This window comes from Canis lupus, chromosome 18 (genome assembly GCF_011100685.1).
Source record: "Canis lupus familiaris isolate Mischka breed German Shepherd chromosome 18, alternate assembly UU_Cfam_GSD_1.0, whole genome shotgun sequence".
NCBI lineage: Eukaryota > Metazoa > Chordata > Mammalia > Carnivora > Canidae > Canis > Canis lupus.
Window position 1 is genome coordinate 39,545,205 of NC_049239.1, and position 72,089 is coordinate 39,617,293.

Sequence of the window (72,089 nt, forward strand, 5' to 3'; positions counted from 1 at the left end):
ATGGGGTTCCCACACTTAAAAAATATACAACATAATGGGAGCAATAAACACAAATGGACACTGTGGTAAGCAATGATTCACTTTGCTAATTAAATCCTTTAAGAGCCAACATTTTGGTTTCTTCCATCAGCTGACTGTACCTCTGCAGTCAATGACTATCTGTGGAAATTGGTAAAAGGAGAGATAAGTTTTGATCCATGATAGGTTAGGGAACAGATCTTGACAGCTCAAAGTTCTGGAACTTAGAACAATGGTCAGAGTAATTATGGGTATAATCTAAAGCTGCTGGCTCTACCCTCACTCCTGGGTCTGGAAGCCACAATTACTGGAACCAAGGGATAGACTGATCCATGGGGAAGTAAAGATTATCAGCCACACGGAAATAGGCTGCCCCGCACCAAATTCCATCTAGAAACCATCTTAAGTCATTTCTCATTTCCAAGTGAGATCTTTCTTGGTGCAGTACATAGAATCCAAGCCTTGGATTCCAAAGCTTCTATGAAGCTTTTTTGGCCTGAATTCAAATCCCTACTACTGGGTGTGTGTAGCCATGGGCAATTTCCCCATCTGTGAAATAGATAAGAAGAGGATTACAGAAAATAACATACTTGACAGTCGTCCCCTCAAATTATTTTCAGACGTAGTCGTGGAAACAAGATAGGCCAGATTTTCAAGGCAGGTCTTAGTATCAAATATTTTGTGTCTTTGTCTCTATAATATACTTGATTCTTATAGTTTTCAAACTGTACATGCTGAGTGTTGGGAAAGGGAGTTGAAAGATATGCTACAGGGAGTTCATTTGGATTTTGGTATTGCACAGAAGTCCAAAATGTGTGCAGATATTTGGCGGTGTGCTTTCAGAAGGGCTCTTTTATTGCACAAGCACTATGAAGACCAGACATACACATTTACTAGCGCAGTGAGTGAATGAAAATTAAAAAAACAAAACAAAACAAAACAAAAAAACATACCAAACCCTCTGTGTTTTTCCAGGGGGAGGGTAAGTTGATATGAAATCAAGTCTTGAAATTTAAAATTGTGATGTACATAGGTAAAGGTATTGCTGCTTATAATTTTCTTTGTTACCTTCCTCCTACCCGCCTTTCCTTCCCACAGATAGTTTTTTCTCCTTATTTCCTGTATCTCCCTGTTCATTTTGCTCATGAGTTGCTGGTTTTTCTTGCAAAAAGGCAGAGTACACTCGATTTGCTTTTAGAACATTTCCCATTTACTTACTCCGTTCATGAGTCATCAAGGTTATATTCATTTCAACTAGTGCAAGATTGTTTCTGGCAACACAATTTACAGAGAGACAGCAGTGTACAAATTTGGACCAATGAAAAAGCAGTGACTTTTTAAAAACACCAGCAAGGATGGAGCTTGAAATATTACATATACTGGCACCAAGTCAACTGTCAATTACCACCAAAGTGCATGAGTCTCCTTTTTCCTCTGACTTCCTCAAAACAGGGGAGAGAGAGTGGAAGCGCCCATTCCCTAATTCTCACCAGGACAGAAGAAACTGTCTTTGCTTTTATTCTGTGGTAAAGATTTCTGAGTGAATACAGAAACACTTTGTTAATATAGCACTGGTGGATGGAAGGCAGAACAGTGTACCTACAGGAACTTTCCAGTTAAGTGACTTGTCACATAAAATGACAATACATTATTCATTCTAACCATTTTGAGTAACAGACATAATTCTAATATGAATCCAGATCCAAATCTGTGCTATTTAATCTACTTAAACTTATTTTACTCAACCAGAAAGAGGGTTCATAAGACCTGTGATTTTAAGTACCTTTCAGTTCAATATAAAACCACTGTGCTAAGGCAAAGCAAATAGGCTCTGAGTCAGTGCTTATGAGTTTTTCCTAAGTGACCTGGCTGGAATGCAAGGTCATAGTGGAAGGCTCCACTATGGCTTAGTGGAAGGCTCAAAGGCACGTCCCTCCTTGTAAGCCAGAGTACATAGTCTCTGAATCCTAGAATGTCATAGAAAAGCAGAGATCCAGTTTAAGTTCTAATATTAGAGATGAGAATATGGAGAGGCAGAGATAGAATATGACTCAGTCAAGATCATGCAGGGAGCCTTATCAGAGTCTGGGCTAGAACCCACTCTTAGCACTCCTGTACTGTTACCTTGGTTCACCCATCCATCCATCCATCCATCCATCCATCCACTCAACAAATGCTATTGAAAGCCTACTATGTGCCAGGAACTCTGCTAGGTGCTACATTGCAGTGGCGTTATAGGACAATGTGGCTGCCCTCATTCATCACAAATTTCTACATTAGGCGGTTCCAGTTGGACTTTGTAAACATGGAAAGATGTCCCAGGTCATGCTGTAGAAATGAACTCTGACCCTAGAAGAGAGAAGTTATTGTTAGAGAAATTGAGGGGGTGGTCAAGAAGATATTAATAAATAAGTCTGCTTGTACACTCAGGAGCCCCTTGGAGAGGGATGGTGGGAGATCTCATTTGACCCTAAGCCATATTCACTTTCTATTCCCCACATGTTGCATTCTTTTCTCTTGTGTTCCTTTGTCCATGGGATTCTTACAGCCTAGAACATTTTCCTTGCCACTGTCAGAATCTTCCAGTGAGAAGTAGAAAGAGTATGGCCTTTGGAGTCAGGCACATTTGGATTCTCAACCATTCTTCATCATGTATATGTTGCTTGGATCTGAGCAATTTACTCAGTAGCTCTGAACCTCAGCTCTTCATCTGATAAAACCTAATACTTTACTCATGGACTGTTGGGCAACTTAAATACTTACAAAGTGTCTAGCTTATGCTAAGCACCAAACAAATGTTTGTTTCCTTTTCAGTTTCCAAAAGAATTGCTTTTCAATAAAAGCAAGTTGACTTTTCAAGAAGAAAAATTGACATAGACTTCTGGAATTAACATTATTAATTTCCCATAAAACCTTCCACAGATATTTCAATGAGAATCAAATGCCTCTTTCTACTTCAATAGCATGTGCTTGTTCAGTATAATATTAGTTTCAGGTGTATAATGTGATTCAACCCTTGCATATATCCCCCCTCAGTGTTCATCACAAATGCCCTTCTTAATCCCCATGACCTATTTAACCCATCTCCAGCCCCCTCCCCTGTGATAACCATCAGTGTGTTCTCTGCAGTTAAGAGTCTCTTTCTTGATTTGCTTCTCTCTCTCTTTTTGTTGGTTGGAAGATGAATACAGGATAGAAGAGAGTGTTACACGGCCGACAAAGGACTCCAGTTACTGAGCTGGTATGTAGAAATTGGGTGAAGAGTAGCATCTGTCATACATTGAATATTTCCTATGTGCCAGTCACTGCACTAGGTGTTTTAAACATTAATTTTTTAGTCCAAAATATTTCCATAAGCAATTATTATCCCCATTTTAAAGACAAATAAACTGTGGTCTGGCAAAGTGTGGTAACTTGCTAGTGTCAGACATGGATGGGTAGCTTGCTGGAAAGTGTCAGGCAGCAGATGGTGCCAATCTAAACAGAGAAGGAAACAGTCTGAGCCTTCACTGTAGGCCACTGCCTGCACTTAGGCTACCTACTTAACCTGGGAAATTGTGAGAAAGAAGGAAATGAATATTGTCACAAGCCAGCCGTTGCCAAAATGCCACATCATTAGTCAAGCTAGGGTCTTCAAAATCTAGGTCTGGGCCAAGTGAAGGAAGAACACCAGGTTGGCCTTGAACATGTTCATGGACTCTAATGTTCTTCGCAATTCTTGGAAATGTTCCACCAACTGGGACTGAGAAATGAATATTCAGAGAAGGAATTAATTCCCTCAGGGAACACAAATGAACACAATGAATGATCTCTTTTATTCATACCTTAATTTAATGAATAAAAATTTATTGATATTAATATGTTTAATTGGGAAAAATTAAAAACATAAAACCATGAACAAACAAAACCTTTTAAAAGGGTTATGATAATATATATATTTTTTTTTCCAGGAGAAGAGAAAGATGAGTAGTGATTTATAAACTGTCCTCAAACTGTTTTGGAACTCAGAATGGGTTATTTTTTTTTTTTTTTTTGAGGGGCGTGGTTTTTGTGTCTAACAGTTGCCTTTTATTTATTTAGTCCTTTATTTTTAAAAAAAATTTATTTACTTGAGACAGAAGAGAGAGAGGGAGAGAAAGTGAGCACAAGTGGGGGGAGGGGCAGAGAGAGAGAGAGAGAGAGAGAGAGAGAGAGAAACAGGATCCCTGTGGAGCAGGGAACCCAATGCAGGACTCCATTCCAGAACCCAGGGATTGTGACCTGAGATAAACTCAGATGCTTAACTGATTGAATCACCCAGGCATTTCTAATAGTTGCCTTTTAAACCATCAATATTGTTTTAGGTGTTGTTTGATCTTTGGATTATGCTTTGGGGAGCCACGTTGTCTAGATGGATCTGTGTTATTATCCTTAGGGGTACAGTTTACACAGAATTTTCTACATAATCAGCAGTTTAGTATGTGCGAAGGGCTCATTCATTAAAGAGGATGAACATAGGAAAATACAGTTCACTTAGATTAACTTAAAGGATGACTTTCCTGTGATCTCTGGTGGCATTAGTGTGTGTCTGCTGCTGTGTGTGGGTCCTGGTCTGTGTCTGTGTAACATGTGTACGTGTGTGTGTAAGTACAAGGTTACATTGGTTTACCAGCTTGCCGAGCAGACTGGAGAGTCAGTGCAAGTGCTGGGAAGAGCTGTCTCTTAGCTTAATGACTAATGGGTTTGAAACAAGGACAGTGGACACAGTGACCTGAGTATAAGAAAAAGAGCAGGATTGTTCAGATACATGAAAGGAGAGACATTTGCAGTATGAACAAAATACAGGAAACAAACATTTTCATTTTGAAATTGCCTATATGCGCATATCTGAGTATATGTGTGTTTTACACACACACATACGAATATGTATATTTGTGTATCCACATAGATGTACTAAAGAAAATTTACAGCAGACTTTTACCCCCAGAGACCAATACTCCTTTAGATAATGAATGATTGTCTTACAGCTCTCAACCATTAGTGGGATTTTCTTTTTCTTTGAGAAAATTTTAGGAAAAACAAGCTTTGTGTCACTTTCTCTTTTTAAATCTAGAGCCTCTTGTTCTAAATAGTGGTGACATATCTGGATGTTTTTCAATTGCTGGTGCTACCATTGAGTTTATAACAATAGTATCTAAAATTTATTGAGCATTTACTATGTTCCAGACACAGTGCTAAGGACTTGAAGTGCCTTTAACTCTTTCCCTAATCCCCCAATATCTCATAGGAGGTTGGTGCTACTGTTGTTGCTATTTTACAAAGAGACAGAAACCAAGTCATGGAGAGTTTTGGTAACCTGTGGCAGGGCTGGTCTGCGAGTCCAAGCACGCAGCCTCAGAGCCCTTGCTGCCAAATACAGGACTGTGTGTCCTGACACACAGCTGTGCAGGATGCAAGTGAACCTGAAGGGTGAGTATAAAGTGTTCATCTGAGGTCTGCACCAAATCAGTTCTGTGTTCTCAGTTTCTGCCTATTCCTTGGTGAGTTTCTTTCCTCATTTCTTTTTTTAAAAAAGATTTTATTTATTTATTCATGAGAGACACAGAGAGAGGCAGAGACATAGGCAGATGTTAGAAGCAGGCTCCTTGCAGGGAGCCTGATGCAGGACTCGATCCCAGAACCCTGGGATCACACCCTGAGCTGAAGGTGGACGCTCAACCACTGAGCCACCCAGGCGTCCCTATTTCCTCATTTCTTAAAGCAGAAACATTATCCTTATTATATCCTCCTCATAGTGATATGTAGACCAGTACTTGGTACAAATTATTTCTGAATTACACAGAATCTGAGCAGTTTTAACAAAAAAGTTGCAAAAAATAAAAAGCTCAATTATATAGTTAAAATCCCTCTAAGCTTTAGGTAAAATCATCCCACTGAATGTTTAATCTTACAGAGACCCTGTCCTTTAAAAGACAGTATTACAGGAAGCCAAAATATTAGAGAAAGAAAGAGTGACACCCTTCCTTGGGATTACCTAAGGGGTTCAGAAAGAAGTAACTTGGAGTCCCAGTTCTTTGACACATCAACTGTGGGACTTCCAGAAAGTAATTTATTCCTCCTAGACTATAACTTCACCAAATTTAAGAAGGGTTGTTGTTAGGATATATTCACATCTTTCATTCAGTAGCTATTTATGGAGTCCCTACTACATGTCTGATTCTATGCAGGTGGGTTCTTGAGGGCCCAAGGATAAGAAAAATACAGATATTCACTGCTCTTATGGAACTTACTTTTGCAAAGAACATAGATCCAGACATCTAACAGTTACAAGCAGCCACTGGAAAAAATTTTTATGTGTTCATTGCCTGACATGAAGTAGGTACTTAGAGACGTGGAATTAGTTTGGTACAGGACCAAAAATTTCATTCCTTTCTTACATAGAGGTCTAAGGAGGATGACATTGCTTTGAAATATGCAGAATCTACTCATTCATGCTATTGCAGGCTCACCCAGGCATGACAGGCTGGGTCTCACTGAAAATGATCAGTTCTTGGATATATCTGGAAAGAGTCAACTGGCTCTTGTCCCCGTCCCTCCACATGCTCCTGTGAAGTCCTGAGACTTCACTCACTTTTTTGTTTCTCTCCTGGCTAGGCTCTTTTGGGGCAAGCTCTCCAATGAACAGTGACTTAAGGTACAATTTTACAATGTCAAAGTCCAAGTTCATGGCTCTGAAGACATCCTGTAAATTAGAGAGAATTGCTAGAGGCTTAGGAAGCACACACTTACCTACAGAATAATCCCCTCCAGGACCTCATCCTGTACCCATCTTGGGAATCAGTAGACTCTGTTACAGAGGATTTTTTCTAACTCCAGGAGGGTATTTCAAGTTAAATAATCAAAACTACCCTTGGAAATCCTCTATGAAAGCCTCATGCTGGAGATCCACCTACTTAATGCACTGCTTCATGAGGCAAGCCCAACACTGCCAGGACATTCCTGAACATTGAAAGAGATCACTCTTTATCTTATTAAGCATCAGAAGAAGCAGTTGGCTTGAATTAATGAGCCATGATGACTCTTTAAAGCCCAACATCGGGTTTGGTGGACGTTGCTCACACTATCTGAGGCATGCAGTAAGCATGGCTAATCATGAAAATCCCATTTCCCATCAAATCTCCCTCTTGGTTCTTGGCCAAAGCCAAGAGGAATGAGTCCTTGGGACTAAATTATTTCTATAAAAGGACAGGTAAAGTTGATAATGGCAGCGTAGGACAAATGAACAAGAGAGCGTGGGAGCACAGCCCTGAGGTCTGGGCTGTCTAAAGTAGCATGCTCTTGGCACAGTTTGGCACAGAAGGGGTCGCATCACATTTTCTAAAAAAAAAAAAAAATGCTTGGACAATCTCTACAAGGGCTTGTGACAGCCAGGCATAGAATAGAGGTGACCAACTGTGTTTTTTTCCCATCGTGTTAAACAGCACCCTATAGAGGCTATGAGAAGCAGTGGTGGTTCCTATATCCTGCTTATATTTGGAAGTAAGAGATGTTCTCTTACATCCCAGGGATTTAAACAGTTTTTGGGGAAGGAGGATTCTCCAAGAGGTAGATGCTAGTCTTTCTGCTATTGTGGCTTTGGGGACACATAGGGTCTCTAGATTCAATGATGTAAAAAGGGCTTTGTATTTTCTAGAACCAGTCCGGGCTCTACTGTCCATTCCGCTTCTGTACACTTACTCTGACTCCCTTGGGAAATGCTACACTATATGATCTCAAAGGTATTTTTTAACTGTCACATTCTACAAGTCTAAAACTTAATTCCCCCAACCAGGAAGAGAGCCATTCAGTGATTAAGGTGATTAAAGTATTTTGGGATTATCCAGTGAAAAATCATCCTACTTGTTTTACAGGAGCAGATTAGGATGGAAAACATTCTAATGGATCAAGGTAAGTGTGTAGGAGAAAGGTAAGCCATTGAAATTTTACTTTACTTTAAGCAGTCATGCAGAGTCCTAGAACAATGAGCCAACAATAATGTTTTTCTGAGCTCATTGTTTTTTTTCTGATTCCCAGAAAGATTTGCAGGCAATACTGTGATAACAGAACCTGAAGACCTACAAATCTTTCCAGAATAGTAGGCATTGTCCTGCTATGTAGACTCTTTTCATTGTTCTGTTGAGTAGTACAACAAAGGAGTTTAGGCAGTCTTAGGGTATTTAAAAGAATTTCCTAATAGAAGCTGTATATTGTGTAAGTCATGAAGTTCTCTATTTGAAAGACCTGTAAAAATAGGCTATGTTATTAACACTCTTGAGCAAGTATAATCCTGCTAAAGGAAGGAGAGAGGGTAAAAGGATGGGGAGAGGGGATAGTGCCAACATCTGTTGCATGTATCCTATGTGCAAGGCACTCTATGGGACAATTCATAGTCAACACCTCAGTTCTGTGAGGTTCCCTTGTTTCTGTCGTAAACATAAAGATACCAAATCTCTCAGAGGAGAGAAACATCTCCAAAATGCCACAATAAATAGGTAAATAATAGAGCCAGGATTTGAACTAGAAGCTTTGTGACTTTAAAGCCATGAAGCTGTAATAGTTTATTCTAGCCTTAACATGTAGAATTCTTTTTCTGAAAGGCCTCTCAAGAGATAAATGATGCCAGATTGTTTAGGGATGATGCTAAAATCAGTATGTATCTGCTGGGCAGATATCATCTCTCCACATTAGGTTTTAATCCCCTGAATCACTGCCTCTGGCTCCAACCTACCTCTCCAGACTTACCAGTCACCATTACCCTTCATGAACCATCTTGTCCACCAGACCTCTCCCCATTCAATAAATACTCCATGTCTCTGTTGTTCTGAAGCTTTGCACATCTGTTTCTTTGCCTTGACTGCCTTCCTCCATTTTCTCTCTATAAAAATGCCTCACCCTTCCATATTCAGATCAAATATTGCCTCTCCTCTCACTAGGAAAGTTATTTATGATCTCTGGGCTCCCACAGCTCATATTACTTTTCAAATTACATTGTAACGAAACTGTGAACTTATTTCTTCTCTCATGGTCTTTGTGTTTTTCTTTCTTTTCATTGAAGTATACTTGACATATAAAATTAGTTATAGGTGTACAACAGAATGATTTGATATTTGTATGCATTGCAAGATGATCACCATAATAAGTCTAGTTAACATCTGTCACCTTAGTTACCAAAATTTTTTTCTTGTGATGATAACTTTTAAGATTTAATCTCTTAGAAATTTTCAAATGTAAAATATGGTGTTGTTGACTATAGTCACCATGCTATATATTACATCCCCATGATTTATTTATTGTAACTGGAAGCTTGTACTTTTGAACCCTTTCACCCTTTTCTCCAACCCCATACTTCCTGTCTCTGGTAACTGCCAATCTGGTTTTTTGTTTTTTTTTTTTTTTTGTATCTATGAGTTTGATTATTTGTTTTCTTTTTTAGATTCCACATATAAATGAAATCATAAGGTATTTGTCTTTCTCTGATGTATTTCATTTAGTATAATGTCTTCAAGGTCCATCCATGTTGTTGTAAATGGAAAGATTTCATTCTTTTTTAATGGCTGAGTAGTATATCACATTTTCTTTATTCATTCATCTGTCATTGGAGACTTAAGTTGTTCCTATGTCTTGGCAATTGTATGTAATACTGTTATGAGCTTAAGGGAGCAGATATCTTTTTGAATTAGTGTTTTCATTTTCTTCAGATAAATACAGTGGAATTGCTAGATCATGTAATAGTCCTATTTTTAATTTTTTTGAGGAGCCTTTATACTATTTTCCAGAGTGGCTGCACAAATTACATTCCTACCAATAAAGTACAAGTGTTCCCTTTTCTTCACATCTTCACCAACACTTGTTATTTCTTGTCTTTTGACAATAACCATTCTAACAGGAGTGAGGTGATCTTTCATTGTGGTTTTAATTTGTATTTCCCTGATGATTCAGGTCTTATGTTCATCTTTAATCCATTTTTAATTTTTGTGTATGGTGCAAGATGGTGGTTCAGTTTCATTCATTTGCATGTGACTGTCCAGTTTATCCCAACACCATTTTATTGAAGAGACTATCCTTTCCCCAAAATTCTTGGATTCTTTGTCATAATTAATTGTCCATATACATGTGAGTTTATTGCCAGGTTCTCTATTCTGTTTCATTATCAATATGTTTTTTTTTTTTTTTTTTGCCAATACCATACAGTTTTTATTACTATAGCTTTGTAGTATGTATTGAAATCAGGGAGCTGAGCTCCAGCCCCAGTTCTCTCTCTCTCTCTCTCTCTCTCTCTCTCTCTCTCCACTCTTCCTCCAGCTTTGTTATTTCTCAAGATTGCTTTGGCTATTTGGGGTCTTTTCTGGTTCCATAGAAAATTTAGGATTCTATTTCTATAAAAAATATCATTGGAATTCTGATAGAGATTGCATTGAACCTGTAGATTGCACTGGGTAGTACAGACATTTTAACAATATTAATTCTTCCAACCCATGAGGACATAATATCCTTCCATTTATTTGTATCTTCTTCAATTTATTTCATTAATGTCTTGTAGTTTCCTGTGTGTGGATATTTCACCTTTTGGGGTAAATGTATTCCTAAGTATTTTAGAGTTTTTGATGACTAAGACCATGTACTATTGATACCTACTGTTTCACTCTGCCTGGAATATGGCATGTGATCAATGGATGCTTGATAAATCAGGGCGAGGATGAATGAAAAGATTAATATAAAATTTTTCTAACAAGGAGAAAGTTGGGAGCATTCAATAGAGTTGAGCTCAGAGGATACAGGTCTTAAGAACTACCATCTTTTTCTTACCCAGCATTTCCCCTTTTCATCTGTAGCCTTTTGACTCCTTTCTCAACCACAATCCCTACTCCTTAATCCATTCATAAATTTGTACCAATACTCATCCAAGAGCTATTTCCAAAACAGTAGCAACAAAGGAAAGATATGACTATTACTTTGCTTTCACAAATAGCTTAGAAATCCTACTAACTTTTTGCTATTATTTGATGGGGGATGGAGAAATGTGCTTTACTGTAAAAGCAGTATGATCTTTACAGGAAGAGAAGAGTATGGAAAATCAGAAGGCCTGAGACAAAGTCTTGCCTTTACAAACTTAAGTACTGTTGAGAGGTTGTGCCCTGCACAAAGGCACCCAGCCAAGAGCGAATGTATGGGCTGAAATCCAGTAAGAATTCTGTTTGCCAAATCTTGTGCTGCAATCAGCCAAGAAGTGTTCCATCCTAATTCACATTAAGGTACAGTGCACAGGACAGCAGCAGAGTAAGCTGCTTTATATTGGGCAAATTACTTAATTTCTCTAGCCTCAGTTTTTTTCCCTAAATGTGTATAATATGCTGCCTATTCTGTCCAAAGGGTTAATTAATTTCTTTACTCATTCTAAAACCTTATTGAGGATCTAGCTTAGTGGCTAAGACCTTAGGCTTTGGAAATCAGACCAAATAAATAAATCATTAAGTGGCCGCATTTAAAAAATATTATATTTTGTTTAACTGAGGTTAAATGCTGAAATTTCCCAAAATTCAGGAAAGAAAACACCAATAGAGAATGAATGTGTGTGTGTGTGTGTGTGTGTGTGTTTGTATACACAGTCACAAAACAAGATAATAAGAACATGAACTTTGATTTACTCACCTAGAAAACCTCACCAGAATAGTCAACATCCAACCACATACTCAATTCCCAAATCTTTGGGTCATTTCTCTTATGCTTACCCTTCTCAGGTCTCATGTGCTCCAAGCCTAGAACAAGTGGCTAGAACAAGTCTCTTCATATTTTAGGTAAAGCATGAGATCTGAATAGGTCAGTTTGTAAGGAGAATTTGGTCTTTGCCCTTATCCCGGGAGACATCCTTTTTGGAATGGAGGAGATTCACTTGAAGTCACCCAGATTCCCTTTCACCCAAAGGAATAAGCAGATGGTAATTTTTTTCCACTGCAATTCATTCTACTGTTTGAGAACTTTCATAATTTGAAAGCTTTCCCTATACCAAGATTTTTTTCTCTGATACTTTCTGCTGAGCTCCAGCCCCAGTTCTCTCTTTTTCTACTCTTCCTTCCAAATCTGCTCACCCTCCCGGCTTCCTTATCCTGTAATGGATATAGCCACCTAGTTCCCTATGCTGCATATCCACAAGTCAGCCAGGCTGCTTCTTCCTGATTATTCCCAGTCAATCCACATATTATTCCACATATTATAGATTATGTCTCTTACACATCCTTGGCACCCACCTCCTCTTTTCCATTTCTAGAGTCAATGCCTTGTTTAGGTCTTCAACATTTTCTCTGGTCTTCCTCCTTCATTTTGGCTTAGTCTTCTTCAGTTTAGCTTTCTTCACTTTCTCCTTATGGAGAAATGGCCTCTCTTCACCTATTAGCACCTCAGCACCACTTTCTTTCTACCTCTCCACCTGTTTTTCTACTTGAACCATTATTCCAGTGAGAACCAGATTATTTAAGAAATTCTGACAACCCAGAGAAGATGCAACTATTGCTGATTATTGCTTTCCTTTCATCAATGGCTTAGAATCTGGTTGGTTTTGTTGTGACGGTTGGAGGTGGACAGGGATGCTGTGCTAAGGCAGTGTCACTATGTGTAATGGAAGAAGAGAAAGAAGGGGGAAGACATAGCTCAGCACTCAAGACCCTTTCTCTTCCTCTCCTTTGTCTTTTCTCTTTCGCTACCTCTCCTCTCCAACCCCTCCTCCTCATGCCATGAAAGTCACTGATGCTAATGGAGCCCATACACTGTGCCAGTATTGTGCTAAGCGAAGAAAGAGGCTAAGCTGAGATGCCCATTCTGGCTAGGTGTTTAGTCCTGATGTGAATCCTGTTATCACTCTACCTCTGTGAAAATCTTGCCTCCTCCTGCCCCATCTTCCCCTCCGTTGACTCCATAGAACTCTTTTGGAGCTGCACACAATGCTCCTGTCATCTACGTGGTAGTCCTCCAAATAGCTGAAATGGACTTCTGTATTTCCTCTAATTTTTTGTCATCCCTTCCCTGTCATATTGGCCTTTTATCCACACAAGAAAGAACTAGAGTTTTTCAGTGTCCTTCTTAGAGTGTGGCTGTCCAGAGATAAGGAGGATACTTAACTTTTTTGTTGTTGTTGTCCTGGACATGCTGCTCATGTGCATGCATCACAAGATTGCATTTGTTCCTTTTCTACTTTTGCCTTACATAAAACTTGTGGCCAAATAGTGTTTCATGTCTTGCCTTCAAATGCTTTGTTAGCCTCATTTCAAAAATTGTAAAATAGCCCATCATATGAACATATTATTAACTATATAATCAATCCTTCTTAGACTTACAGGTGACTTTTCCCCAGTGAACTTTTCTCAGGTAAGAAGACTAGACCTAGAGTGTAATTTTAGCACCGCATCATTAGTTTTTTTTTTTTAAGGATTTATTTATATCCATTTTTTTTGGAAGGGGGAGGGTAGACGGAGAGGAAGAGAGAGTCCTAAGAGACTCCCTGTTGAATGTGGAGCCCAACTTGGGGCTTGATTCCATGATCTTGAGATCACAACCTGAGCCAAAACCAAGAGTCCAGTGCTCAACCAACTGCACCGCCCAGGTGCCACACTGTGTCATTAGTTTTAAATCAGATAGTTTGCAAACAGTAAGATACACATATGTACAATAACAGGAGCTGATGTACCCATTTTGTTTCATGGACTTATTTGTCTGGTCTTTTCTTTGGAGAAAATTACAGCCCATCTCAGAAGAACTAAGTAATAATAAAACACAAGCACTGCCATTTTTTCAGTATTTAATTTGTGCCAATCCACCTTAGGCACTGTAGACTTTCACAAGGTGAAGATGAAAGTATTATTACCTTTACTTTCTAGATAAGGGAGCTGATGCTCCAAGAACTTCAACAGCTCCTCAAGACATTGTTAGTAAGTAGTAGAGCTCAGATACAAGCCAAGCCTGTGATGTTCCCAAACCTGTACTTTTAATCTTAGGCTAGACTCTTAACAAGGGTTTTAGAATGGCTGACTACATGAATGAATGAGTGAATGATCCTACAAGAAAGGCTATCATTATTCACCCTTTATGAGGAGAATGGAAGCTTGGAGAAGAGTTTCCATATAAATAAAAGTATCCCTCTCTGGACGCCTTTGGGTCCAGGGCCAGCACACAGAGACTAAACTTTCTTGGTCCAGAGTTGCCTTTCAGGGCACACCCTGCAAACACCTCTGAAGTTGTAGAGTAAGCATCTGGCTGTATGTTCTGCCCTCTTTCACTAGAGAGCATCGTGCTTCTCCACCATAGGCCCCCTCTGATCCCAATCAGATGACACCAAATAGAATCAGAATTTCTAAACTGGTGGTGAACAGGAAATAATCACCCCATCCCTGAAGTTAAGGATGCTAGTGAGATTGATAATAGGTACAATTTAGTGAAATTTTATTAAGTGTCTGGCATTGTGCTAAACACTTCACAAGCATTCATCCCATTTACCATAAACCAGTCAGATGAGTAAGGTCATTCTCATTTTACAAATCATGAAGTAGAGGCTAGGAGCAATTTCAGTAACTTTCCCACCTTTACATAACCAGTTCCAAAGTTCAGGCTCCTTGAATTCTGAGCAGCAATGGAATATTTATTGCATTTCTCAGAATTCTTCTGGAGCCTCCCATCCTTCTCAAGCCATCTTCATTTGGAAGAATCTTTTCTCTGAACATTTTTAGATTTGTTTATCTAAAGTCTAAGGTACATGGCTTACCATGCTCAGGATTTTCATTCTTAATATATGAATTCTAAGGTGGCATGGGTATTCCCCCTAAAGTTCTGATGGTTTCTATCTTATTCCTCAATCCCTCCTTGTTGGCTAGAGTTGGATGCAGAATCATGGTCTTTTCCTAACTTTTGGGAGATCATATCATCAGCAAATTTCAGATTTATCAGCTCAGCTATTCAGGCTGAGTGAGTTTGTCAGTTATTTCCAAGGTTATGGAAGGCCCACATTTTTGCCAACACATCATCTGAGCTGATCCTATGATTTGGATTAAAAAAGCATCATGCATAATTGTAGGTTTTCATTATTGTTATTAACATTTTGATACCTATTAGATGAATCGTTGTCTGTCTTTTATACACCCCACTTATAGGAGTTTGAGAAATTTCTACTTGGTCACAGACATTTTTTCCCCAGATTTTACTCACCCATTTTTAACTTTCTTCTTAAAAGACAGTGACAGATGGTAGCCACACTTGTGGGTGAGCATAACATAATATATAGAGTTGTTGAATCACTATGTTGTACACCTGAAACTAACTAATGTAACACTGTGTCAACTATTCTCAAAAAAAAAAAAGCAAAATAGACAATGTCTCTATTTCAAAACAGAACAAAGCAAAATCCAAGATACACAACAGCATCCATGGTCAACATCTGAGCTCATCTCAAAGCAGGAGGCACCTCTTCCCATTTCCTTGATGCTTATCCCCTTAGATATGGCTGACTCTTCCCTAAAGGCTCCTATTCTCCGCATGCTTGTCTTCAAGTTTCATTGTCACTGCATCCCTGAAATTTCTGAATTGACCAATCATAAAATGACTCTTTTCCTTCCTTCTTTTTCACTGTAGTATGATGCCTGCCCAGAAAACTTCTTTTTTAGCCTAGTTACCTCTTCACACACTTGACAGCAAACATATCCCCAGCTTCTCAATTCTCTGTCTGTCTTGAATCTTTTCTGCCTGATAGAGGCAGGATCACTTTTTTTCCCTGGGAGGTGACACTAACTTTCTCTCCTCCCTTCTCCTTTCTCTGCTGGCAGGTGTCTTAGCAGCATCCCCCTTCAGCATTAAACGTCTCTTAGGAAAGAGCCTGGGCCAATCACAGTAGCTCCAAAAGTTGTGGCCTGCCCCAGGGTGGGGGTGGGGGGGTGGGGGCAAGGCCCAGGACACAGGGTTGTCCTACACTGCTACCCCGTGGGGTTGGGTTCATGAGCTCTCTAGTGTGCCTGTAGATGGAGACATTTAGGTTTGTTAATTCCACATGGGAGCAAAAGCTTTCAAAATCTCCAGGATGACACAAATGCTTGGTGGACTTGGGAAGTATTTGTGACAGCTGTTATTTCTCTCTAGGGTTTTCAAACCTTTTTTTTTTTTTTAAGATTTTATTTATTTATTCATGAGAGACATACAGAGAGACCCAGAAACACAGGCAGAGGGAGAAGCAGGCTCCCCATAGGGAGCCTGATGCAGGACTTGATCCCAGGACCCTGGGATCACACCCTGAGCTGAAGGCAGGTGCTGAACTGCTGAGCTACCCAGGCTTCCCATAAAACTTCTTTTTTAAACAACCATTTTTGAAAGAATGGTTTAAGTTTACCAAAAAAGCCAATGAGCAGAAAACTAGTTTTTCTCTTTTTCTCCTTGAAAGCTGTCCAAATATGTTGTACTCCTAAAGCGAACAGCAGCTGATGTTTGCCAGAACGCATGATGGTTTACCTTGCCACGTGCTATATCTGATTTAATCCTCATATCAATCTTTTGAGGGAGGTACTATTAGTGTTCTATTTTCCAGGTAAGAAAACATGAGCTGAAGACCTCAGGGAACATGCCAGAAGCACTTTGGTGACAAGTAAATTGGTGTAGGAATCCAGACTTTCTGATTCCAGATTCCTGACTTTTTGCCCTGCGTTCTCCAAACCTAAGGTCTAGACATATATGATAATAACTTGACTCAGTGGTTTAGAAATGAGGCATAAGGAGAGCTTCTGGTGTAGTGTACTGGCAATGGTGAGGGGGAAGGGTCTTCATTTCAAGAGAAGAAGCAGCATGAAATAATAGAAAACACCCATTCTCATATTTGGAGATCAGTCCTAAGTAAATCACCAGCCCAAGATTTATATACTAAGGGTTTTTTTCCTAGTACTATTATAATTTTTAAAATTCAGGCATGGTCTAATGTCCAACAATAAGGAAGAAGGCTGATGAACTATGTATATGTTGAATATTCTATAGAATATATCTTTTTTTAAAGATTATTTATTTATTTATTTATTTATTTGTTTGTTTATTTATTTATTTATGAGAGAGAGAGGCAGAGACACAGGCAGAGAGAGAAGCAGGCCCCATGCTGGGAGCCCGTCGTGGGACTCGATCCCGGGTCTCCAGGATCATGCCCTGGGCCAAAGGCAGGCGCCAAACCTCTGAGCCACCCAGGGATCCCCTCTATAGAATATATCTATAAGTATCTACAGAAATTTTAAAAAGAAGTTTTAGTGGAATTTTTAATTGCATGGGCTCATGTATACAATATAATGAAAAAATCAGTCAATAAAATTCTGTTACTGAATAGTACGTAATTGGAAGGAAAACTGTTAAAACATTGCTATTGGTTTGGATTATGGTGTTATTGAAACATTTTCCCATCTTTATTTTTTTATTTTTATTTAATTTATTTTTTTTCTCATCTTTATTTTTAATAGTGTTTCCCAGATTTTCTGCAAATAAATACATGTTACTTTTATAATTTAGAAAAAGCAGAGTTTTTTAAAAATAAGGATCCAAGAAAAAATGTATAAAGCATGAATTTTGGAGCTAGATGAATCTGTAATCATATTTCTGCTTACCATTTATTAGCTGTAGGGCATCATGCAAATCACCTTACTTCTCTGGGTTTTAGTTTTCCCATCTATAAAATGAAAAAAGGCACTATTCTCAGGATTACATTGAATTAACATAGAGACTGTGGTGTTTACAGAACCCACCAATAGTTTCCATGATTTCTACATGGAAGTTTCATAAATCCAACATATATACACTTGGTATTTGTAGGTTATACACATACATTTGGGCTACCTGCAGAATTTTCAGTATAATGGAGGTTTGAGGACAACAATCTGGCTGGAAATTTGTTGGGGGCAGGTAAACTGCCTGCCTAAGGGTGTAGGTTGGTCCTTTATGTAAGCTTGAGATAAAGTCATTTTGTTGTACTACGCAATGCAAGCACACTGGTGGGAAGTGTGGGTTTGTGTTGGGGGAGATAATCAAAGACTTTCAAACCATCCCTCCATTGGTGTTGCATTGGAAACACTTGGCGCATAGCAGGACCTCTGTAATCGTTAGTTTCTTGTCTGTACTTGCTTGGATATTGAGTCTAGCTACTCGTTCCTTTAAAGCTTCTGTACTTGTTTGTTTTGGAGGCAGGGAGGCTGCTTATAACACCGGAAATAAGAACCCTTGGATCCAGAAATATCTAAGCTGAGTATTCTTGCACAAGATTCTTATGATCTCTGTGTGTAGGTTTTCTTATTCTACAAAGTGGGATGAATGAAATCCATACTTAGAATTTGTAAAGATTAAATTATATTATATATTGGAAGAAGCTAGTTTAGTGTCTAACACCTAGACCTGCTCAATAAACGTAGCAATTGCTATTACTGTCATTGCACCAGTTTTATCTTTGCTTTTGAAGCAAAAGCCTGTGTCTGGGCCTCACTTCATATTATTTATGTTTTTTTTTAAATATTTAATTTATTTATTCACGAGAGACACAAAGGAGAGGCAGAGACACAGGCAGAGGGAGAAGCAGGCTCTTTGCAGAGCTTGATGTGGGACTCAATCCCAGGACCCCAAGATCATGACCTGAGCCAAAGGCAGATGTTCAACCACTGAGGCCCCCCCCTCCCGGCCATTTTAGTGTTGTCATTAAAATGACCACCGTTATTAAGGCCAGGAGAAGAGACCACGGGTATCTGACTATGGAAGGTGAGGCATTCCGGATTCTACTTCTTTCCATCCCCAAAACAAAGGACCCTACATCTGAGACTTTCCAGGGAAGGATTTCTGTCCTATTTTCTCTTAGGACGGACTGGCATTCAGTGGGCTCCATTTTTGTTTTACTCAATTCTGCAGAAGAAAGAGAGAAGAAAAGAGAGAGCTGGAGAGAAGGAAAGTGACAGAAGAAATGATAAATGTGAATGAAATGAGACCAAACCCTGGAGGAAGCAGATAAGAAAGAAAGGAGTGGTATGGAGTAGAGAAAGGAAGTACTTCTGACAGTCCCCGATTCCTGCAAGCCTTGCCCCTTCACTGGGACTGTTGCCTTATTTGTAACATGAGATGTTAAAATTGATGGCCACTCGCAACCCTTCAAGTTTAACTGTGTACAAAAAGAGAGAGAAACTGTTCTTACTTCATTTATAGGAAAGTGTAACGAGTGGTTTCTGAGTAGTTTGTGTGTCAACAGTGCTAAGATTGTTGCTGGCCCTCTCTAGAAGGACAGGGGACAGTTTAGAATGATTTCTCATACTGGTCTTGTCACATAGGGAGAGCACAGGAGCCTTTGCTAAGTGGGGGCCAGAACCTTTCTATTATTTTTAAAGATATTATTTATTTATTTGAGAGAGAGAGAGAGAGAGAGAGAGAGAGAAGCATGAGCAGAAAGATGGAGAAGCAGACGCTCTGCTGAGCAGGGAACCTGATGTGGGGCTTGATTCCAGGACCCTGAGACCGTGACCTGAGCCAAGCAGATGCTTAACCTTAACCCACTGAGCTGCCCAGGTGCCCCAGAACCTTTTCAAATAAGGTAATAGAACATGGCTTGGTTCCTGCTTTATGTACAAGATGTTTGGAAGGCTGAGAAAGTATTGGTAATGGAGGTTTTTCTTGCAAAAGCTTCGGTACACTTGGTTTCCATCACACACTCCTTTTCAGAATGGATGCAAGTCGATCAGAATATGTGCGTATGTGGCTGTGTGTCAAATCTTTCCCAGACTTGGAGAGGCTTGTTCCAGCCTTATAGAGAGCGATCCCTCCTCAGGGATTGTCTCCGTAATCATGTTCTAATTTCTTTGGGGGGAAAATGAAATAAATGCCTTCCTCAGAGGTAATGCTCAAGATTGTTCTGATTACAAAAAGGTGTGTGTTCCCCAAGATTTCCTTAAAGGATATGATTCTTTTTGAAAAGCTAGCATCTTTTACCAGGGGAAGGTGAATCATTCAGGTATTTACAGATCCATCCACTGAGCCTATATCGAGGAGACTCTGTGGGCTGGCATTGCCTCCTGGCTTCTCTGGCATCTTTAAAAACAGTATGAGTCTTCTTGACATCATTACTCCATATGAGATCAGAGTAGGGGTTATTATGACTTGAATGTATACTTTCAATCACTTGGGGGACTCAAGGCATGTCCTGGGTCAGGCAGGTTAAACCAGTACAAAACCTTCTGAATCCAGGTGCCCCCACCTCTCAGCCTGGAACTGTCAGATGCTTATGGAAGTTCTTCCTGCCATCAAGGACTTTCTTGCCTTCACATAACGCATTGAAGATTTACAGACAATTTAATTATTTTCTTGTTGCCATGCTAGATAACCTGGAAATAAGGAATGAACACAGCTTCCTTTTGTCCATATGGAGAGCTGCTAAAAATAAAACAACTGAACAAAATGCACTTCTCCTCCCCTCAACCCCCAAGCATTTAGTTTCTTTGCAGAGTCAGACTTCTAGGTTTCAAAATCCAAGACTAATGTTTCTAGCCCTGTGAACCTGGACAAATGCCTTCACTTTCCTCACTTTCCCCACTTGTAAAATAGGTATAATGCTAATAATACTGAAAACCTTACAGATTTTCTTTTGTGAAGATTAAATGTGCTAATTCATGTAAAATGCTGAAGACAAAGCCTGGCATGTATTAAGTACTCTATATAAACAGTAGCCTCTTGGATTCTCTTATCTTTGAGTCAGCATGTTATTCAATCACGGCAAATATTTGATGAGTACTTGCGATTACTGGATATGCTGTCTTTACAAGAATTTTTTTCTCTCTTTTTAAAAGATTTTATTTATTTATTCATGGAAGACATATAAAGAGAAGCTGACACAAGGGGCGAGAGAAGCAGGCTCCCTGTGGGGATCCCAATGCAAGACTTGATCCCAGGACCTCAGGATCATGCCCTTAGCCAAAGGCAGATGCTCAACTGCTGAACCCAGGCAGCCTGAATTCTGTTCTCTTAAAGAAAGTGGGAAAATAGTTAAATAGGCAGAGAAAGAGACAAAGATGTATCAGTGCAGCAACTGAAGTAGTGACACAGAATATCAAAGTATAAATTACAGACTGAAGAAGCAGGCTGAGGGTTCCTCCTTACACTGTCACCAACATGGGTCTTAGAACCACCTTCTACCACTGGAATCTCTTCTCCAGGCTCCTTATCTCCTTTTAAGTCAATCAGTGAACATTCTTCAGCTCTGCAATGTCATAAACTAACACAAAAGGGCCACCTTATGCACAATCCTATGGTGTAGTGTCCTCAAAACAAAAGCATGGTCTTTTAGGTGAAAAATGAAAAACGCTTTTTAAAGAAATTCTACAACAGGCGCTAGTGCCACTTGTTGGTCCTGAGGATTCAAACTCTTTAAGGGAGAAAGAAACATTTGTTTGAAAACACCACAGAAAGCGAGAAAGCTCCAGTCTTAGCAGAACTAATCATGCCTCTTTTTTGCTGTTTTCTTCTTAAAAGTAGAGCACTTCTATTGACGTTTTTTATTGTCTTCAAACCTCAATTTCTATCCTTGCTACATTGGGTGTAATGATACCCAGTCTGCCTTTTTAAAAAAGTGTTATGAGGTTCAAAAGTGATAGTGAAGATGGAATGAGGTTTTTAATGCAGAAGATTGTGATTACAAGATTTTCTAATTTTCCATAAGATCTATTTCAACTGGATCCATCGTGGCACAGAGAAAAATGAAACCATTTTTATTAACCATAATATCATGCAGCCTGTTGGACTGACTGTGGGAGATTCAATTCTTCTGATGACTTGCTATGATTGGTTGCTATCTAGCTACCTATCTGTTTATAAAGTGCTTTGAGCTCCTGGAGGAACTCACATTATATGAGTGCATGTGAGTGTATCTGTTATGATCACCTGCAATCTCACTTTCCACAGGGGTTCATTTGGTGTGGGGAACGCCCTGGCTCTGTGAATGGAGTGACTGTAGGAAATGCACACCGATTTTCCCAGGACAACTGTTCTGAAGCTCTTTATCATTTCAACAGGTTGTTTGAAAAACATCCTAATTAGCTTCTGGTGTTTTGGCTTTGAAGAATCTCATTGTCTCAAAGCTGATATTTTAGTCACAGACACTCCCAGGACCCAACTGGTCTCCTGTTAGTTGGAGTTTGGCTGGCACTGGTCCTGCCAAGGACTGGATTCCGGTGCAGCAGCATGGCCTTCCCTTCTCACAGATTTCCTTGTGGTCTCAGCTGCTGCGAATCTCATGGGGAGAAAGGAGAAAGGAGACAGGAGATGGTTCCTGAGATGGGAAACATGAACATCCATGAACGCGTGTTCCATCAGTCAAGGAAGGGACAGGGAAGGCTGTATCTGGGGATTAAATTCTAAAGTCTGGGGTGAGGGAGCAGGACTTCCTGTTTGGTTAGTCACCCTATTTGTAGGGTTCAGCCTAGTAGTATGTCCTCACCACATATTTTGTAAACATATGAATAAATGCATGAATCTCCAACCAGGAGAACGGACTGAGTTTCAGGTTGCCAGGGCAGTTAGCTGGCCTCTTAGCCACATCATTTATAGAGAAGAATGCATGACTGAAGAGACATTCATTAAGCATCTGCGTGTATCTGTATAGTTACCTCCCTCATTTTACTTACTTACTACCTGGGGTGGGGAGGAAGGGAAGTGCTATTAACTCTATTTCTCAGGCAGGAGAAAGTATGTCTTTTTAGGTGAAGACAACACTAGCATTGTGTTTCATCAAGATCTTGATGATGCTTCCCCTAAGTCCATGTGTGTAAGTTTGTGTGTGTGTGTGTGTGAGCCACAGGGAAAAGGAAGATTTGACCTGCCAGAGCAAATTGCTCTGCAGGCAAAATCTAGACATGTGTCTTCGTATGGGGACATAGGAATCCACTACAGTGATTTATATGATATGTGAGTAGAGGAGCCTCTGGAGGTGCTTTGAAAATATATATTAAAATAATTTTATGGGTTATTTTGAATTCAAGCATTTCCCCCCTTACATTCAGTACCACTATTATATGTCTTGAACATAGCGTTAGGAACTTACTAATGGAGATACAAACTGTGCATCACATCAGAATAATTCCTATAAAGGAATTAAAGTGGCAAAATTAAACATTCTGACAAAATGGAACATGGATGGCTATGTGAAAGAGTTATGTAAACTTCAAAAATAATGTGGATGATCACAGTGGGATTTTATTGATCAGTGATCATTGCATCCTTTGTTTTTTTTAAAGATATTTTTTGGGGAGAGAGAGAGAGAGAGAGAGAGAGAGAGCATGTATAGGGAGGAGGAGCAAAAGGAGAGGGAGAAGTAGATTCCCTGCTGAGTGGGGAGCCCAACACATGGGGCTCAATCCCAGGGCACTGGGATCATGACCTGAGCCACTCAGGTGCCCTGCACTCCTTTGTTTTAAAGAGAGATGAAATATTTTTATTTTAAGAGAGTTTTTGAAGTCCATAGTTGACAGCCATTTAAGAACAAAGTCATTTGGTTCAAATCCTCCTTCAAATTTGTATTTTTAAAAATCTGAAACCTACATAAAAGTTGCAAGAATAGAAAAATAATAAATACTCATATACCTATCATCTTGATTCACCAACTGTCAGAATTTTACTACATTTGCTTCATCTCTTTCATGCATGTGTAAGGACTCTATCTATTGATCCACCTATCTTTATTTATTTATATGAATACATACTCATGGATTATTTTTATATTAATGGACTTTAATCCATCTTAACTATTATTCATTTTACAAATATTACCAGTTATGGTTAAATAAAGCTGACTTCTTATCTTTTGGATATATAGTCCTATCAACTTTGGATGGGAATCTTTACCTCCTGGCACACAATGATATGCTAGTCTCATTTTTCCTGCCCCAACCCTGGAAGCAGATACTGAGTTCATGTTAAAAGACATTGTATTCAGAAACTAAGATCTTGAAGTGATCAGGAAATCTTCTGAGAATTTGAATGTGCTTATCTATCCAGAGAATTTTTCGTGTTCCCAACATGTCCTGGGAAGATCACAGTATGCTGAACAAGAAATAAAGCTACTTTCAGTCAGTAAATGACTGTAAATGCATGGTCAGTTCAGAAAAATAGGACCAATTTATAGAATGGAATCCTTCTCCCTCCTTTATTACAGTATTTTATTTGGGATTTTGTATGTAGTAAAGGAGAAAAATCAAATGTCAGAGTTGGGATTTCATTTTGCTTTTAAGAGAAAGTTGATTATCAAAGAAGGCATGTGACTCCTCCTAAGTTACACAGCAAGTATGTGAAGAATGGAGATACTGGTCACCTTTCTTAAGAGATTGTTATGAGGAGTAAAAAAATGCATTTAGCTTAGTACATGGAACAGTGGAAGGATAAGTAAATATTGACCGCTAAAAATAGTTTTGTATAGTGAATGATCAGCAGTAAAGAGGGTGATTGTTATATATAAAGATGGGGCATCTTCTCTCATTTTATTCCCCTCAGTACCAAGTATTTTTGAGCCTCTTATACCACAAGGAGCAGGGGGTAGCCCTAACGATGCTTCATCTGAGCGATTTTTGCTAACATTTAGGGTCTAGAACTAGATTCAATATGAGTTTTTAAAAATAAAGAATATATTCAGTTAGGCTGGTGGCAAAAGTGAAGTTTTCAGGGTAAAATTTAGAATAAAAAGGTGTGGGAGCAGTTGAGGCATCCAGAAGATGGGAGATTAAGACAGAATAAGGATGTTCCACAGAGTTATTACATAATTCAAGAAACCCAAGTAAAGAACTTGAATTAAATCACAATGCTATATTGTATCCTGCTTTTATTTATTTAATGTATTTTTCCTTAACATTTCCTCTTTGAAAAGTATTCTTTGAAAAGCACAACTTTAAATGGTTAAACAACATTCCACATTATGGAGGTACCATCCTTTATTTAGTGATAACCCTAATAGTGGTTAGGTGATTCTCAAAATTTTCCCATTATTAATAACAGAATAACAAAATCCGTTTAAATAAGTATATATTTGCATTATTTCTATAGGAAAAATGCCTTGAATGGGAAAAACAGGGTCAAAGGGTCTTGACTATTTTTACAGTGATTTATAACTGCAATCAAATTGACTTTGAGAATTTACGCTTATCAATTTCATTAGAAGTTTAATAATTAGAGACACCTGGGTGGCTCAGTGGTTGAACGTCTGCCTTTGGCACAGGTCATGATCCCAGGATCTGAGGATCGAGTCCCTTAAAGGAATCCCCCTGCTTATGTCCCTGCCCCTCTCTCCGTGTCTCTCATGAATAAATAAATAAAATCTTTAAAAAAAGTTTAATAATTACAAAGGCAAAGAAATATCTGAGAACTAAGAGTCTGAATTCATATTGGCATACATCTGCTGCTAGATTATTTTCCAGAATCTGCCATCTTACTAGCAGATTCATTGACTGTTGACTATACTCTTTCCCCAAGTTTTGGGTGGTGCTGAGCTTCTAGTAGATGCTGATGGGATAGTTGTGGATTCATTTCTATTGACACTGCATACAATGCTTGAACCAGAGAAGATTTTTTTTAATAATAAATTTATTTTTTATTGGTGTTCGATTTGCCAACATATGGAATAACACCCAGCAGAGAAGATCTTAAAGAAATAAAGAGGGTTTGTCTCTTTACTGTGTAGGAAGATCTCTCCCAAGCAACACTTCTTATAGTATATTAATCAAAATGATTCAAGAAATACATAATAATTTTAGATAACTGTATAAGAAAGTGTGAGTGTGTTAAATGTCCATGGGGGACACCTTTACTTTCCACTTTCTGACTTATTTTACTGTTTGAAAACTTCACCAGTAGCAAGTGTTACTTTTAACACAGTAATTTAATTAATTAATTTATTTTCTGGCGTAACATTCTTTTTATTTGAGTAGATAAACAATTTGTTTAGATGATATGTTTTCTTATATAATAAATACATTCTAAATATCATAGACATTTTCAATATGTAAAATTAAATGTCAATGGTACATGAAATATATTTTTAAAATTTCAAAGAAATTAATATAAAATCATGTATTTAACAAATTGTTTTTTTAAAATAAATTTTTGTTCTTTTGTAAGAAAGTTATCATTACTAACTTTGTTTTGGAAAGTGTTACTTTCTTAGGCTTCTGTGTACTTAATGTACTTAGACTCTTATGTACTTAAAAAGGATAATTTAAAGAATTGAGTTATTAAGTTAAATATAAAGTTACATAAATTGAGAAAACGTGATAATAACTAAGTTAAATCATGTTGGTATAAAATATGAGAGAATGGGATATATTGAAATAAGTAATGGCAGCCCGGGTGGCTCAGCAGTTTAGTGCTGCCTTCGGCCCAGGGCATGATCCTGGAGACCTGGGATCGAGTCCCACGTCGGGCTCACTGCATGTAGCCTGCTTCTCCCTCTGCCTATGTAACACAGTAATTTAAAAGAACAATAATTACAAAAAGCTAGCAGAGCATGATGTTCTAACCTATCTAAAATCTTTATGTCCTTCAAAGGGAGATCCAATTAAAAGGCATTGAGCAAACAAGTAAATTTAAAAATGCCTTTTGCTACCACTCCCTTTTTAATTCTATATCAGATTTTCTCCAGGACTAAATACTCAAGGTGATAAATATGTTCAGCTAATATTTATGACATCACTAATTGCTATGTGTTATTTTATTTCTTCTTCACAAGACACAGGTAGGTATTTGCATTGCTACCCTACAGATGAGGAAATTGAAGATGTGGGGGGTTAAGCAGGTTATTCTGGATCATACGTTTACCAAGGGACTGAAGTGGACTTTGATCCCCAGTGTATATGAGTCTAAGATACACTGCTAAGTTTATTATAGGTGATTTGCCATGGATAGTGTTAAACATTTGTGGCTAGTGTTTTTGGGTGATGATGTTTGTTAATCATTTTAGTTGGTTGTAAGAGTTCTTATTTTGCTCTTTCTTGTTCTTAGTAATTCCAAGCTGGTAAAGGGAATTCCCCTCAGTAATGATGGAATAGTTTTTTACAAAATTGATTTTTAGTTATTTATTTTTACTTGTTTTATCTAAATTCAATTAGTTAACATACAGCGTATTACTAGTTTCAATAGTAGAGTTCAGTAATTCATCAGTCGCATGTAACACTCAGTGCTCATTACATCATGTGCCCTCCTTAATGCCCAACACCTAGTTGCCTCATCTCCCACTCACTTCCCCTCCAGCCACCCTCAGTTTATTTCCTAGAGTTAAGAGTCTTTTTTGGTTTGTTTGCCTCTCAGATTTCATCTTATTTTATTTTCCCCTCCCTTCTCCTATGATCTTCTGTTTTGTTTCTTAAATTCCACATATGAGTGAAACTATATGATAATTGTCTTTCTCTGACTTATTTTGCTCAGCATAACACCCTCCAGTTTCATCTGTGTCATGGAACTAGATGGAATAGGTTTTTAAGGAAGACTTTATAAAAGCCCATTAGAAGAAATGAATAGACAATGTTAATTAGTTCATTTTTTCAACAAATATTTGCCAAGCTATTTTTACAGGCTAGATGTTGAAGATACCAATAAGAACAAGACAAAACTAAACCTCAAATATCTTGGTTGAATGTGAGAGAGAATCATTATAGAAAGTTATGGAGTCACAGAGAAGAGAGTATCCAAAACTGTCTTTAAGAATTCAGGGAAGAGTTGGTGGAGGTGATCCTAAGCTGAATTTTGAAGACTGAAAAGGCGCCAGAATAGACTTTCTGGAAATGGAGATTCCTGCATGAAAGATTTTTCCTGCAAAGCTAACACTGGGACATGGTCATGGCCTTCTATTTTGTGCCCTAATCTAGTCCATGTTCCAGGGATGGCCCCATGTAGACATGAAAGGCAATAATGCATCCATTCTTTTGCCTTCTGTCCAAACTCTAATAGAAATTCTCTATCAGACCATGAGCTCATTTTCCTTTTTCTATCCATAACTGCAAATTCATTAAAAATGTTTCATTTTGTACCTTCAAGCTACCTTCCTTTGTCTCCTTTCATTCTTGCCAACTTCTTGAAAGAATAGTCTTCAGGTACTGCTTCCATTCCTAAACACCCATTTATTTCTATGTTGGTGGCTAGCACCCCATTATCCACAGAAACTTCTGGGGTTATCATAACTACTTAGCTGCCTAACCTAGGAGTTCCTGCTCAATAGTCACCCTCTTGGATCTCCAAGGAGCATCTGGCCCTGTTAAGCAGCACACTCTACTCTCCTGGCTTCTGAATGCAGGACTCTCATGATGCCTTGCCTTTTCCAATCAATCATTAGTGTCTCCTATCAGGTAAGCATTTCCTGAGGTTATGCCTCCTTCACATTTACCTTCTCTCTTTGTGCAAGAGTACTGACTCTCATTACTTTTCCACAAGAATGTCTCAAGGTCCCCCTGCCTCTACTTCTGGTCTTTTACTGTTGCTTCTAAATTGTATTTGGCAATTTGGTGAAGGCTATGAAACTCTCCTTGGAAAGATATTTTAAACACACAAAACAAAATACACAGTATTACAAAAATCTCAGTTATTTAAAAATATGATCAAGGGTATGAGGATCTGTATGCTTCTGTTCAATAGAACTTTCTGCCTCTTTGACAGTGCTTTATATCTGTGCTGTCCAGTACATGTGGCTGGTGAGGACTGGAAATGTGGCTAGTGCTGAAATGTGGTTACTGAGCCTGAAGTTTTAATTTCATTTAATTAATTAAAATTTAATTGTAAATAGTCATGTGTGACTGAAAGCTTGTGCACCAGATGAGTGCAGATCTAAATATTGATTTCCCCATACCTGCTAGAAAACTCTTAGCAAAGTACATTCAATCTGCCTCAAAAATAATTGAACTCTCTCCTAAAGCAGCCTCTTATCTTGATATCTTCTTTAATATTAATGCATTGTCAGTCACCAGGAATCAAAACTTTTGTCATCTTTTATGCTATCTTGCACTATGCCATTAATAGTGAACATTTATTAAATATTCACTAGATCTCAGGCATTGCTTTAAGTGATTTACATACATTATCAAATTACATACAAAGTGTAATGTAGAAACTGTTGTTTGCTAATTTGCAATAGGTTGGAGAGATTAAGTAATTTACCTGGTGATATATCCATATCATGAATTGGCAGATATAGTTGCTTCCAGGCTCACTAAAAGTACTAATTTTTCATATAAGGTCAGTGGGACTCACTGAGAAATCAGGTTCCTTGCATGGGGCTGCAATTTATTTCAGTGATGCCATTAGTTATCACTTGCTGATCTGAGGCTCCAAGTGGCAGTTACTTATGTGATTAAGAGATACAAACTGGGAGTAGAAATTGCCTTTCAGAAAAGATGATGTTTGCTAACATAATGCTTGATTGAGAAGTCTCTATTTGTTGAGATACAAGGATAAAGTTTTTTTTTTTTTTTTTTTTTTTTTTTTTTTTTTAATAACTGCTACCTTTTCTCTTCTTTGGACCCTCCCTTTCCAGGTGAGCAGTGAGTTCCATTAGTATGATTGCAGTCAGATGCCTTAGCTGTGCAATCATTTTAGTTATTAAGACAGTCTCATTACAGTTATAGCACTTTCCTTTTTAAAATAGCAATCTCATAAATGGATCTCATACACAATGCTGATGGGAATGTAAAATAGTACAGATCCAATGCAAAATAGTTTGGCAGTTTCTTCTAAAGTTAAATATACATTTATTGTATGAACAATGCAGCAGTTATACCCCTAGGTATTTGTCCCAGAGAAATTAGAACTTATGTTCCCACAAAAACCTCAACACAAAAGTTCATGGCAGCTTTATTTATCAGAGCTCCAAATTGGAAATAATCCAGATGTCCTTTAACAAATAAAGGGATAAACAAACTGTGGTATATCCATATAATGGGATACTATTCATCAGTAAGAAGGAATAAATTATTGATACATACAACAATTTTGGATGATGCTCAAAGACATGTTAAGTGAAAAAAAAAGGGCTATAAACTGTATGATTCCACTTAAATAACATTATTGAAATAACAAAATTATAGTGATGGAGAACAGATTGGTGGTTTTCAAAGATAAGTGCTAAGGGAAGAAGGGTGACTATTAAGGTGTAATGCAAGAAAGTTCTGTTGCAATGGAACAATTCTCTATTTCGATTATGGTAAAGTTTATCTGAGTCTGCACATGTAATAAAACAGAGAGTGCGTGTAAATACTGGTGAAATACTCTATACTACAATTCTTGTGACTCTTGTGAGTCTTAAACTATTTTAAGATAAAAAGTTATTGAAAATCAACTTTTTCAGTTTAAAGCTTTTCCCCACATTATGTTAAGTAAAAATAAAATATTTGTAAATATAGTGACTATGGAGGAAAATAATAAATAGTTCAGGCCCATCCTCTTTGAAAAGCTTTCTCCACCTGCTAGAGCCCTTGGAGATCTTCCTCTTCAACCCTCTGTAGTATCTGTAGTCTGCTTCAGTTCCTAGAGAGAATGACCTAAATGACCTGAAGAAGGCTAGAGCTCAACCTTCTTACAAACAGGCAATTGGGACTTACCCAGTGCCAGATAAAGAATAAGTTATAAACCCAGGCCATACCCAGGGTCTCTAACCCAGAGTCAATAACTTTCTAATAAAAGTGCTTTCCAAAGACAAAGGTATTTGGTTGATCATACAGCATGATAACTGAGTATTAATTATGGAGCTAGATAGATCTAGATTCCAATGTCAATTCCATAATTACACAGGCTATGTGACCTTGAAAAAATTTTGTTCCCCCTCTGCACCCCACCTATGAAAGTGGAGATTGTGATACAATATAATATTATAACAATATACAATATAATATTATAACAATATAATTCATAAATACATTGGTGAAGAATAATTGAAATAATATATTTAAATTGTTTAGCACAGCACTTGCCTCATGCAAACACCCTGTTGTTCTCAACCTCATCATAGCAAGTGTTTTGCAGTTTAGAAAACTCCTTCACATCCGTTTAATCTTCCCAACCCACAGGTGGCTTTTGGAGGTAGGTGTTGGTGACATTGTATAAATGAGGAAAAAGGTTCAGAAAAGCACTTGACTAAATCCACACATTCTGTTGACATGAAAACACAGACATAGGTCTTTTGAACCAAGACTTGTGCTTCTCCAACAATGTACCTGACCAACCAGTTAGGTCTTTTGTCCTTGGTGGCTATCTTAGGGCCTTCCATGTATACAGTGGGTGCTAAATATTTGCCGGGGCCAATCATTGTATTGCTTCTTTTGTGTTCACTTGCCTATCCTCATCATACTTCCCTAAAAGTTCTTAGCGGGTGGATCCTCATCTCAAGTGTAGAACCACATGCATATAGTTTGGAGCTGAAGCCATAACTTGTTTCCCATAAATACTCATTGAGACAGATGATGTTACAGAATACAAGGGACATAGGATATGAACTCTGGTATGTAGGTAGCCAATACCTCCATGCAGAGATCAGAGAGAAGCCCAAATGAGAGCATAGGGCAGACAGGTGGAATGGGAATGGAAAGATCACCAGACCACAGCTCATTAAATATCCTTTATCACTTTGATTCTGGGAAAAAAAAAAAATCCCAAAACAAAACAAACCAACAAACAGTGGAGCAAAAGGAATACAAAGGGAGGTAGGTGGAGCTATCTTCCATAAATTCAAAATGCCTCAGGAAAAACCCAAGATTCATTATAAAGGCATGTGTCCTTGCTTTTTACTGGTGCAGCTGAAGTTATGACAACTCCTGTCTAATGAAGTTTTGACATGGAGTCAAAATTAATATAACTTCTTAGATATTGTTGAAACGAAACAACCTTCCCCTGAGCCTTGAGCCACAGATGTAAAATAAGTTCATGGGGGGACCTGAATGTGAAGGTCTGTGTGCCTGCTGTCTTTGACAGGGACTAGGGCAGCGGCATAGAAAGAATTAAACATATGATAAATACAAGGTCGAGCCAATACATTGGTGAGATATGTGTCTTATTTCAAGCGTAACTGTTTACCATTGGGAAGTTTTAAGTAGCTGAGGAACATGATCTGATTTGAGATTTTCCAAGATGATTCATTTGGATACTGCATAGAAAGAGGGGAGAGGAAACATAAGTGGAGAGGCCAGGTATGATGCCCTGGTGGCCCTTGTCCAGGTAAAAGATGATGGTGGATTGGATAAGAGGAGTGATAGTAGAAATAGATTGTAGATCTGAATTTATTCTTCTAGATTCTTCTTTGACATAATGCTTTTCCAATCAGAAAAAAAAAGTAAAAGTTGAACTTTCAAAAGGCAGAAAGGGAGACAGAACATGAAGACTCCTAACTCTGGGAAACGAACTAGGGGTGGTGGAAGGGGAGGAGGGCAGGGGGTGGGGGTGAATGGGTGACGGGCACTGAGGGGGGCATTTGAAGGGATGAGCACTGGGTGTTATTCTGTATGTTGGCAAATTGAACACCAATAAAAAATAAATTTATTATTAAAAAAAAGGCAGCTCCTTGGTCTGTCCTACTTCCCTGCTCTCTAACATGGTCTATTGCTTAATCCTATCAGAATTTGTATTAGATTGAATTACATATAATTGCGATTTTTCTTTGCACGTCAAACCAGTCAAATGTCATTAGTTTCACATGGTGCCATGTAATAAATAAACTGATATCAGTTAAACATAGACTTGTTGAGCATCCAAAACATATACTTGTTGAGCTTGTGCTGGCCTTGTGCTCATTCCTACCACCTGGTACAAGTCTATCTTTAATTGCCTGATTTTGTTATTACACAGGGACGGGGATGCCCTTAATGCTAGGCGCAGAGAACATGACTTTCATACCTGCATTTCCACTTGCCCTGCACAGCAACTGGCAGATTTTAGCAGAAAGAGCATTATTGTAAAGAATAAGCAAGCCTGAAAGGATTGGGGGGGTCCTTATATAGCCCAGGAGAAAATGTAAATAGAATTAACACATTGTGTGGTTCTGGGATGGCTCTTCTGGCTCAAAATGTTACTATCTTCACTGTTGCTCATTGATTAAAGAGATAGAGAAAGGAGAAGAAGGAATAGAAAGAGTCTGTAATTGCTACGCAAACCAAAAGGGGCATGGATCTCATCTCTTGAGTGGAAGCCCTAAGTACAGGCAGGAAATAGTTCTAAAAAAAGGCTTGTCTGCACCAAGTATAAAAAGTAAGGAAACATCAGGAAACAAAAAAAGTCAAGTTTATAAATTCAGGAAAATTTCCTGGATAGAATTCTCATAGTACTATAGGGACTGAGATCACAGGCTCCAGGAAAAGACGGTGATTTATATTGTGTTTACTATTATATCCTTAGGTCTAGTACAGTATGCATTTAATGATTATTTGCTCAATGATTGAAAAAGTGGGCTCCTAAGCAGAAGAAATAGCTGGATGAAGGAAACAAATAGCTAATTCCAATTACTTTGATCCTGGAAGGTTTCATATCTCATGCAGGATTACAATTGACTGCGATCATTGATCGCATCATTTTGACTTCAAATCTTTTGCCTGAAAAATATGGGGCAAGAGTTTATTTGGGTAGATCAGATAATCATGGGTTACCTAGAGAGCCATTGTATGTGTTGAATTCTGGTTACCAGACTTTCGAAATTCTGATTCAACTAGTTGAGGGTAGGGTTTCAGAGTCTGCATTTTTCAAAAGCCTCCCCCCACCAGGTGATTTTGCTAAACAGCCAGGTTCTTAGGAACCATACTCCGTGTTTCCATGAATCCCTACACCCTGTGGCTCACTTGCCTCCCAGTTCTGAGATTAGGTTATTTACCGTATGAAATGGGTGTTTTAGGTAATGTCAGTTTGCTATTTATTGTTATTACTTATGAAGTATCAAACAAGGTAAAGCATTGCAAAAAATTGCTTGCTTGATCTGCTTTAAAAATTTTCTAATAGGAAAGCAGTTACTACCTTCTTCAGCGAACAAAAAAGCAACACCTATGTTGGGGTCAGAAGTTTCATGGTACCATGGAATCGGGATATAAGAAAATTCTGTCCTATATATGTTCAGTCATGAATTCTGCAATATGAGAAGGTCAAAGAGTGAGGATTTTTTAAAAAGCTTTTTTCATTATCCCAAGCTAGAGTCATTTATCCTGACCTTTTCTGCTTGCTTTTCAGAGAGGTGGAGCGCAGATGTAGTCCAAGATAAACTGGGAGGTGATGAAATTCTGAGCATAAAAGTATATCACGGTTGTGAATGATAAAGTTGTACTCAGAAGTCTTGAAAGTCATGGGACTGGGGACTGCCTGTTCAGAGGGGTAGTGGCTCACCTGTGATAAACACAGAGCCAGGCATCTGGGCTTCTAGTCCTTGTTACCGATTAACTGGATGCATTATAAAGTCATTTGACCTTCCTGGGTGCCACATAGAGGGATTGCATCAGATACAGTCATTCTCAAACTTGAGGGGTTGGGGCCCCCAAGAATAGTGAATTAGAAGCCAAAGCTTTCATTTTGGCTAATCATTTCATATCCAGGTATTTAAGGCCACAAACACAAAATACTGAGCACCAAAACTTGCATGCAGAATTTGCTAATGAGGTGGTTATCCTAATATCCATATTATTTTATAAGTTGAATAAAAACAGAATTCTTCATAGAGTAGTTGAAGATGCTAAGAAACACTGCATTGGGCAGTATCTGAGGTTCCTTTTTATCTAAGGTTCCTTCTAGCTCTCAGGTAAAAAGAAGCCACGTCTGCTACCCTGTTGCATTTTCTGTGTTGCTACACTAGACTATGTGTGGACTCACAAAGGGGACACTGTACTGTGCCTTTGCTTATGCAAACCACTTTGCCTTCCTGAGGGACTCCTGTTCATCCTTCAAAACTCAGGTTAGGTAGCACTTTTATTTTTTTATGATCAACCTTGCTAGAGCTAGAACTCCTTTGTGTTCTGCCCATCCCTTCGGCGCTGTGTGATTAGAGCTCTTGCCGCATCTTGATTGCATTGTCCTTGTTGTCTCATTCCTCCATAAGACTGTGAATTGTTTGAGGGACAAGCCATTTTCACTCCTGCATTTTTCAAATCTGACACTACCTAGTGCTCAGGATTTGATTACAGGGTGAATGAATGGATCAATGGACAAAGAAGGCCCAGAGATGTTCGCATTCTACTCTGTAATATATTCTCTGTAATGTAGGCAGCAAGTCTCAGTTAAAACAACTCGAGGCTCCCTTCTCATCTCAGCAGTGCCAAGCCTTGTAAACTCATTTCAGTGTCATCCCTGATGGCTCACTCCCATCCTCATTAGAAGTGTGCTTAGGTCTTTCATTCCAGGTGCACTCACTTTTTTATTTTTATTTTTTTGATGTGCTGTCATAGTCTTGTGTCATTTGCATCCTCTTTAGACCTGATGATAATTGCAAAGCCTGCAAAACAAATTCTCATGAAAGGGGAAAGGTGATTTCTGCAGGCCTAATAAACTCTTCAGATGACAAAATAGACTTCGGGTTTCTAACATGTGTGTTTGCTGCTACAAATGACTGTTTCATGCCTGTGCAGGCTGATTTCAGTAATAAATATTCAACTCTGCAGTTGATTTTCTGATTCTTGTAGTCATTGTTACTTTTTATGGCATAAATATTGTGTCCCGAAATGTTAATTGCAATTTCTCAGGCAGTCTTCACAGCTGACCCTTAGCCTGGTTTTGCAGGAAAGATTCAGAATAGACAGGGAGCTGCTCAAAGTCACACAGTTGGAAAGTGACTTGATCAGAATGTGGACATGGCTGCAACTGGCTCCAGCTGAAGCTCTTTCTAATTTGTCACAGTGCCATTTAGCTATAACTAATTTCATTGGATGTCTATTTATTGTCAAGCTGCACCCTAGTGACCCTCCATCTTTCTCCCTCTGTTTGGACAGAGCATTTGAATTTTTCATAACGGAATTTCTCTCCAATATCTGACCTATTATTTGTGGGCTGATCCTAAACTGAAGGAATGGAATACTGTGGATCTCCCCGTCTTGTCCTTTCACCAAATGTGGTAACAAACACCCACTGTGTCCCTGACATTCTGTGAGGCCCTTTGAGAGATACCAAGATCAATAGGTTAGGTTAGTCCTTCTCTTATGGTGTATAAGGAAAACAAAATAGTTTCACAAATGATGACAACACAGGCAGTTAAAACTGCCATTCTGGTGTGAGGAGTCAATTCTTATTTGCTTGCTGTAAACAAGGACATTTTCATAAAGGAGATGACATGGAAGACCATGAAAGATAGAGAAGCTGTCCAGTGGCAACGCTTAGGGAAACATGTGGGCAAAGGTAATAAGCAAAGATCTATTCTTGTGAAAATAAAGACCACAGTGTGGGAATGAGGAGCACTAAAAATTTCTGGGTCAGAGCATGAATGAGAGCAGGATTTGCAGACAATATGGAAATTATAATGTTAATGTTGGATTGCAAAAGACTTTGAATGCTGAGTTTAGGTGATTGGATCCAAACATTCTTAAAGATTCTGGGATTTCTATGTTTTCATTTATAGAAGAATGATTCTGTGTGAAGATTCTGTATGAAGGAGAATGTTTTTATAAGAGCTTTACTTGAAAGACGCTGAGTTGGGCAAGACTGTGGAGGGCAGACTGGAATGGGGAAAGACTGGAGGCAGAAGGAACAATCAGATTGTGCAATGGTTTAATGTGAGAAGTAATGAGGATTTGAAAAATGATGAGGATGGTGGGAGTGAAGGGGAGGAGACTGATATCTTCTAGCCTTTTCATCACAAACACATCATCCCTTGACTCTTTTGTTGAGATATCAAGAAATAATATTTCTGGTAGAAGCTTCAGTTAAATTAACAGCTGCCAAAGACTCACTTTTTCCTTCTCAACTTCTGCTCTGGCAAATGGTACATTTATTACCCTGAGTAGGTTCCACAGATCTCTGGTTTGTCTCATAAGGTGAGTAGAAAATACAAATGTTTTGTGGCATTTAAAAAGAATATAGATGGTGGGTATTAGTCATTTCTAATGGCTGAGTAATATTCCATTGTATACATAGTCCACATCTTTTTTATCCATTCATCTTTCGATGGACACCGAGGCTCCTTCCACAGTTTGGCTATTGTGGACATTGCTGCTAGAAACATTGGGGTGCAGGTGTCTCAGTCTTTCACTGCATCTATATCTTTGGGGTAAATCCCCAGCAGTGCAATTGCTGGGTCCTAGGGTAGCTCTATTTTCAATTCTTTGAGGAATCTCCACACAGTTTTCCAGGGTGGCTGTACCAGTTCACATTCCCACCAACAGTGCAGGAGGATTCCCCTTTCTCCGCATCCTCTCCAACATTCGTTGTTTCCTGTCTTGTTAATTTTCCCCATTCTCACTGGTGTGAGGTGGGATCTCATTGTGGTCTTGATTTGTATTTCTCTGATGGCCAGTGATGCAGAGCATTTTCTCATGTGTTTGTTGACCATGTCTATGTCTTCCTCTGTGAGATTTCTGTTCATGTCTTTTGCCCATTTCATGATCGAATTGTTTAATTCTTGGGTGTTGAGTTTAATAAGTTCTTTATAAAAAAATAAGTTCTTTATAGATATTGGATACTAGCCCTTTATCTGATAGGTCATTTGCAAATATCTTCTCCTATTCTGTAGGTTGTCTTTTAGTTTTGTTGGCTGTTTCTTTTGCTGTGCAGAAGCTTTTTATCTTGATGAAGTCCCAATAGTTCATTTTTGCTTTTGTTTCCCTCACCTTCATAGCTGTATCTTGCAAGAAGTTGCTGTGGCCAAGTGCAAAAAGGGTGTTTCTTATGTTCTCCTCTAGGATTTTGATGGATTCTTGTCTCACATTTAGATCTTTTATCCATTTTGAGTTTATCTTTGTGTATGGTGTAAGAGAATGGTCTAGTTTCATTCTTCTGCATGTATGCTGAGTGAAGTAAGTCAATTAGAGAAGGACAAACATTATATGGTCTCATTCATATAAAAAATAGTGAAAGGGAATAAAGGGGAAAGGAGAGAAAATGAGTGGGAAATATCAGTGAAGGTGACAGAACATGAGAGGCTCCTAACTCTGGGAAAGGAACAAGGGTTGCAGAAGGGGAGGTGGGCAGGGGGATGGGGTGACTTGGTGATGGGAACTGAGGGGGGCACTTGATGGGATGAGCACTGGGTGTTATGCTACATGTTGGCAAATAGAACTCCAATAAAACATATACAAAAAAAGACTATAGACTCAGATATTTCTTTAAGCTCATCATAGTGATGCATGGGTTTCTAGGCAGACGTTCACATTGAGTTCCTTAACACTTTTGTGCTTCTGAATTTGCTAGAAAGATGAAGCTACATTCTAAATATGGTGGCTTTCTTTCAATGTCTCAAACATCTCAAATTTGTTCTTGCTTTGACCTTTTGCACTGGTCAAATCAGTGCAATCTCTTCCAAAGATACTGTTTCTACATATTTTCACATGAATTTCTTCTCATTATTTAATTCTCAAATAAATAGGTTCCAAAAGTGTCCTTCCTTTAGAGGCCAATTTGCCAGGAAGCCTCTCACTTGGATCCATCCCTTTCCAGGCCCTGTAAGGGACCTAAGGAATGTGCTCACACAGTCATACGTTTTTAGAAATTTACAAAAGTGAGATATTTTAATTGCAATTGACTGTGACCACTATCTCCTCTTTTTATTGCTTTTCCTTCTGTCACACTTTTCCTTGTGAGTGGCTTTCAAAACATTGTGTCCCACTTTCTTCATCCATGAAATGAGAATACTTCCCAGTGCTGTTGTGTATACCTCCCAGTGCTGTTGTGAGGATTAAATATGTTTACACATGAAATGTGCTTAGCACAGTGAGTGACTGGCATGCAAAAAATGCTTGTTATTTTATTGTTAGCACCATACCATGAGGATACACAATAGTAGACATACCACTGAACTCAAGTCCTGGCTAGGCCAGTGTAGACTGTAAGTAACTTACGAATGCAGTATGCTCCCTTAGCTGCAGTTTCATGTTCCATAGTTTAAATTACCCACAGGGAGAAGCAGGCTCTCTGTGGGGAGCCTGATGTGGGACTCGATCCGAGGACCCCAGGATCACAACCTGAGCTGAAGGCAGGTGCTCAACCACTGAGCCACCCAGGTGCCCCTAAATTTGATCATCTTTAAAGAACAAAACATAATAAAAGAATGAAGTCTTCCACATGACAAGACAGAACCATCATAAGTAAAATGAAAAGACAAATGACAAATTGAGAACAAAAAATTGCAACTCATGTCCCAGGCAAAAGGTTAATTTCTGTAATGTAAAGAGAGCTGCTGCAGATTAAGGAGAGATCATCACATTTTTCACCTTTCCAATGGGAAAAAACCCAAAATTTACAAAACTTTCCTCTCTTGAACTTTGAGACCATTCTGTGACATACTGGTGGTAATAGAAATCTATTACTCCACTGGAAGGCAAAATAGCAACTATTAGCAATGCTCAATACTCTGACTCACTTCATAAGATGAAATATGTACAAGGTTATTCATTGTTTGTACTAGCAAAGAGCTAGGAATAAGCTAGGTTTCCAACATCCAGAGGCAGACATTAGATAAACTGTTGTTCGCCTCTATGGGGTAGTAGTTTATGGCAAAATGAGAAGTTCAGTAGCTGGTCATGGAGCAGCCTCCAGGATATATTTTTAAATGAAACAGAAAAGCAGCATGTTTAATGTAGTATATATTGTTTTGGAATAAGGAAGAAGGATAAGAATATGAAATTGTATTTGCTTGTACTTGCATTAACACTTGAATGATACTTACAAAACCAAAATTAAACCACTTTTAGTTAGGGCAAGAGAGAGTGGGGATGAGGGATGGGGTCTTACGCTCAGGCAAGAATGGGAAGCAAGACTTCCAGTGAATGCATTTTTATATTGCTTTGATGAAACGTAAGTGATTTGCCTATTCAAAAAGGAAAAATAAAGTTAAAAGAATTCCCACAAGTGGAACATATATGTAAAGAAATTTAGGCAAGTTGTTTAAACTCAAATTTCTCAGGTATAAAGTAGGGGGGGGAAACAGCATCTACTTAAAGCCCTTTTTCAGTTGTTCACACAAATCAAGCTTCTTTTATTTATTTATTTATTATTTATTTATTTATTTATTTATTTATTTATTTTGAGGGAGAGAGCAGGGGGAGGAGCAGAGAGAGGGAGAAAGAGAATCTCAAGTAGACTCTTGGCTGAGAGCAGAACTCCAACCCAGGGTCCTGAGATCATGACCTAAGCTGAAATCAAGAGTTGGCCACTTAACAGACTGAGCCACTCAGGTGCCTTGCCAACCACGCTTATTCTTGACTCAGGACATACTTGTGTGCCTTCTGTGTGGAAGGGGGTTTGGAGAGCCCTATCCTTGATCATTCGGCAGTCTATTGCTAGACGCCTTCTCAGAAAAGCCGTATCCCTGGTCTGCTCCTCTGGACTAGTTGTTTTCCTCATAACTTCTTAAAGTTGGTGAAATCTCTCTCTCTCTCTCTTTCATTTGTTTATTTAATATTTGTGTGTTGAATCCCAAGAACCCAGAGTCATCTCTTGTGTCTAACATATTTTTCAAATGAATGAATGTTTGTACCCAATGCAAGATGCCTGGAAAAGACCCAGTTGATTTCAGCTATTTCTATCATGGGCTACATGTCAAGGATTAGCCTATGCTGTGCATACCACCCCACATCTGCATCCAAATACTAGCTTGTAAGAATATATGCCTTTGTTTAATCTTAACAACAAGACTTAACTCGTATGGATAGCATTTGGAGTAAGAATTAAATAAAATTAAAAGACTTTTTAAAAGCAAGACCACTCTTCTACTCCCTGGATTGAATTTTCATACTTAATTAGACTCTTGGTGTTCTCCCAGCCTCATTACAGTCCCTGATTTTATTCCACAACAGACAGAAACCAAAGAACTGTGCCCTCTCTAAGATGTAGTCTCAGAGTGAAAGCAGGCTTGCAGCTTCTTGTACCTTGGTGTCAGATAATTGCTCATAATTAGTTTGCATATCTTATCAGAGAGAAGGAGCTTAATTATTTCCCTCTGCAGAATCTCTGGAGAGAAAGCTTAGTGTCTTTCCTTTTTTTTTTTCCTCTTTAAGAAAAGTACTATTTTGAACTTGGTTTCACCTTGAGGATGGAAGCAGAAGGAAAGAATATATAAAATCTTCTTTATGCGTGTGTGTGCAGATAATTTTTTAAACCCTTTTTTTCTGGTTTTGTAGAGAAATATTTAGAGTGGCATAAGGGAGTTATGTCCTTTAAATACAATATGTATGCTGTGGTATAACTTAAATTCTCTCTAATTCACATATTTTTTCCTTAGGACTCCCTTCCCCCATACCCAAGCTTGGTGGGACTTACAGAAGGCTTATCCTCATGCTTAATTTGCAGTGTATAAAATAATTATAAAATTAATATTAATTAAATATAAATTAAAATTAAAAATATACAATTAATATAAAATGATAAAATACAAAACCTATTAGGTGTGACAAAAATTCTCAAGTGGAGGAAGCATTGCTAAGAACATCATTCAAAATAGGGTGGGATTTGCTTCAACGTGGATGGAACTGGAGGGTATTATGCTGAGTGAAGTAAGTCAATCGGAGAAGGACAAACATTGTATGTTCTCATTCATTTAGGGAATATAAATAATAGTGAAAGGGAATATAAGGGAAGGGAGAAGAAATGGGTAGGAAATATCAGAAAGGGAGACAGAACATAAAGACTCTTAACTCTGGGAAAAGAATTAGGGGTGGTTGAAGGGGAGGAGGGCAGGGGGTGGGGGTGAATGGGTGATGGGCACTGAGGGGGGCACTTGACGGGATGAGCACTGGGTGTTATTCTGTATGTTGGCAAATTGAACACCAATAAAAAATAAATTTATTATAAAAAAACAGGGTGGGGACGATATTGAGGAATCAGGACTAATGAACTTCTCTGCTTCAATTTTCAGAATTGTGAATTTTGTCAATTGCAACCTGTCAACTGCACCTTGACCATCTCCTGGATCTCATCCTTCTACTTTGGACTGAAACAGAGATAAGATAGCATCTGTTAGCTAAATGGCCAATTGTGGCTTAGGCAGTTCAGCTCTGTCAGCATCAATGTTAATTCCTTCAAAACAAGTTATATAACCTTGTGGATTTTGCCTGCACTTCTCACTTGCAATTCAGAGCACACTTTCAATTTTTGGTCTCTCTGTATCTCCCAGATTGCAATCCTTAAGACCTCGAATAAATGCTTTTAGTTGCTTTACAGCCTCTTCTTCTTCTTGGTCAACATATGTTAATATAACATTATATATACATATCTCTCTCTGTCTTTCTCTCTCTCTCTGCATATAGTTTTAGCAAAATGAGGTGCAAGGTGAGTTATTTTCCAGCCACTTTGCCGAATGACACCAGCTTCACTGGCTAATTCCAGGCTCTGCAATAGCAAATTCTCAGGTGTTCATTATTTGGTTGATTACTTCAATTTCCCACTACATGGATACGGACTGAATTAAAGAGGTAAACAAGCTGGTGTTATATATAATACTGCAAACATTCTGCAAGGGAATCTTCAAAGATTTTTGTTTCCACTTGAGAGCATAGTAGAGATGTCCAAGGTGGGAGTTTTGGAGAGGCAGAGCCATTTCAGTCCCCCCGTGTGTCTGTGCACATGTCTGTGTCATATTTCTTGCCTATCTGGTGTGTGAGCAAACAGTGTTTGGTGCAGGTGCTGGATCAAGGATCAGGGAATTGTACATGAACCAGTAACTTATTCCAGTCTCCTACTGGAACCAAACCTCTGTCTAAACTTCCTTTCTCAGTATGAAGTAAACGGATTTCTGATAAACCAGAGTAAGACTGAGAGGGTAAACCAGATGAACCTAAGGCACGACTGCATTAGATTATAAAAAGCTCCAGGCAGGAAATGTGTCTTTGCTCAAATTTGCACCTGCAGCAGCATAAGTGGGCAACTGACTGATGGTACTTTTCAGCAACCATAACAATGCCCTAAGTTTACAGAGCACTTTGAAATGCATTAATCTCTTTCATATTTACTTTTTTATTTAATATAAATGCCCATAGTTTAAAGCTGGATATATTGTTCTTATTTTACAGATAAGGAAACAGATTCAGAGCAGTTAAGGTATTGTCCAAGTCACAGAGAAGGTAACCTGGAATTATGAATCTCGAAGTCTCTTGACCTATCCCAGGGAAATTTATTGAGAGTTCGGAGGTGAAGTGAATGTGTTATGAGAAATTAGATTAATTAAAATGTAAACGAATATTTATTGAGCATTAACGACATGCCAGACACTATTCTTGGAACTAGGGGAAAAAACAACAACAACAAGGGAGTAGGAGTTGAGGATTAGGAGGAGAAAAACGACAGAAAAAATGTACACCTTCATGAAGCTTATATTCAAGAATGGGTGTCAGATAATAAGTCAAATAACTAAGCAAAATATGTAGTACCTTAACTAGTGATGATTGTTGCAGACAAAGCAAGAAAGGAGGAGAGGGTGTGTGTGTGTGTGTGTGTGTGTGTGTGTAGGGGGTACAGTCGAAGTTGATATAGTCAGGAGACATCTCACAAATTTATGAAATTTGAACCAAAAATTGATGGAGGTAAAGAAGTGAACCACATGGATATGTGGAAGAAGAGACTTCCAGGTGGAAGGTAGGACTATTTCTGATATGTGTTGGAGGAACTGGAAGGAGGCCAGTGAAGCTGGCAAGTAATGAGTCAGGAGAAAAGAAATTGCAAATGAGGCACAAGAAATAAGGCACTACGATTATGGAAGAGGCTTTTGGCTTTATTTCAGGTGAGATGGGAATCACTGATATCTTGAGCAGAGGACTGACCTGGTCTGACTTCTTTTCTTAAAGGATCATTTGGCTTCTATGCTGAGATTCCATTTCATTACTCAGGGGGAAAGGTGGAAGCAGAAAAACCAGTTAGGAGAGTGTTGCAATGATTCCAGTGGAAGAATTATTAATAGGGGGATGAGAGTGGTAGCAAGGGAGGGGGTAGGAAATAATTGGATATAGAAATATTTTGTAGTAGAGCCAATAGCATTGGTGAATGGATTGGATATGGGGTAGGAGGAGAGGAGGAAAATCAGGATGACTTCAAAATTTTTAGCTGGAGTATCTAGAAAAATGGAAATATGATTAGGATAGGGGAAGGCTGGGGGTGGATTAGGTTAAGAGGGGAAGATTAGGAGTTTCGTTTTTGGATGTATTAATTTTGAGATGCCTATAAAACATCCAAGAATATTTGTCGAAATATTTACTCCAAACAAAATAGATGTTTGGAGTCTGTGTTTGGGGAGAGGTCTCAATGGGACATACAAATTCAGGATATATTGGCATGTGACAACGAAACCAGGTAAGGTCATCAAAGGAATGAGTGTGGACGGAAGCAAAACCTTAATAATAACATAGCAGAGCAGACCAAATTGAGTTTAACAGTGAGGTCTGCATAATTGGCCCAGAGAAGATGAATTAGGTAGTCTTTACCTGCTTTAAACACAGAATTTGGTTTTCCTTGGGTATCTTAGAGTATCAAAGCATTTTCATCTCACATAGATAGATTTTGTCTGTGTGGAACGTTTATCTTGGTCCATGACCTTCTCCACCAGAACCTCTTCTGCTTTTCAAATTAGGTACACACACACACACACACACACACACACACACACACACACAATTGATAGGCAGGGAAGTCAGTCGATACTCTTTCTTCTACTAACTTTACGTTAAACAAGAAAAAACGTTTCTGCAAATTCTCCCACCAACCTTTACTGGTAGACGTTGGGCAGGTTTACAGTAGCTTCACCGTTTATAATCTAAGGCTGTGTACTTGCAAGTTCCTGAGTTTCCTACCTGAAGTACTTTTCTACCCAGGAGCATTTGTTTCCTGCATTGATCGTTTTGTGACGAGAAAACCACCTTTTCAGCCTTCACTACCTTTGTCTCTCACTTGGTGAGTAATTTTTTTAACTGAGACAGTTCTGTTAAGTTCTGCTTTTGTGTAGAGAGTATGTGGAGATGTAAGGCTATAACTAAATTTGATATTCCACTTTTCATTTAAGCAGCCCCGTTTTTAGCCTGAGAATCACTACTTTCTCAGACTCCCCACCTCCAAAACTAGAAGCTGGCTTTCTTGATCGTGCCATTTTAAAAAATTACACCCACCTTCATCCAAAAAGGGGTTCATCCCTTTGAACTTGGCCACAGTAACTTCTTGCAAGATTCATCCATGAAGGCAAGAGAAACAAAGGCAAAAATGAACTATTGGGACTTCATCAAGATAAGAAGCTTTTGCAAAGCTTAAGTGAGTTACCATACCCACAATGAAGATAAGACAACAAAGCTTCATAAACTATGGACAATGACTAGGTTTACTCACTGGCTAAGTGATACCACTTGTGTAGACAGTGTGCTAAGAATTTGTGATACAAGAAAATTAAAGGTGGTTGCATATCTTAAGGTGGGCAAGACTCCCGGAAGATATCAATCCCCTTTGGAGATATGGTGTTTCAGATGCTGTAAACCTTAAGGTAGGTCTTCATCCTGACAAACCCCCAATATGGCAATGGATTTTCATGTCTATAAATGTCCATTATTCTCCTACTGATGCAAAGATTAATTTCACATTAGTCATTTAGGGTGTCTACTGGCACCAGGAGCCTGCCTCCCTGTTTGAATATTTATTTGGTTTTAACACATTTTTCATGTGTTAATAGGCATTCATTTGTCTTTGGTGAACATCTCACTTTTCTTCTTTTTTCTTTTTAAAAAAATAATTTTTTTTAGCTCTTCAAAGGAAGGAACTGTGTTTTTAACATTTACTGAAAGCCTATCAAATTCAAATTCAAAGCGAGTGCTCTTCACCTGTTCTGTCCTGTCATTATCTAGCACTTACCGCTTCCAGGAACCACTCAGTTTTTCTTTTGTCTTTTTTTTTTTTTTTAAAGATTTTATTTGTTTGAGGGAGAGAGAGAGAGAGAGAGAGCACAAGCCAGGGGAGAGGCATGGGAGAAGGAGAAGCAGATTTCCGGCTGAGCAGAGAGCCTGATGTGGGGCTCAATCCTAGACGTGGGACCATGACTTGAGCCAAAGACGGACGCTTAACTGACTGAGCCACCCAGGTGCCCCTCGGTTCTTCTACTTGAGCAATTTCCTGCTTTTCTCTGCCTTCCCATCTCTCCTTCTATAGTCTCCTGTCCCAAGTCTTGCCCTCTGTGTGATGAACTGCTCACATAACATCTATATTCCCCGGTCCTAGCTCCCCAGAAAGGGGAGTTCATCCTCCACTCTGCTTTTCTTGCAAGTGTGTGTTCATATCACTTCTGACTTTTGTTTTCCTTCTCATGAGAGAGGAAAAGAGGACACAACACTAACTAGTCTGCAGCTAAGTGCTGTACCTGGACTGAGAAGTTGAGAAGGGAAGGTTGTGAATCTAGATCTGAGGATGCTCTCATTCTGATCAATCTCTCTGCATTCCTATAGAGTGTGTACAATATCTGGCTTGCTCCTCTAGCCTTTTACTGAAATGCTAATTCATCCCTGATGAGTTGCTGGGTGGAGCCTGGCTTGAAGGCATCACAGTCCTCCCTGCGTAAACCTTGAGGCTGGGGAATAGTTTTGTTCAGGAGCAAATTCATTAGAATTATAATTTAGTCATTCTGTCCAAGACCAGGCTCTTTGCTATGAGTAGGAAAGGGAACAAGGAGGGAAGCAACCACTAGATATCCATCTCTAACCTTATGGTATTGAGATTTTTAATCCATGTCCTCTGAGGTTCCCTGTTAGAGGGCGAGTATAAATCACTGTGTGATTCGGACCATCCCCCTTCTGGCTGCCAGTGTTGCATTGGGAGGGAACTAGGGACTTGCATCTCTAGCCTGCACCTAGGCTGCTGTGGGGTGGGGATGAAATTTACTCATCTCTGCTTTCTGGGGCCCTCCTTGAGTTTCATTCCTCAGTCTACAATCTATTGGGCATGAGAATTGTTTCCCTGTGTTCCCGAATTGAGTTTAGATTCAATTGACAGTTGGCTCTTAACAACATGGTACCTGTAGCTAACATTGCTATACAATGTATATAACAGTTAGGAGAGTTAATTCCAAGAGCTCTCATCACAAGGAGAAAAGTTTTTTCTTCTTTTTATCTTCCTTCTTTTCTATATATTTTAACTAAATGAGAAGATTGATGTTAGCTGAACCTATGGCGCTAATCCTTTTACAGTACATATAAATGAAACTATCATACTCTACACCTTAAACTTATCCAGCAATGTATGCCAATTATTTCTCAATAAAACTGGAAAATCCAGTTGGTTCTTGGCATTGGGATCATTTCTAACATTATTCAATAAGTCCTGACTGTGTTTCACTCAATCAAAAACTCAACTGGCTTACTTAGGAGCTTCTAAGAAGTTTTCTACTTGTGGTTAAACAATGGCATGCTATAGTGGTTTTTGAAGTCAGGACCTGAATTACTAACTTGTCCTCTTCTGGTCTGAGGAAGTGCAGATTACATGTGTAAATACAGAATTAATAGCAGCTGACCTGTTAAATCTTACCCTTATTTCCAGGGAAGACTGGAGCCAAGGTGCAGACTCTTGGCCAGATCAGAATGAAATCAACTAACTAGTGATAAATATTCCTGTGCTGGGATCGAAGAGAGATGATGTAGGCAATCTGTACTGGTTTATTAGCTTCACTCATAAAAAAAAAACAAACCAGATACGTGGTTTTATACTTAGTTTCTGTTATGTTCTCTTGGTTTCTTCTATTGCTCTTGGTCACCAGCCTAATTTTTCTGCTATGCAATCAGAGGGGTATAAACCCACTCATTAGAGAAGAGTGTGGCTCTCCTGAGCCAAAGCTATCCTGAATTTATTGTGGTACTTCATGCTTCAGATACAAAAGTACATTTTATGTGATTGAGGAAGCACTCTGTAATCTGTGTCTGGAAATCTTGGACCTCTTTGATGTTTGCCTGTGCCTTCTTTTTCCTGCAATACTGGAGTGTCATGAGTCATTGCAACTATCCAACCACTCACAATTGATACTTTATATTAGTTTTGTAATCACTCTGGCATATGACTCAGTAAAAAGTCTATATATATTTGCAGCTTATGTCTAGAGCAAATGGTAATTTAGATGGACAAGGTCACATGGGCAATTGATAAAGTCAGCCTTTGAGTAACCGAAATTCTTGATTTTCTTCTCTCTTCTTCTCTTCACACTGTTTTCTCCCCCATTCCCCTTAGCTATAGAATGCCCCCATATTTTTCTCTATTCTTCCATAAAAACCTTCTGTGGATTGCTCCAAGAAGCCTTCCTAATTCTCGCCTACCCCACCCCCCTTAAATAAAATTAGTTCTCGGTCCTCTGTAGCAGCAAGAGCATATTTTCACAGAACTGCTGTAACATGTCACATCTTATTAGATCCTTTTACCCTGATAGGCTGTGAAATCTGTGAAGACAGCAATCCTGTTATTCATTTCCATGAATTCCACCAACTCTTAGCACAGTCTCTTATAGGAGCAGGTACTCATTAAACGCATGATCAAAGACATCAATGAATCAACAAATAGCTCTTTAGAGAGAAAGGAATTCTTTCACTTAAAGAGTTATCGAGGGTTGACTGAACTGTGACATATCTTGCAGGTGCATTTGCATTCCAAACAGGTGGATAAAACGTAAAACTAGAGTAATGCTGTTTTAATTATGGCATATCAGACACTGATAGACTGTAGGTGAGTCAAGTGATCAGGCGTTTGCAAATTTTCATTAAGTGGGGCATCAGGTACTTTCATGGAAATTTAAAATGATATCATGTAGGTTACTGGGACCATGAATCCACTTTGGAACCTGGAAAAGTTCAGTGAACATTCACTTGTTTAAGTCGGGATCAATTTTACCCCAAATAAAACCTCAACATTATTCTTCCTGAGGTCATTTCTAGTGTGGCACCAGTGTCCCCTGTGATCAGTCTGGAACTCTGTCACCCAATAGTTACATGACCATGAGTCATGTTGTATGTATGGGACCTTTGCTTCCTTATTTGTGGAATAAATTGGATTCTATAATCTCTAGAGTGCCCTTCAGTTAAATATTTCATGTAAGGATGAATCAATCAATCAATCACACAAATATACTTGACTAGGAAGGACGGTGCTTTGGTGAAATTAATGAGATCAATCACCTTTCACTGTTTTGGCAAATGGAAGAGAGGAGCTGTGACTTGGAGGATTCATAAGTCATCTTTGAATTGGAAAATAGATGTGTGATTATAACAGATTTCCAATTGTCAATTTATTTCACTTAAAGCAATATTACACCAAATTTGCTCCTTTTTAGGATATACTTCACCAATTGACGTCAGTATTTTTTCTGATGTCATTCAACTGCTCTTCTGGCCGAGGAAGAGGCTACATGGCATGTTAATGGCCCTCATTGTCTATGAAGTAGCCAGGTGACCATTTATTTCTATCTCTGGAGAAGAAAAAACAGAAGTAGACATGTAAGCAAGCTGAATATTCATCAAGGAAGATTTGCTGATGCCTGAAAGTTAAGTCCATGAACTTAAACTGTCATGAGAGGAAGCTAAGAGGTTGATCCTAGATTTCACAAAAAAATTAATTTTGGGCACTTCTAGTCCAGGATCTAGTTAGGTTTTCTTTTTTAAAAAATATTTTATTTATTTATTCATGATAGACAGAGAGAGAGAGAGAGAGAGAGGCAGAGACACAGGCAGAGGGAGAAGCAAGCTCCACGCTGGGAGCCGGACGCGGGACTCAATCCCAGGACTCCAGGATCGTGCCCTGGGCCAAAAGCAGGCGCTAAACCGCTGAGCTACCCAGGGATGCCCTTAGTTAGGTTTTCAAGTATAGGATCTCAAGGGTAATTGGGTTGATGAATTCTGACTTGTGGCAAAGAATATCACAAGAGAGTGATAATGAAAAGCACCCCCCCTCAAAGCTCACAGGAGAATGATAGATAAAAGTAGAGTATCAATTTATGATTTTATCATTAGTATTTAGCTTCTATAGACAGTGAAACTCACATGGGTCTCATTCTTCAGGCTCCCTGGAGAGTATCTACATATCAGTGCATGGGATGCCACATACTAGTTTGCAGCTTGCTTGGTGGATGTGGAAATGGGTAAAGAATTTGTGATTAAAATTTGACTATTTAGTGGCATCTTGCTAAGCAGCCATAAGCACGGTACTCCAGAGCTTCTTAGCCCCATGTAATACACTTGAGTAAAGACTTTCCCATTTAGTCTTTTATTTTTTAAAGATTTTATTTATTTATCTGAGAGAGAGACAGAGAAAGAGAGAGAGTGTGTGTGCCAGGTGGCAGGGGGAGACTGGGAGGGGCAGAGGGAGAGGCACAGAATCCGAAGCAGACTCCCTGCTGAGTGCAGAGCCTGACTTGGGGCTGGATCCCTCGACCCTGAGATCATGACCTGAGCCCAAGCCAAGAGTCAGATGCCTACCCAATGGCGCCACCCGGGCCCTGCCACCCCCTCCTTAAGTTCCTTAAAGGCTGTTTTTGCCTCAACAAAACATTTAATTAATAATAAGGATTTCAGGAGCAAACTGCTGAAGGAAATGCTGTTCTGAATCAGTAGCTGAGTTCATAATTGGGGATATCTGAAGATTACACAGGCAAAGGAGACACTGTGGTGTAGGCAGGATATCAGTGGTGGAGTTTAGATTGAGAGGGAAGTCATTGGAAAAGACTGTAAAAATCAAGACAACCAACCTCTTTTACGTGAATATACTGCCACCCATTGGTCTTTTCTCGTCATTGGCCAGGTTTAGAAGGCCGCTTCTGTGGATTCTTAATATGGCCAGATCTAGACTCTTGTGTTGAGAGCTTAGCAGGTTTTTAATGTGTGTATTTTTTTTTTTTACCAATAAAGTTGGAGTCAAGAAAATTGGATTCCAGTGCCAACAATAATACTAACTTGATCTGGGACTCTGGACAAGTCCCTGTTGCTTTGGGTGATGGTTTCCTCATTTGCAATACAGCCAAATAAAATAAAATAAAATAAAATAAAATAAAATAAAAATAACCGCCCCCCCCAAAAAAACCAAAAAAACATGATAACCAAATGTGTACTGAACTTAGAAAATGACATTTATTAAATACTTTGGATGTATTATGTTATTAAGACCAAACAATTATATCCACTTAAAAATGAGGAAACTGGCAGAGAGCAAGCGAATGACTTGATAAATGACAGAGGTGGGATTTGATTTCAGGATGTTCTGATTTAAGAACATATACCCTTAATCATGATGCTAAATATATTTTTTAAAGGTTTTATTTATTTATTTGAGAGAGAGCTCATGTGCACACATGTGGTGCATGGGGCGGGGGGCAGAGGGAGAAGCAGACTCCTCACTAAGCAGGGAGCCAGATGTAGGGCTCTATTTCAGGACCCTGAGATCATGACCTGAGCTGAAGGCAGATGCTTAAGGACAGAGCCATCCAGGTGTCCCCAGTGCTAATAATTTTTTTACAAGATTTCTTCCAGTTCTTTTTTCCCCCAGTATCTTCTTTTCTTAATTAATTAATTAATTATCAAGCTAGCTAACATTTATTGACAACTTGTTACTTGACAAAAAGTGCTAAGATTTTTACCTGAATTCTCTCCTTAAATCATTGTTATAATCCTATAATGCAGATACTGTTTTTATTCCTATTTTATAGGCCAGGACACTAAGGCTTACATTAGTTGATTCCTGACTTCCTTAATTTTTTCCAATGGCCCACTCTTAGTTTTTCTTCCTGATTCTGCTGACACTAATGTGCCAGAAGGCTTTTAAAGGTAGCACTTGAAAATATATATGTTAGCAATTTCTTTCTTTCTTTTTTTTTTGGTACTACTAATTGCACTAGGTAGCATAGGGAGAGAGGGAATACAGAGCTTACTCCAATATAGATCCAGCTCTGGAGACTTCTATGTAGTCTGGAACAGTGCCGTATCATATGGTTTAGTATGTGTACTTGCCATGTCTGCAATAAGAGGGGTCCAGCTAAAGTATCAAGGAGTCCAGTGCCCAGGAGATGACACCAGTCTGGGCACAGGAGAAACTTCCTAGCAAAGATGACAGTAAAATGACTCTCTAAGGACTGATACCCTGAGTAGGTATGAGCCCAGCTTTATGCTGCTTGGGACATAAGCTTCATCGAGCCTCCTGTAAGCCGCCCAAAGCACACGTATTGCACCCAAGCATCTGTTCCTATTCTTAACTGCACTGACAATTTCTTCTTTCCTTATACGAATATGACTGTTAAGACCTAATACTTAGGTCTAGAGATGATCTGTGATTCCACCAAACAAGTATATAACTATGGTTACTACTTTAGACTGCATCTCTTTTTTTTTTCAAAATATTATCAGAAGGACAAAAATAAATAAGTGTTGGCAAGGCTGTGGAGAAAAGAGAAACCTGTATACTGTTGGTAGGAATGTAAATTGGTACAGCCACTATGGAAAGCAGTGTGGAGGGTCTTCAAAAATTAAAAATAGAACTACTGTACAATCCAGCAGTTCTACTTCTGGGTACTTATCCAAAGAGAATGAAAACCTCATTTTGAAAAGATACATACCCTATGTTAATTACAGCACTATTTATAATAGCAGAGATATAGAAGAAATCTAAGTGTCTAACAGTAGATGAGTGGATACAGAAAAACGGAATATTTCTCAGCCATAAAAAAGAATGAAATCTTGCCATGTGTGACAACATGGATGGACCTTGTGGATATTTGCTCAATGAAATAAGTCAGATGGAGAAAGCAAATACCATATGATTTCACTTACATGCGGAATCTAAAAAATAAAACAAACACAGCAAAATGAAAACAGACATGCAGATATCAACAAACTTGATTACCACAGAGGGGAGGGTTGAGGGGGTGTCGTAAAAAAGACAAAGAGGTATAAACTTCCAGTTATACAATAAATAAGCCATGGGGATGTAATGTACAGCAGAGGGAATATAGTCAACACTATTCTAATAACTTTATAGGGTGACAGATTATAACCAGATTTATTGTGGGGGATTATTTCATAATGTATAAAAATATCAAATCACTATGATGTGCACCTAAAACTAATAGGATGTTTTATGTCAATTATTCAACTAAAACAAACAAAGACCTCAAAATATAATGCCAAATTACAAGGCAGATTTAAAATGCTTAAAATCATACCTATACATATACACTCAGGCACATGTACAGATGAGAGCTTAGTTCTATTCTAAATGTCCAGAGAAAGAAGTCCACCTATCCTTGTTTGTGAAAAGAGATTTAAGAAATATCCTAGCAAACCCCCCCCAAAAACAAAACAAAACAAAAAAACCCAAACAAAACAAACAAACAAAAAAACCAAATCCCCACAAAAACAGAGATGTTTTGTTTCTTCCTAACCATATATACTTTAATATTTTTATCTTCTTGCTTCTCAGGTCAGGTTGCTTTCTCAGTTTGTGTTTCTTAGAAGCAGAACCTGAAACAAGGATTTGAGTTTGAGTAATTTATCTGGAAGATGAAGGAGGCACCAATACAGGAATGAGAAACTGAGACAGAAGGAGGAGATTGTCCAATAAAAGGCTACTACTGTGGGTAGCTGGAGCTTGCGCTAGTTGAGGAGATTCTGGAAGCCTGTATAGAACACAGACCTAGGAGTTGACCCACCTGAGGGACCAGGGAGCTCGGGTACTTATATACCAAGTCCCATCAGTCTCAAGTTGAAGGCTGCTCTTGGGGATTGTTAATTCCCCCAGGGCTTTGGGCCTGCCAGGAAGGTAGCAGTGAATGCCCCCAGGCAATGAAATGTAAGGTCTATCAGTCCTAAATCTGAAGTGGTAGGAAACATAAATTCCCCAAGTGGTTCTTTGTGTTTATCATGATAGGGGCTACTTCTATTTTCATCTCTTGGGTCCCAGTATCACTGTTGATATTCTGGCTCTCAGCGACACTGGTCATATAATGACCATTGGTTCAAAGTATATAAAGCATCATGACAAAGTGTCCTAACTATGCTAGGTATCATCTCCAAACTGTTTTTACAACACTGCTCATAAGGCCATTCCAACATTTAGTCAGCCAGTAACTTCTGGATGATGTGACATAAGGGGGGTCATATTGGCTTCATGGTCACATGCTATTTCCCCTTCTCACCATAAACAAGACCCTTAGACTGAGATGCTGTTAGACAGAGTCCCATGATGGTAATATAGACATTCTGTGACCTGTCAGTTAATAATAACCAAAGCATCATAATCTGGAGAGCAAATATGTATTTGAAATTTGTTTTAATTCCAGTAAGATCAAAACATGTATTTTTCCTCTAATGTGGAAGGGATCTGATATAATAAACTTAGTACCAGGTGACTGGTTAGTTTCCCCAAGGGATGGGACCAAGTTGATGGCCCAGAATCAGTCTCTCAGTGACAAGATGGCTATTCAGCAGTATCAGCATGGCTATTCCATCAGCCATCGTGAGAGAGAGCTTGTGCTGTTGGGTTTGTGCATATAGCTGCACCATGGCTGCTCTGCTCATGGTTCCATTGTGCTGGTACTGAGGTGACTGAAGACACAGGCCGGTTGACATCCTGTTTACCTGTCAGTGATGTCTGCAGTGATATTGTTGGCAGTGACATAAGACACACAGATCTGCATCCATTGACACATTCCATCCATGTGCTTTTTCCCCAGAGCTCTTTGTCTCTACTCTTCCAGTCTTGGCATCCTCCAGATACCTGAACAACCAGCCAGGCAACATCTCAGAAGTCCAAGTGTATTTTTAACTCAGTCACTTCCACTTGTAGTAGTCTGGTTGAAAACTGCTCTCAGGGGATGTTAATTCTTTGCAAGGGAAGGGAGGCACTTCTTACTTGCTGAGTAGTAGAAAAGTAGTAGAAAGAGAAATCATCAGGTAAAGATATGCAAGTGGTGGCAGTGAAAGTTGGCTGGTAAGGGTGGGAGCACAATAGAGTCCGCCACCCTACACAGTGTGACAGATGGAAGCAGTGTACACACTACACTTTCTGAAGTGCCTGAAGTTTAAGGAAGATATGATTGATTGATTGATTGATTTTAAAATATTTTATTTATTTATTCATGAGAAACACACAGAGAGAGGCAGAGACAGAGGCAGAGGGAGAAGCAGGCTCCATGTGGGGAGCCTGATGAGGGACTCGTTCCCAGGACCCCGGGATCATGACCTGACCTGAAGGCAGACACTCAACCACTGAGCCACTCAGGTGGCCCAGAAAGATATGATTTTAAAACCTCTTTCTTGCTGGCTAGTAATTGGAGAGGTAGTCTCATGATGTGATAGGGGTGCCCAATGAGTAAGTGGCTCAGGCTTATTTTAAATTACTGTTTCTAGATCAGGAGAAACTACAAATATGACTTAAGTAAATAGCTGGTAATGTTAGGATAAGGTATATTTTATATATCAAAGTAGCAGTATCAGCTTTATAATTTTACCTCTTGGCTCTAACCCAGGGATTAAATGGTGGCCACAAAAGGGATTATTATGCAGCAGTAGTGCATAAAGAAGATGGTGGGATAAGGTAGGACATCAACAGTGAGAAGCCATGTCAAGCTAGGACCATCTCTACCAACACTTGCATTATTCATGTTGGAATATACACGTACATTTAAAAAAAACTTTTCTAAAGAAGTAAATTCTTTGCTTTATAGCTGGTGGTTTACATGTTATGTTTATTTTTGGGCAACTTTAGGAAGAAAGTGAAATTACAAGGTATAGCGAAAAAGACATGGATAAAATAGTAGCTTTGCATGTGATTCCTTAGATCATGCATGCCATATATACTTTCATATTATTTAAAAAAATTAATAAAAATATGAGTGTCCTTTTTTTGATTATGTATTCCTCCCCATATAATTTCTAAGGTTTGTTATTTTCCACTTATAAAGTATGATCATAAGTATTGCAAAATTTATATTGCATAATGATAATATAAATAAATGTAAATTTCTCATTCACGCCAAAAAGGTTCCTATGAAGAGATTTCTTATCAAGAGATTTTTCTCTGCACTTAAAAGCATGCTTATTTCTCTCTCTCTCTCTCTCTCTATGTATATATATATATATGCACTTTTATAAATAATGTAAAAAAAGAAAAGCTTACCTTATATACATCTCTACTCTTGGCTTATTTATTTATTTATTTTTATTGAATGAATCTGACTGAATTGTATGAATTTAAGATGTACAATGTGTTAATATGATACATTTATACATTGTAATATGGCTGTCATTGCAGCGTTGTTTATCATATTACATAATTATAGGATAGCGTTGTTATCTATATTCATGTGCATGGGTAAAATAGTAGCCCATCCACGTTGTTGCAAATGGCAGGATATTCTCTTTTCTCATGGCTGAATAATACTTCATTGTGTATATATACCACATTAAAAAAAAGAAATTTATTTATTTACTTATTTAAAGAGAGGGAGTGTGAGCAGGGATAGGGGCAGAACGAGAGAAAGAGAGAATCCTCAAGCAGACTCCTTACTGAGCACAGAGCCTGATGCTGGGCTCGATCCTACAATCCTGAGGTCGTGACCTGAGTGGAAATCAAGAGTTAGCCACTAAACTAAATGAGCCACTCAGTCACACATCTTTTTTTTTTTTAAATTATTTATCTATTGGTGGGCATTTAGGTGTTTCTATATATATCTTAGCTATTGTGAATAATTCCGCAATAAACGAGGGAGTACAGATAATCTCAAAACTCTGTTTTCATCCCCTGAGGTGTATACACAGAAGTGGAATTGCTGGATTGTAAGGGAGATCTATTTTTAATTTAGGGAAGAGCCTCCATAGTGGCCTCCATAACAGTTGGACCAATTTACATTCCCACCAACAATGTATAAAGGTTTCCTTTTCTCTACATCTTTACCAGCACCTCTTGTTTCTTGTCTTCTTGATGATAGTCATTCTAACAGGTGTGAGGTGGTATTTTCGTGTGGTTTTTATTTTTATTTTCCTGACACTTAGTGATATTGAGCATCTTTTCATTTGCCTGTTGGCCATTTTGTTGTCCTCTCTGGAAAAATGTCTATTTAGTTGTTCTGCCCATTTAAAAAGTTTATTTATTTATTTTTACCAAGGTTTTATTTTAATTCCAGTGTAGTTAACATACAGTGTTATGTTAGTTTCTTTCAGGTGTACAGTGTAGTGATTCAACAATTCCACATACTACTCAGTGCTCATCAAGATAAGTGTGCTTTTAATTAACTTTTCCTATTTCACCCATTCCTCCACCCAGATCCCGTCTGGTAACCATCTGTTTGTTCTTTATAATTAAGAGTCTGTTTTTTTTTTTAATTTGTCTCTATCTGTTTTTTTCTTGATTCATTCGTTTCATTTCTTAAATTACACATATAAGTGAAATCATATGATATTTGTCTTTCTCTGACTGGCTTATTTCACTTAACGTTATACTCTCTAGATCCATCCATGTTGTTGCAAATGGCAAGATTTCATTCCTTTTAATGGCTGAATAATATTCCATTCTATCTATCTATCATCTATCATCTATCTATCTATCATCATCTATCTATCTATCTATAATCTATCTCACATCTTTATCCATTCATCTATAAATGGACACTTGGGTAATCCATAATTAGGTTAACAGTATTCTTTTGATCCATGAACATAGAATGTTTTTCTGTTTGTGTTTGCTTTGATTTCTTTCAGCAGTCTTGTGTTTTTTATTGTACACATCTTTCACTTTTTTGGTTAGTTTAATTCCTAAATATTTCATTGTTTTTGGTGCTATTGTAAATGGTATATTTTTCTTTATTTCTTTTTCAGATGTTTCATCATTAGTATAAAGGAATGCAACTAACTTATTTCTGTATATTGCTTTTGTAACCCACCACTTTACTGAATTGTTGATTAGTTCTTACCATTTTTCGATGAACTCTAGGAGATTTTTTATTTGTAAAAGCATTTAGTCAGCAAACAGTGACATGACAATTTTAGTTCTTCCTTCCAATTTTTTTTTTCTCTTCCTTCCAATTTGGATGCCTTTTATTTCTTTGTCTTGTCTAATTGCTATAGGTAAGACTTCCAGTACTATGTTGAATAAGAGCGGTGGGAATGAGCAATGTTGTCTTGTTTCTGATCTTAGAGGAAATTTTTCCATATTTCTTTATTGAATATAATGTTAGCTGTGGGTTTTTCATCTATGGGCTTCATTATGTTGATGTATATTCCTTCTATATCCAGTCTGTTAAGCGGTTTTATTTTAAAAGGATGTTGTATTTTGTGAAATTTTTTTTCTGTGATTATCATGTGATTTTGCTCCTAGATTTTTAAAGTTGAATATTTTATATGTAATTGTGTCACTTCAAAACACATAGCTCTAACTCACTTAAAAATCATTTAATCTGTCAAATATTGATTAAAAACTTATTTCCAATATTTTGCTATTTTAACTTATGATGCAAAATAAATAGGTTTTGTGTTAGCTGTGCCATCCCATTCTTAAAGCTTTCGACTTTTAATATTCCTTTTAAAAATATTTTGCTTTATAGTATGACTTTTTATGTTTTGAGGCATGTGTAATGTATATGTTTTTCTTCTGATAATCTGGAAGTGGTATAATTTATTTTTATAATCCCTGATGTTAACCTTTAGAATTATGTATATTAAACTATTTCTTGAATTATTGCTTTAAAATTACATCAGTGTAAAAGATGTTAATATTAATTAATGTTAGAGTTTTCCTTTATTTATATTTCTTATATTCCTTCCATCAGCTGATTTTGATAGATTATGTTATCATTCTTAATGCTCCGAGCAACAAATTTTCTATGTCTTAGAATATACTTACATATAAAATACTGTATTTTTTGCATTCGATCAATATTTAATAACTCTCTTCTCTGAGAAGAGGAGATTGGTAGACAAGGGAACCTGTAAAACTGTCTTCTTTTATTTCATGTTCGTGCTAATTATATTGTCATATTATTATTAGTCATATTAATATCACTATTGAGTATATTACTATTGTCATATCACCATTTCTTATAATCCTCACAGCTTTCTAATCTTAGGCCCATCTATAAGAGTGTTCACTTTAATGAATGTAAGGTGAAATGAAATTGGGGAACATTTTGAGAATGATTAGATTCTTACCCTCTTCAATGAAGGACAAAAAAGAGAACTCCAATGCCTTAACCAGAATTTTATGTTTTTTTCATTAAGACATATTGTGTGCTTTTACTTCTTAAATATAGATCATATGTTTTAGTAAATGTTTACATATGACATATCTCTTCAGGGATACCAATTTACATGTTGGATCTTCCTTTATTCTTTAGTAATCATCTTTCTTATAAACATTTTGAAGTTGTGGTTTATTTTTAAATTTTATCTTTTTATTCTTCTCAAACATCTTCCATGATTGCTTTAAGGAGCAATTTTTTGAGATTAACTTATTTTTATTAAATAATTTTTTGTTAAACAATAAGGCACATGTTTAAAAAAATCAGAAATTTAGAAAAACTTGATGACAATTTCCTAGAACAGACACATTTACAAAGACACTTGTCTTAACTGTGTTTGTTTTTAGATCTTTTGACAATTATTCCCATAACTCCAGCTAACGGATTTATCTATTTATTATCAAATTTAGATAGCATTCTTTACTTTCTGATAAAAAAGCTAAGTTTTTGTTTATTTATACTTATCTTTCCTCCTTTCAATATTTGGTCTTTTCATCATGTTTTAATTCTTCTGTTGGAATATTGAAACTTTACTGCACCTAAGTTTCTATCCATGAATTTGTTATCTTATCTTTAAGGAGCAATTTTGTTTTGTTTCATGTGCTGACAATTTTCATATAATTTCTTTCATATAATTTCTTTCCTGAGATTAGCCAGTTTACTTCCCATTATGTGATATAATCTTTTTCCTTTTTTTTCAATGTTGTTGTTCCACATAATGAATATTTTAAAATTTAAAAATGTATTAAAGAGTTTTCTATAATTTTTTTTTGTTAATAGAATGATTTTTCTCATTATTTTCCTTTCGTGTTTTAGGTTTAATAAAATGTCAAAAAATCTGTTTTTGTTGTCTTATTATTTTTAATTGGCTTTAAGAAGAATTTTCCTGCCATCCTTAATCAAGTGTATATAACATAAATTTAATTGCTAAATATACACCATTATGTACTATAAATTTTGGGAGGAGTTATTTTCCAGTAATTCAACAAATACTTACCCAATGCCAATTATTGACAACCTTCTGAGATAGAAAATTAAAAATGAACTACTGATAAAACGTTATCGGGGTTGAATAGAAGGGGATATCAACTCCTCTTTCAACAACAAGGTCTCAGAGAAGGTAGTGATTACAACAGTTAAATCTATGTCATCAGATGCTACCCTTGCTTCTCTCTTGTGTGACCCTCCCATCCCGAACAACCTCTGTGCTTCTGTTCCTGCTTCTGTGGATCTCATTAGTACTGCCTGGAATACCTTTCCTTTAACTTCAGTCTATCTAAAATTTATTTATCTTTCTAGAGTAATTCCTTCCTTGAGTATTTTCTCCTCTATTCCCGTTTTATAGTGATCTGTCCTTTCTCTGGAGTTCAGTGACTGTGTTTTATTTTGCCTAGAGAATTAAAAAATCTACTGTTTTATTTTAATGTCCAAGGATTGTGTCCCTAATATGCTATAAATCCTTAACAAAATACACAGTATTAATGAGCACTGATTCTGTGTTGGACACTCATTAAATACTTTAAATGTATCACTTCATTAGATCCTTCCAAGATCTCTGTGAAATAGACACTGTTGTCTTCTTTAGTTTAGAGATGAGGAGTATGAGGCACAGAGGGACTTGAAAATGTGCTCAAAGTGACACAAGTTGTAAAGCTGTGGAATTGACATTAACATCAGGTGATGTGTCCAGAATCCAGGCAGCAAACTACTTCCTCCAAACTGGTTCTGGTGTTCAATGGATCACTCCCGACTGATAGAAAAGAAGGCTCTTTTTGGCAAGAGGCACCCAAAAGTGGGGGCAAAACTCTCATGTTTTCTTAGGAATCCTCTCTTTGAGAAAAGACACAATTAGGAAATCATACTTGGTCCAAGTGCCACTGAGATTATTTTAATTTTATCCCTTTAGGAATAAACTCTTGAGGTTTTAGTTCTTTGGGGACCTGGCTCTAAACTATTGAAAACTCCTGAGAACATGTCCCCTTGTTCTGTGCAATATGTGTATATTCATGTGCAGGCCAAACATTATTTCTTCACTGCTGGGCTCTTCAAGATGGAGATTTGTCTTCTTCACCGAGTATTTAAAGGTCATGCCTCTTGGAAGAGGTTACCACCATGAAGGAAATTGAGTGTTCCATTCTTCTAGAAAATGATCATTTCTTTGGAAGCACTTGAGAATGCTACATGAAGGATATCCTTAAAGAAGTGAGTACATTGTATTTTGGAAAATATGAAGTTTTTGAAATTTGGTGGAGCAATATCAGGATGAGTTTAAATGTCAGGAAAATAACATTCCTAGCTCAGGCTCTCAGAAGAGAGTAGACTTGGGCATTCTGTTCACATTCTCAGGAGATAAAACAATTGATTTGGTGTGACTTTTAAAAACTGAATTTTCTATGTATTTTTGTGTAGTATAGAGATACTCAATGTCAATAAAGATTTCTAAGGTCACAGAATGTAGATATGAAAGGGGCATAGAAATTATCCTCCCTGTCTTATAGAAGACTCAAAATGGCTTATAATCAAATAAAAAAGAAGAAAAGAGAGAGAGGAGAGCAAGAGAGAAAGAAAGGAGAAAGAAAGGAAAGAAGAAAGAAAGAAAGAAAGAAAGAAGAAAGAAAGATAGAAAGAAAGAAAGAAAGAGAGAAAGAGAGAGAGAGAGAAAGAGAGAAAGAGAGAAAGAGAGAAAGAGAGAAAGTAGGAAGGTAGGAAGGTTGGTCCAAAACTAGAAGCAGCCTGTCTCTGCTACCACCTAATCTTCACATACCTATATTAGTATATTTGGACTGGCATAAATGTTTTCATTTATGTCATGGCTGACGCACCTAACATAAATCTAGAATTGTCCCTGTGATTACTGAAAACATACCTTACATAGCATTGAGCAAATAATTATGATAATGATAAAAGAATCGAATAGATACAGTCACTGTATCATACATCAAGTTCCGCAAATAATTATTGTATGAGTAGTAAATTGCTTTTGTTTTATTTAAAGAGGACATTAATTGAAGTGATAATAAACGTTATTTAAAATCAGATCTTTTTCATATACATTTTCTCCATAGTGATTGTCTCCTTTGAAACCATTTGATTTCTTCTTCCCGAACTAATGAGACAAAAAGTAACATTTTCTTTCTGCTGCGTGAAGCATTCTGCATTTGATATTTTTCTTACTGATATTACTATATTGAGGAGGGCAATTCTATAATTGATATTGCCTAACAAGTATCAGGATAAGTGCCTTAAAAGAAGTTTATACAATGTTTAGGGAATCACATAAAATAATAACATGTTATTTTGGTGCAAACAGACGCTTAATTTTCTATACAATTGTCATGGCATTTCCGTTTTACTGTCCAAAATTTGCCAGATCACTTGTTCTTACTGACAAGACCTCTCCATTTCTTCCGTAACATCATGTTCTCTTATATCAGTAATTGCTTCACTGATTGTGTATGTTATCATTTCCACATTGTGTTATCAGTGCAAGTAGAGATTAGACTGATAGACACATCTATGATTGTGTCTTTATAATATTAGAATGGTACTGATCCTTCAATGAGAACAGGAACTTCTCTGCTTAGTCTTTCCCAGATATCTAATGTAAGGATCTGAATATCACATTGGTGAGATTTTGCAGTACTCCCAGTAAAGGTCTTCCTAAGTGAGTTTTATTATCCCATAACACAGTAAGATGAAATGTGGGGACTAATTCCTATTTTAAATGCAATTTTCTGATTTGCAAAACTTTCAGACAATATAGTTGGACTCCTCTTTTTATAGGAGAGGGTACTGAATCTAAAGAGATCGAGGGTGAATTGTCCAAATTTATACAATATCTGCACACAATTCCTAGACCTAGTACATGGACATACTATCTTCAAGTTCAACAATAATTCAATACTTGTCTATTACAAATCTGTTTAAGATAATACGTTATTGGCTTAAAGTATTATTTGTAACTGTTGACGACTGATTTTTTAAGTATATAAATTGCTTTTCCTTCTTGTAACAGATTAAAACTGACCAATGGAAGAGAAGAATCAGACAGGAGTGACTGAATTTCTTTTCTTGGGCCTCACAGATCATCTCCACCAACAGATTGTCCTCTTTGTCATGCTTCTCTTCGTCTATCTTGTCACCCTGGGGGGTAACATAGGGATGATCATTCTCATATGGACTGATCCCAGATTCCACACGCCTATGTACTTTTTTCTCAGCCACTTGTCCTTTGTTGATCTCTGTTCCTCTTCTTCCATTGCCCCCAAGATGCTGTGTGATATCTTTGCAGAGAAAAAAGACATCTCTTTCATGGGTTGTGCTGCACAGATGTGGTTCTTTGGCCTTTTTGTGGCAACTGAATGTTTTCTCCTGGCTTCCATGGCATATGATCGGTATATGGCCATCTGTAAGCCCTTGCTGTATACACTCATTATGTCCCAGAGGGTCTGTGTGCAGCTGGTGGTAGGGCCTTATTCCATGGCTCTTATAAGCACAATGACTCATACAATTCTCACATTTCGCTTACCCTTCTGTGGTCCAAATGTCATCAATCACTTCTTCTGTGACATTTCTCCACTGCTTTCCCTAGCATGTGCAGACACCTGGATCAATAAATTAGTGTTGTTCATCATGGCAGGATCTATAGGAATGCTCAGTGGCCTGATCATCATGGTCTCCTATGTTTGTATCCTGGTGGCCATCTTGAAGATCCAGACTGCTGATGGAAGGCAGAAAGCTTTCTCTACCTGCTCTTCTCACCTGGCTGTTGTCTCTGTGCTGTATGGGACACTTTTCTTTATCTATGTTCAGCCTGGCTCCAGTCCCTCCCTGGATATCAATAAAGTGATTTCTCTATTTTATACTGTGGTAATCCCCATGTTGAACCCCCTCATCTACAGTCTGAGGAACAAGGAGGTGAAAAATGCATTCAGGAAGAAGTTTGAAATGAAAAATTCCATAATGGCTTTGGCAAAATAAAACTGTTGTGTTGTGCCATAGATGTTGGTACAAACCGTGTAGGAAAAAGTTCATTGAAGTGAAAGTCAGAAGTTGCATGTCTGTCTATGCTCTGCCAGTTCTTGGAGGACTTGAAAAATAACATAGTTCTTAAATATTTTTCTACGCCATCTTGTTTTCTGTGACATGGCAAGAGTTTCAAAATAATATAGAGAGTTTCAAAATAACATATTATATTTCAAAATAATATAGGTTGAGAATATAAATGTGATATATACTTGAAGAAAACTGAGGTGAATATTTGTACAATCATGGATATTTGAATACTATTTAATCCAGACTAGAAAACCAAAAGCTGTAATTGAAAATTCAGGGTACCACAAACAATATTACGAGAGAATAATAAAACAAAAGAAAGTGCTTGTGTACATGTGCCAAACAATGAGGTAGTAATTGCTGGTAATTAAAAAACTCTTTAAAATTCAAAGAAAAAGAAAATAGATAAATGGGCAAACAAATGAACAGATAATTCACAGAAATAGGGACCCATAGGCCAAAAGTATATGGAAAAAGATTCACTATCATTATTGGTCAAGTTAGTGAAAGGAAATTAAAATACCAATGCAGTGCCTTTCAATGTAGATGGAACATATTTTATTATTTATGATAGTCACAGAGAGAGAGAGAAGAGAGAGAGAGAGAGAGAGAAGCAGAGACACAGGCAGAGGGAGAAGCAGGCTCCATGCACCGGGAGCCAGACGTGGGATTCGATCCCGAGTCTCCAGGATCGCGCCCTGGGCCAAAGGCAGGCGCTAAACCGCTGCGCCACCCAGGGATCCCTAGATGGAATATTTTTAATTTACAATGATGGTGAAGCTCCTATTTGGCCATGTACACTCTTATTTTCTGCTAATAGTGTACCTGGACCTGCTGCAGAGCCTCTCCTGTTCTGCATTCCACTTACTGACTCCAGCCTTCTGTGCCATGTGGTCTCTGGGCTGGAGAAATTTTCTTAGCTGTGTGGAATATGTTGCCTCCAAAACCCAAAGAGGCCTAGTAGGACCCTCTGATTCTTTTCTTCACGAATTTCACTTTGGATAGTGTATTGTAGCATGTTTCTAATCACTGGATCTGTAAAAACTCACCCAGCATTTTGAGTTCCTGAATCTTAATAGGTGTTTGTGCTTGTGTTGTGCTTCCCACCCTCTGGAGCCCAGGTGTTTTACCAAGGCCCCCAATGGTCCAGCAACTGCTTGTGAGATCTGCTCTATCAGTATGATGCTACCAAAGTTGTAGAAATTGCAGTTATGATCCACTAAGTGTAGTGGGTAGGAGGGCATATATCTTAGGAGGCCACATACCTGCAGACTATATTGAGGAGGGCAGGAGTGTTAGCACAGCCTTGAGGGAAAATTTTAAGTTAATTTTGTTCATCTCACATGAACATAAACTATTTTTCACCCTCCATTCTTATCACAATAGAAAAGAATACATTTTCCAAATCATTGATTGCATACCATGTATGGGAGACCTTGTATATATTTCCATGTGAAGTATAGAGTTGCTACTACTTGGTTGAATTTTAAGCAGTCTACAGATACTCTCTAAGAACCATTCAATTTTTGGATAGGCCAGACTCCTGAATTAAATCAAGATAATACGATTACTTCTGTTGCATCCTCTATGTCTTTGATGGTGGCATTAATTTCTATATTCAAGTGTTCTGGAATCCTATCAATCCTCCTTGAGTCTAGGAAGCCTGGATGCATAACAATATATCATACCACCAGGTTTTAAAACTTTTAAAAAAGATTTTATTTATTTATTTATTTATTTATTTATTTATTTATTTACTTGAGAGAGAGAGAGAGAGGAGAAAGAGAGAGAAAGAGAGAGAGAGCGCACGAGTTGGGAGGGGTAGGGGTGGGGAAGGGATAGAATCTCAAGAAGACTGTGCTGAGGATGGAGTTCCATGAGTGGGGGTGCTCAGTCTCACAATCCTGAGATCATGACCTGAGCTGAAATCAAGAGTAAGGTGCTTAACCGATTGGGCCACCCAGGTGTCCCCCCAGGAATCTCCCTTACTAGTGCTTTTTCTTTATTGTTTCAATGGAAGAAGTATCCTTTCAGGGAACACAGTCGCCTGATATCTTCTTTGATGGATACCTGATAGCATCATCATCATCATCATATATATTCACTTATAAATCCTTTCAAGCATCTTCACATCTCTGAGCCTTTGGGCCCCTTCTTTGACACTCTCACATGGAAATAATGGAATCTCTACCTCACTTACTGTAGGCTGTCAGTTTTTCCAAGGTTCAAGGTGCCATCCCAACAGTGCATTAGGATCTGCTTCTGGTGTCTTGCCTACAAGGTAATTTTGAGTCACTGGAGTTCTACATCAGAAAATTCTTCCTCATTCAACTTTATATTCCTCCTATCCTAAGTACATCGCATTCAAGATGTATACTGCATGTTTTCCAGTTCTGGTTGGTACTTATTAGGCAAGTCCTAGAACTCTTTTGGTGAATAATAGGCCAATTCTCCTTAGTCATTAGACCATACCATTCTAAACCTTGCCCCTGGTTTATGTTTAAAATCTAAGAAGAGAGGTGGGACAAGATTTTGAAAAAAGCACTTACTATCTTGAGCCTCTCTCACGGAGCCCTCTTTATGTTCTCTGGCAAAGGAAGGCTGGTCTCTTCCAGCAAGGGGGAAAAGGTCACTTCTGTAGGGTCACAAGCTTTTTGGGAGCTGGAATATCTCAAACACATCCACGCAGATATCTTAATCACAATTCTCAGTGTCCAACTCCTTCCTTATCAGAGTCCTGACTTCTGTATAGGAAACTTGCAGAGGATATGAATTCAGCTTCTTCTTATTCTATTTCCCTCTGTCAAGTTGTTGGGTGGAGTTTATACACAGTCTGGTCTCTGACTGTAGGAGATGAGGATCTTTTTACATGCTGCCTATCTGACTTTGACATCATTTCATGAATTGGAAATTATCTGGCCTGAGTCTGTTATTTATTTTCATCCTTTAGGATGTTAGTGGCGTTTAAACAACAATCAACTTCATACTGCAATAATTACCATTGCTCTCTCTATCTCTCACAACCTAGATAATTACATAAGCCAATGTATATTTTTCACCTGTACCCCATCTCAATTCACTGATGTGAATCTTAGTAATTGCAATGCCATCTCTCCAGTCAGCAATCTGAAAGTCCACCAAGAAGTCCATCCTAGAATCTGCTCAATTCATTGATCAAGCAAGTTACCAAGGTAGGCCTCGTTCAAAGACAGGGAAAAAAAACCCCTCAATCTTTCAATGGAGGAATAGCACATTCCTATTAAATATGCTTAATTAAATATGCTTAGGGGTAACCTAACAAAAGTTGATTAAGTAATTAAATATGCTTAGGGGTAACCTAACAAAAGTTGTTAGATCCCAAAATCTAAACAAAATTTAGTACCTTTATTATAAACAAAAAACTTTATTGTTTAATACGGTGTAGGTGTCTGAATTAACTCAATCTACTTATATGTGGGTTCAATGAATTTATAATACAGAGACATATAGAAAATAATTCCCAGTAAAAATTTGGACAATTATATTACAAAAACATATCCTTTAGAAACTGCTTGCCCTAGGAATTATAACTACTTTTTGGAAGTCAAGAGATGACTTCATTAAGAACAGACTCTGCCTCTCTAAATCTTGAACCTAGGATACAGTTCTATAAAAACTTTGGCTAAGAGACTAAAGGTCAATTCACTTAAGAAAGTATAGCATTCGAACGAATGGATATGTTTTTGTAATATAATTGTGAGTGAGATCAAGCCCAATATTGGGCTCCATGCTCAGTGGGGGGGCTGCTGGAGATTCTTTCTCCCTTTCCCCTGCTTGTGTGCTCTCTCTTTCTCTCTCTCAAATAAATAGATCTTAAAAAAAATAATGTATGATGACAGATTGTGACTACATTTATTATGGTGAGCATTGAGTTGTATATAGATTGTTGAAATAATGTGTTGTATGCCTGAAACTAATATAACATTATATGTCAATCATACTTTAATAATAAATGAAAAAAAGATAATTTAAAAATTGAAACAATAAACTAAAAAAAAAAGGAAATCTGGATCTCAAACCTTGTGGGTTAGGAATAAAATTCAGAGGCGACTTCCTTTAGAGATGAAAATATTCATGACCACTGATTTCTTATATGCCAAGCCTGATTTCCTGGGCAGAGAACAGGACTCTGCCCAAGTGCTTTGCCGCAGTTCCTCTGAACAACTGAAGGCAACGTTGGCTTTTTAGTGGTTAGAAGTTTCACACAGTTTCCGTGAGCACTTGAAAAATAAATCTGCTCTCTAAATATAAGCATTTTTCAAAGATGCAGAAATCTTTAACGCTACAAAACTTGGTGTTGACAAAGGAAAGAGGCAAAGCTAAAATAAAACAAAAGCATTTATTTGGGGTCTCAGAATTAAAAATTTGGGAAGCACAGCTTTGGGTAGCCACCCAAATTGTGTCCCCTCGGGGAACAAAAGTCAAGGGATTTTAAAGACAAAAGGGAATGCTTGCATATGTTTGTTTATACAGAATTTTGATTGGTGTTGGTGGCAGAAAACTAATCTTAACTGAATATAATTGGTTGCTAAGGCTATCACTAAGCAAAGTATGCTACTGTAGCAAGTTGCAGGTATTTGGGCTGAGTCCTTGAAATATTGTGGTTTGACCCAGTTCAAAAGTTGATGGTTTCTCTGATGAGGGAGCACAGAAGGCAACCTTAATGGCATCCTGGCTCCATTAAAAACTCCTGGACATAAATAAGCGACCTCATTTCATTTCATATTTCACAGTGTCAAGGGGTAAGACTGCAAATTTTTAGACCTTCCCATTTATCCTGAGGGGGGAAAATGCTTTTATTATTTCTGTCCTAACGTCAGAGGCTGATATGGCAGGAAAAGACCTGGTTTGACAGAAATCTCTCACAAGTAATCTATAAAATTCTCTCAAAAATATCTGCAAGCAATTTGGAGCTGTGTATCAGTAAGGAAACAATGGCCTGAAATCTGCAACGCTATGTGATATCACGAACGAAAACAATAATTTATAATCTTCAAAATAATTTGCTGTTTGCATTTCTTTTTTTTTACATTTCCTTTTTTTTTTATTGGTGTTGAATTTACCAACATACAGAATAACCCCCAGTGCCCGTCACCCATTCACTCCCACCCCCCGCCCTCCTCCCCTTCTACCACCCCTAGTTCGTTTCCCAGAGTTAGCAGTCTTTACGTTCTGTCTCCCTTTCTGATATTTCCCACACACTTCTTCTCCCTTCCCTTATATTCCCTTTCACTATTATTTATATTCCCCACATGAATGAGAACATATAATGTTTGTCCTTCTCCGACTGACTTACTTCACTCAGCATAATACCCTCCAGTTCCATCCACGTTGAAGCAAATGGTGGGTATTTGTCATTTCTAATAGCTGAGTAATATTCCATCGTATACATAGACCACATCTTTATCCATTCATCTTTCAATGAACACCGAGGCTCCTTCCACAGTTTGGCTATCGTGGCCATTGCTGCTATAAACATCGGGGTGCAGGTGTCCCGGCGTTTCATTGCATCTGTATCTTTGGGGTAAATCCCCAACAGTGCAATTGCTGGGTCTAGGGCAGGTCTATTTTTAACTCTTTGAGGAACGTCCACACAGTTTTCCAGAGTGGCTGCACCAGTTCACATTCCCACCAACAGTGTAAGAGGGTTCCCTTTTCTCCGCATCCTCTCCAACATTTGTTGTTTCCTATCTTGTTAATTTGCCCCATTCTCACTGGTGTGAGGTGGTATCTCATTGTGGTTTTGATTTGTATTTCTCTGATGGCAAGTGATGCAGAGCATTTTCTCATGTGCATGTTGACCATGTCTATGTCTTCCTCTGTGAGATTTCTCTTCATGTCTTTTGCCCATTTCATGATTGGATTGTTTGTTTCTTTGGTGTTGAGTTTAATAAGTTCTTTATAGATCTTGGAAACTAGCCCTTTATCTGATATGTCATTTGCAAATATCTTCTCCCATTCTGTGGGTTGTCTTTGAGTTTTGTTGACTGTATCCTTTGCTGTGCAAAAGCTTCTTATCTTGATGAAGTCCCAATAGTTCAATTTTGCTTTTGTTTCAATATTTTATTTATTGGCTGCATCAGTATTAAAAACCATTTGGGACGCCTGGGTGGCTCAGCGGTTGAGTGCTTGCCTTAGGCCCAGGGCAGGATCCTGGATACCCGGGATCGAGTCCCACATCGGGCTCCCTGCATGGAGCCTGCTTCGCCGTCTGCCTATGTCTCTGCCTCTCTCTCTCTCTCTCTCTCTCTCTGTGTCTCTCATGAATAAATAAATAAAAATCTTTTAAAAAAAAGGTATTAAAAACCATTTATGGAAGATCTGCTATGCAGTCCACTTGATGATCTGCCTATATATTTTACATTTACAGCTCTGTACGGTAGGTACTACACTAAAATAAAAAACTAGGATGCCTGGGTGGCTCATTTGGCTAAGCATCCGACTCTTGATTTCAGTTCAGGCCATGATCTCAGGGCCCTGGAATTGAGCCTCACATCTGCTAGGCTCTGTGCTCAGCAAGAAGTCTGTTTGAGATTCTCTTTCTCCCTCTACTTTTGCCCCTCCCCACTGCTCTCTCTTTCTCTAAAAGAAAGAAATAAATCTTTAAAAAAAAAGGAAACAATAATCCAAAGTCATTAACTCAAGCATGCATTAAGAATGCTGAAATATGGAAAAAGCTTAAGAGGGGTGTTCTGCAGGGAGCAAGTAGCTGAAAGATTTTACAAGGTTGATTGAGGAGGGTCATTCAAAGTTTAGTTTTGTTCTAAGAATTATTCACCGTTCACATTCTTGGAAAGTAGGGGGAAATGGGTTATCTTAATCATGGGACAGGATGTAGGAACAGGAAGATGGAATCTCAGAGTAACAGCTACTGGCTGCTTAAGTGCATTTAGGGATCAGGGGTGGAGTGTGGAAACATTTGGAAGTTAAGAATTTTGGAGAATAGCTAAGATTTAGTGTTTTGATTTTTGGGGTGGTTGCAATATCTCTTGAGTTAGTAGTTAGCAGCTACACAGAGGCACTTAAACTCTAAGCAGTATAAAATATGGGCCCAGAGTGGTAAGGAACACTTGAAGTAGTATCATTAATAGATTCTGAAATGTCTTTGCACCCCCTTATCTTTCTTAGTCTTATTCAGGAAAGCAAGTCCAATGGATTGAAGGCAATTGTTTAAAATGCAAATATTCACATGATCTTTCTACATTGGTTCTTACCTTTACTCTACTTTTAGGGTTTTGTCAGAGCTCTAAGCTTGGATGATGGAACATGTACTAGAAATATTCTCAATAATTTATGGGGTACCCAGGTGTCTCAGTCAGTTTATCATTGCACGCTTGATTTCGACTCAGGTCATGGTCTCAGGGTAGTGGGAAAAAGCCCCACATTGGGCTCCTTGTTTAGAAGGGAGTCTGCTTAAGATTCTTTCTCCTCCCTTCCTGCCACTCCCACTGCTTCTCAAAAAAAAAAAAAAATCTTCAGAAAAAGAAATATTCTCAATTATTTTGAGTGAAATTGGCCTGCCAATACTGATCTAAGATTTTAGTCAATTTTCCTCTATTATTTTGTTAACCAGCAATAAAAGAGAAAAGTATGGACTCTC

At 38.1% G+C, this 72,089-nt stretch overlaps 1 protein-coding gene and 1 long non-coding RNA gene across 2 annotated transcripts; both read left to right on the forward strand.

Moving 5' to 3' along the window:
- Positions 1-4,293: 4,293 nt before the first annotated feature.
- LOC111090963 lies at positions 4,294-42,309 on the forward strand. The gene is made up of 4 exons (XR_005372959.1): positions 4,294-4,434; positions 5,285-5,466; positions 7,908-7,944; positions 42,041-42,309. It is a non-coding gene; the product is annotated as an uncharacterized LOC111090963 (long non-coding RNA).
- Positions 42,310-63,424: 21,115 nt separating this feature from the next.
- On the forward strand, positions 63,425-64,375 carry OR5G3 (olfactory receptor family 5 subfamily G member 3). Its single transcript, NM_001389117.1, has one exon. It carries the CDS (start codon positions 63,425-63,427, stop codon positions 64,373-64,375), a length of 951 nt encoding a protein of 316 aa, NP_001376046.1.
- The last annotated feature ends 7,714 nt before the right edge of the window (positions 64,376-72,089 follow it).

What these genes read in the sequence shown, in the direction of transcription:
- OR5G3 (NM_001389117.1), top strand. Translation starts at nt 63,425, where the DNA reads ATGGAAGAGAAGAATCAGACAGGAGTGACTGAATTTCTTTTCTTGGGC.